Source organism: Coenobita brevimanus, chromosome 40 (assembly GCF_032717465.1).
Source record: "Coenobita brevimanus isolate Jiangsu-jjx chromosome 40, ASM3271746v2, whole genome shotgun sequence".
Lineage (NCBI taxonomy): Eukaryota > Metazoa > Arthropoda > Malacostraca > Decapoda > Coenobitidae > Coenobita > Coenobita brevimanus.
In genome coordinates this window covers 22,160,942-22,233,030 of record NC_136993.1, presented here as the reverse complement: position 1 = coordinate 22,233,030, position 72,089 = coordinate 22,160,942, and positions in this window count along the sequence as shown.

Genomic DNA, 72,089 nt, shown 5'->3' with positions numbered 1-72,089 from the left:
AGAGAAGAGAGAGGCATATGTGAGCAGGAGAAGGGAGGTTAAGAGACTGGTGAAGGAGAGTAAGAAGAAAGTGGATGAAGAGTTTGGGAGGAATCTGAGTGTGAAATGGAGGGAGAGTAAGAAATTGTTTTGGAAGGAGGTAAAGAAAGTAAGGCAGTGTGAAAGGGGAAATAGTAGGGGAGTGAAAGATAGGAATAATAGATTGTTGGTGGAGAAGAGAGAAAAATTGAGGAGATGGAAGGAGCACTTTGAGGATTTGTTGAATGTAGAGAGTGAGAGCAGTGTGAGTATAAGTGGTTGGGGAATGGCTGGGAGAAGAAGAGATGAGAGGAGGGAGGAAGAGATCAGTAGGGCGGAAGTAGTGGAAGCGATGAAGAAGATTAAGCTGGGAAAGGCCCCAGGAATTGATGGAGTGTGTGGTGAAATGCTTAGGTATGGGGGTGAGATTGTTGTGGAGTGGATATGGAAGTTGTGTAGATTGGCTTGGGAAGAGGGAAGGGTTCCAGAGGACTGGAAATCAGGTATAATTGTTCCTCTGTACAAAGGAAAAGGGGAGAGAGAAGTATGTGGTAACCATAGGGGTATTTGCCTTCTTAGTGTGACTGTAAAATATATGGTAGAATACTCATTGATAGGGTTAGGCATATGACAGAGGAGCTAGTTGGAGAAGAACAAGGGGGATTTAGGATGGGAAAAGGGTGTGCAGATCAGATATTTGTTCTAAGATGTTTAGTGGAGAAGTATCTAGAGAAGGGAAGGAAAGTGTACGCTGCCTTCATGGACTTGGAGAAAGCTTATGACAGAATAGATAGGAAAGGTATGTGGAAGGTATTAAGAATATATGGAGTGGAGGGGAAATTGTTGAGTGCTGTGAAGAGTATGTTCGAGGGAGCTAGGGCTACGGTGCGAGTGGATGGTGAGCTGAGTGAGTTCTTTGATCTCAATGTGGGACTGAAACAGGGGTGTGTAATGTCTCCATGGCTGTTTAATATATATATGGATGGGGTCGTAAAGGAGGTACAAGGTAGGGCAGTGGATGTGGGGGTGGCCCTAATGAATGAGGGTGAGATTTGGAAGCTTCCGGTGTTGCTGTTTGCTGATGATACAGTATTGTTGAGTGAAGATGAATGGGAGTTGCAAGGTTTGGTGAATGAATTTGGGACAGTGTGTAGGAGGAGGAAGCTGAACGTTAATGTAAACAAAAGTAAAGTTATGGTGTTTGAGAGGAATGAAGTCACAGAGTGTGCAGTGAGGTTGGATGGTGAGGATATGGAGAATGTGAGTGCATTCAAGTACTTGGGTAGTGTGATGAGTAAGGATGGAACTTTGGGGGATGAAGTACGTGAAAGGGTACAGCAGGGAAGGAAGGTTGTTGGCACACTGAAAGCAGTGATGAGAAATAGGAGGTGAGTATGGAAGTTAAGAAGTCACTGCATGATGGTATTGTGATCCCTACCCTGACGTATGGAAGCGAGGCGTGGACCTTGCAAGAGGGGAACAAGTCAAGAGTGAGAGCAGTGGAAATGAGTTACTTGAGAGGAGCATGTGGAGTGACATGGAGGGACAGGTTGACGAATGAAGAAGTGAAGGAACGTTGTGGGGTAGATGTGGATGTGGTTGAAAAGATTAGGAGAAATACACTGAGGTGGTTTGGACATGTGGAGAGGATGGAGAATGAAAGACTGACTAAGAGGGTGTATGTAGGTGAGGTGGAGGGAGGGAGAGAGAGGGGTAGACCGAGGATGAGGTGGAGGGATGGAGTTGAGAGGTATATGAGGGAGGGGGGAGTGAGTTGGGGGGAGGGGAGTCAAATGGTGGGTGACAGAGTGACTTGGAGGCGTTTTGTCTGCGGCCACCCTTTGCGGGATTAGGGCGTCGGGCTATAGATAGATAGATAGATAGACGTTTCACTAAGCGATATTATTGTGTAATTTTCCTTCCTCCACCTTGGCTCTCTAGCCATTAAGTCACGCCCATTTCCCATGCCCTTGAACCCAGCGTGAGAACATTAGTTAGTTGGTGTTAAGCTGTCAGGGGACGAGGGCGTAGTGAGCAGTGCAAAGAAGCAGGACCCCGTCCTAGTGGCTACAGTCTCTAGCAATTCTACGATCCCCATATCTCCCCACTGAGTTGGTGATCGGCAGCAGTGAACGTCAGCAGTGTGAACTGCAGCGCCTTCAGCAAGCAAAGCCGCCCAGTCTACAGTATTTTGCAGCCATGACTCAATTTTCTCCACTAACCAGTATCTCCTTTCCTTGTTTTCTAGGCTTAAGATTATTAGGTAGTTGTTTGAGTGCGTGAGTGAGTGTATTAAGCTTGCTTTAAAATTTTGAATTTACCTAAGTTCGCTTGTAATGTATATTTATTTGTTGTAATTAATAAATTTACAGTTCTTTTTGAGCTCGATTAAATGTAATATTCTTGTTTAGATTTCCCCACATTGTGCTTACTTTAGTTTGCTACTCCGAGTTTGCACAAACTTCTTACATTAATCATGACTGGTAGTTAAGCCAGTTCTTTCATATTAATTCTTAAATCCGTTGTGCCAGCCAGGAGTTAGCACCAGCAAGAGTCTATTATTACACTGGTCTGCGTGATTATAAAGGTCAAGGATATGTGTGCTGCTCTTGGGTCAATTTCTTACGCTGATTCTGAAAATCGCATTATTTTTTCTCAATCAGGTCAAATTTTGGAAATAAAACACCTAGAAATTATAATTTCCCATCATATTGGTAGATGAGTGATTCTTCTAGTAGCATAACTCAACTGCTATATATGTAGGCTTTACAGGCAGTTCTTATAGATCACAAGAAGGGTACAGCACGATATACTAGGCTAATCAGGTTTGAATGGCCTCTCCAGGGACTTCCACTTGTGCTGGGCAGACACTACATCCCTCTTTAGGCACCAGCAGTAGTTGGCCAGAAAGTTGACGTGCCCCCGTGCTTGATAGTGTACCTCCATCACGTGGATGTCCTTGTGAAAACGTTCCCCTTGCTCTTCACTGAAGTCTCCACAATTCTCTGGAAAAGAGTCCAGACAAGATCTGAGGAAGTGGATTTTCACCGACATGCGTGCATCTAGTCGGCGGAAACTCTCCATCAGCTTATTAACACCTTTCTCATACTCTGGACTACGGTGGTTGCCCAGGAAGTTCGCAATGATCGACTTCAGAGCCAGCCAAGAAGAGAGTTCAGAGGAATTCAATGATTCACCGCAGCAAGTGTCCTTGATGAGCTTTCTTATCTGAGGGCTGTCAGATATCCCCACTTTCAGTTTCTCTCTGCTTATGCATGGCAACTTCTGTCACAGATAAGTTAATCCACCTTCTTTCTCCAGTGCCTTCACAAAGTTCTTCATGAGACCCATTTCTATGTGCAGTGGTGGGAGTAGAATCTTGTGTGGTTCGACTAGAGGGTGGGACAGAACACTGTGTAAGCTGGGTTGTAGTCCATGTCTAGACGGCCACTCTCATTGGAAATAATGCTGGTTGTCTGCCTGGCTGTCCCACAGGCACATGAAGCATGGTTACTTTGTGTATCCACCTTGAAGTCCTAGGACGTGACCAACTACTTTGAAAGCTCCACAGATCAACCAACCATGGTCCTTGTGGTTGACAGCAGACAGCAGACGTTCCATGCTATTGTGGGTTTTCCCCATTTCAACTGAGTGTGCAACAGGGATCGAAGCAAACTTGTTGCTGTTGTTCAGAAGAACCACCTTGAGATTCCTACTCGATGAGGTGATGAAAAGCCTCCATTCTGTAGCGTCATACTTCAAACCCATCACTTCAGTCGGGTAGGCGATGTTGTTGCTGTAAACGAGAGAAGATGCCTCATCAAACGAGAAGCATTTTTGCAACTCTTTCTCTCGGTTTCGATACCAAAAGAACATTGTCTCCGGTGCCAGCAGACGTTTCTCACGAAAGCACGAACCCAGCAACTGATAAGACTCCTCAGACAGGTTTAAGTCCTGCTTCAAATTGTTGAGCTCAGCTTGGCTGAGTGGCATCGTCAGTTTCCCTCATTGGCTCAAATGTACCAGACTCATCTGCATCGGTTGCATCTCTAGACTCAGAGTCGGATGACGATCCCATGTTGACGTCAGGTTCAAGAACAGGAACATCTGGGCCATGGAGGACTGGCTTGATGGCTGATGGAATGTCAGGATACTGAACATGATGTTTGTTCTTGCGACTGATGCCCTGTAGATTCGTCATACGAAAATAGCAGTCTGTGGTGCGATCATTACCTTGCCTCCACACCATCGGAACACCAAACAGCATACCCTTTGTTTTGTTCCTCCAATCTTGTAGGTTTTGAACACATGTTTTGCAACAGATATGAGGGGAGAACAGCTTATCTTGGTCGCCTAGTTTGACTTTGAAGTAAGTGTGATATGATTTCTTCACAAAATCTGTAATTCTCACTTGATGGTCTGAAAGGGTCACATTTCCACAGATATAGCAGAACCAGTCAGGGTGGTTCTTGTACTTTCAATTTATTGAAGTGACAATCCAGATCCGAAATGAAGATAAACAAGGTCTTTTAAAGGCACCCATGACAATTTAGGACAAAAACATAATTCATGCACACCAGTTCAGTAACACTATTTAAGCCATATATGCAGTTTTTTTTTTTTCAAATCTAGCATATCTGAAAAACCTGACCTGATTGAAGAAAATGGATTGCATTTCTGAATTTGGCGTGCGAAACTGATCTTAAATCAGCTGAAAAACCTCTGACCTTTGAAAAAAAGTTTTGAAACACAGGCCAGTGTTTTTTAGTATTAGTTATCGATTGTCAGGGGTAAGGATACCTTCTCACAGGCCAACGGTATCAACAATTCAGCTTTCGTGAGTGATTAGTCTCCGCTGTGTACTGTTGAGAAAGTTTATAAAATTCTCGTTTTTAGAGAATCGGCGAAGTAAGCCACTTAAGTAAAAAACTTGCTACTTAATTTCATAAGTCGATTTCTTTGTGACAACCAACTGACATTTATTTGCAATTTTCATTCTTATTTCCAGTTCCCCTTTGACAACCTTATGATATATGTAACTTTGAAGACATAGATCATCAAGATGGCCTTAGTGCAGAGGAACGTGTATTACCGTATATGAGAAAAGTCTTGCATAATACCTTAAAGACAGTTCAGATACTGTACTTGCTGGCTTCTTTACTTATTCAGGACATATATCAAGAATATTAGAATATTCACGACCTTGGATTTTTGTATTACTTGGGAAAGTTTACATTTTCCCAGTGCAACTCAGTATCCTGAAAAATAAATAAATAAATCATTAATGTTACAAAGACATCTGATATGCTTCTTTACTGTAATGGTGAGTCAACAAGTTCAGTGTGGGAAATATTTTTCCCCAGAGCGGTTGAGTTCCTTACTTTTTCAATAACTCATTTCCACTGCTCTCACTCTTGACTTGTGTCCTTCCAGCAAGGTCCAAACTTCATTTTCATACGTTACAGTTGGTATCACAATACTATAACGCAACGACTTTTTTACTTCCATACTCACTTCCCTATTTCTTATCACTGTTTTCAAAGCACCAACACCTTTTCGTCCCTCTTGTACCCTTCCAAACACTTCATCTCTAAACTTTCATCCTTATTCATCATACTACCCAAGTACTGAAATGCCCTCACGTTTTCCGTTTCCTCATCGTTCAACCTCACTGTGCATTCAGTGACTTCATTTCGCTTGAGGACCATAACTTTACTCTCCCCTACATTCACCTTTCATTTCATACACAGTCTCCCAAACTCATTCACAGACCTAGCAGTTCCTCTTCGTCTTCACTGAACAGTTCAGTAACATCTGCAAACTACAGAACATTAAGTTTCCAGAGGCTGCCCTCTGTCATTAGGGACCTCCAACATCCACGGTTCCTTGTAATCCTTTCATAACCCCCTCCAAATACAAACTGAACAACTACGAAAACATGACACATCCCTGTTTGAATCCAATATTCAGACAGAAAATTTCCACGTGCACTTTGGTTTAGCACCCTCATACATATTCTTCACGGCATTCAACAGCTTCCTATTTACTATATATACTCTTAATATTATCCACATTCCTTGTTTATCCACTTTGTCTTATGTTTTCTCCATATCCATGAAGGCTGGATACAACCACTTTCCCTTCTCTAGAAACTTTTCCACTGAAGACCTAAGGATGAATATTTGATCCACACAACCTCTTCCTTTCCTAAAACCTCCCTTTTCCCTCCAACTAATTCTTCTGTTACATCCCTAATTCTATCAGCAAGTGTCCTACCATATACTTTTGGTATTACACTAAGAAGACAAATGACCGTAAGATTATCGTATGCTTCTTTTTTCTCCTTTTCCTTTGTACAAGCGAATAATTATACCTGACTTCCAATCCTCCTGGACTCTACCTTCCTCAGAGGCCAATCTGCACATCTTCCATATCCCTATCCATATACTGAAAATTATTCGTAAGGAATAAAGCGAAGACCTCTGACAAAAAAAAAAAAAATCTATCTCACAGAACATTTACAAGCGGATGCAATCAAGAAGTGTTCGTGTCATTTTTGCATTTAGCCTTTTTGTAAACACACTATTTGTCAGAAGTCTACCAAAGCTTAAAAAATTGTCTAACAGTATCTTAAATGAAATACTCTAATACCCTACATTTTGCATTACGAAAAGTAAAACAAAGCACATGACCTGCATGAGGTAATGTGTTGAACTCAGCTGGTTGACAAGAGATGTTGTTAAGTAGCTGGGGTCTAAGGCAAGGAGTAGAGAGCAGCCAGGAAGCTCCCTATCTATTATCCATCCCAGCAACTCTGCCAGGGACTCTTCCTCATCAGCCTTTCTTTCCATCACATCAGTTTCCAACAACAAATTTGACACTCTGTTGGAATAAGGGAAAACACGAGGTAAAAATAAAGTGATGGCAATAACATCCATCTATAGAAGTGTCTGAAAAGTGAACAGTACATTATCTCTTTCATCATGACGCCGACTTCTTTTTTTTATGCAAGGAAGAAGGAACCAAAGGCCAGGAGCCCGCAAACTGTTCCTCCCAAGAAAAAACAAACAATACAAAAGAGAGCCAAATTCAAGATCCGTTCATTTCGAGATGCCTGGACACACTGCGTTTGAAAGACTGGAGATCAAAGGAAGTAGGAAATACAGACAATGGGAGACAGTTCCAAAGTTGACCTGTTGCATAAATGAAGGACTGGTAGTAACGGTTAACTCTTGCATTAGAGAGTTGGACTGAAAAGGGATGAGAGTTTGTTGCTACACAGGTGCTACGTAGAGGTGGAGGGATGCAAGCAGACAGTTCAGAGAAGCAGTGGCCATTGAAGTAGCGATAGAAAAGAGATAAAGATGCAACAGTGTGGCGAAGAGACAGGTTGAAGGGAGCCGGTAAGAGGAGGAGAGTTGATGAGACAAAAAGCCAATGACTCCACCCTATTGAGAAGAGCTGTATATGGGGAGCCTCCCCACACATGAGAGATGTACTCTAAACAGGGACGAATAAAACCAGTGTATAAAGTCAACAACTGTGTAGGGGTAAAGAAGGTACAGAGTTGGCGTAGCACACCTAATCTCTTGGAAGCAGATTTTGCGAGATGCAATATGATTTTTCCAAGATAAGTCCCGAGTGAATGAAACCCCAAGGATGTTCAAGGATGATGCAGGATTGAGCTGGATATTAATAAACCTTAGAGGGTACTCCTGTGGAAGATTTTGTCGGGTTGATACATGTAAAAACTGAGTCTTTGATGCATTAAAAACAACCAGATTATTTTTAACCCAGTCAGAGATACGAGCCAAGTCAGACATTAGATGTGCCATAGCCTCATCCCTTGTTTGCTGAAGTAACTGCTGAGATGGGCGTTGTGGGAACAGAATGGAAAGGTGAAGGGTGGAATCATCAGCGTACAAGTGGATAGGGTTAGATGTACAGCCTAGAAGGTCATTGATGAATAAAAGGAAGAGAGTTGGTAATAGGACAGAACCCTGAGGAACACCACTGTTGATATATCTAGGAGAAGAACGATGGCCGTCTACAACAGCAGCTATAGAACGACAAGAAAGGAAGCTACAGAGGAAGGCACAGACAGAAGCATAGAAAGTGTAAGAGGGCAGTTTGGAAATTAAAGATTTATGCCAGACTCAATCGAAAGCCTTTGAGATGTCAAGTGCAATGGCAAAACTTTCGCCAAAGTCCCGAAAGGAGGATGACCAGGAGTGTGAAAGGTAGCTGAGAAGATCTCCAGTGGAGAGTCCCTGACGGAACCCATACTGACGATCAGAATGAAGGTTGTGATAGGAAAGAAGCTTTAAAATTTTTCTATTAAGAATTGACTCAAAAACTTTTGAAACACAGAATGTTAGAGCAATTGGACGATAGTTAGAGGGTTGGGAATGTTCACCCCTCTTTGGGACTGGCTGAATAAGAGTAAACTTCCAGCAAGAAAGTAAGGTACAAGTTGACAGACAAAAGCGAAAGAGTTTACCTAGGCAGGGTGTAAGGACAGAAGCACAGTTCTTGGGGACAACAAGGGGGACCCCATCAGGCCCATATGCCTTGTTAGTATTGAGGCCTGTGATGGCAGAAAATACACCAGATGAAGAAATTTTCATGTCACCCATGACGAAGTCAGAGGGGGGAAGTGATGGAGGAACAGCACCGGAATCATCTAAGGTGGAATTGGAGGAGAAAGTCTGAGCAAAGAGATCTGCTTTATCAGTAGAAGAAATAGCAACAGAGCCATCAGAATAGAAAAGAGGAGGGAAGCATGATGAGGTAAAGTTGTCAGAAAGGTTTTTGGCTAGATGCCAGATGGAGTGGGAAGAATTCGAGTTCGAGAGTTGAGAGCTCTTAGTACGGATGAAATTATTTTTAGCAGTGTGAAGAACAGACTAAGCACGATTCCGGGCAGAAACATAAACAAGATGTGATTCAGGGATAGGTTGGCTCTAGTACCTTTTATAGGCCCTCTCCTTGTTGCTGACAGCATTAGAACAAGCGTGATTAACTCAAGGCTTTCTTGCATTAGTCAAAGGATATGAGATGGGAATGTTTGCTTCCATGCCCGAGAGAATAACCTCCGTAATGCACAAGGCACACTCCTATGGCTCCCGGCCATGGAAGCAATAATCATTCCATGGAAAATCAAAGAAATACTGTCTGAGGGTCTCCCAATTTGCAGCTCCAAAGTTTCACAGATGACGTTTCTTTGGCGGGTCCACAGGCCATACCGGAGCAATAGGACGGGTTAGGGTATTAAGGATGTGATCGGAGGGGCCCAACAGAGAGGAAAGATTAGCAGTGTGAGCAGAAGGACTAGTTGTAAGGAAGAGGTCAAGTATGTTGGAGCTCTCTCCAAGGCAGTCAGGAATATGGGTAGGGTGCTGTACAAGCTGCTCTAGGTCATTAAGCATAGAAAAGATGTAGGTTTGTTCACCAGGTGGATCAGTGAAAGGAGAGGAGAGCCAAAGGTGGTGGTGAACATTGAAATCTCCCAGAATGGAGATTTCAGAGAAAGGAGAAATGGATAGAATGTGTTCCATCATTGAAGTAAGATAGTCAAAGAATTTTTGATAGTCAATAGAATTAGGGGGTACGTAAACAGTGCAGGTATATTTAGTCAGAAAATGACAAAAAAACCGAAGCCAGAGAGTAGAGAATTCAGAAGAATCAAGTTCAGGAACACGAGAGCAAGATAAATCGTTTCGTACATATATACAACATCCACCTTTGGCTTTGAAATGAGTATAGAGAAAGTAGGAGAAAAAAGAAAACGGTTTGCTGTCAGTTGCCTCAGACAGTTGAGTCTCTGTCAAGATGAGAAAGTGATGTTTAGTGGGGGAGAGGTGGTGTTTGACAGAGAGAAAGTTAGAGGAAAGGCCACGAATGTTGGAGAAATGAAGAAGAAGTGAGTCAGACAGTGGTTCCAGGTATCTTTTTGAGTTGTCACCGGGAGAGGGGCTGACTGTATATTCTTGCTGTCTTCAATGGATTATGTTAGCTTAACCCCTACACTGCGGGCATGTTTACCAATGTTTTGCGTGTCCCGCGGGGTTATTCGGGCTCCGACAGACTCTCAAAAAATATTTGCCAAAAATCAGTTATTAGTCCTAGAATATTAAAATTACATATGCCTATGGCACATACCTTCAGCTTTCTCCTGGAATGTTTGTTGAGCCTTCGTCAGTTACCGTAGGACTTGTGGAGATCTCTGAAGTTGGGTAACGAAGTCTCCACTTTACACTTCCCGAAAACCCGTAATATGATTACCACAGCCAGATATTAACACTATAAACACTACTCTATGATTTTCAAGTAGTTTGGGATCCATACTCCCAAAAAAAAAAAAAACACTGTGAAAGCAATGAAAATTACGAGCGCGTCTGACCGTCGCACTTGCGCTAGTTTGCTCTTGGTACTCTGTCATTTATTATTCATAAAACCCCTGACATTTTATATTTCTATTACTATATCACACTTATATGTATCTGGAGTTTTTCTCCATAAGTTTCCTTCAGTGGTAATAGTGTATTGTCACTGAAGTCATTCAATTTTTCATTCAGTAAAATACGTAGAGAGCCACGGATTCACTTTCACTGTTATAACATAAAGTATTTGTACTCATATTCTTATATTACTAATAACTTACGTTACTATTTACATTTTCTATTGTATTTTCAATATTTACCCTTCTATTTCACTTATACTATGTTAGTCACTGTCACTTTCAGTAAGATAAAACTATAATACACTGTTCAATCATATGTACTGAACATCCATTGCTTTCACTTTTTATTTACACGTTATTTACACATTATTTACACATTATTTAAACATTATTTCCACATTACTTTCCTTTCCCACTTGCACTGTTAGAACTGCTTCTGGCTGTGGTAATCAAAGAAGCAGGTAACACAGAGGGGAACCTGGCACTCAGCGCACTGCCAAGAGGTGCGTTTGTGCTCAGGTGTGCAGCAGGTGGTATGTGCACACACCTGACACCTGCAGATTGCAGCCTTCCTTTTACCTGTGGCAGGCATTAGCTCCAGTCTGTGCCGATCCATATACGCCCTCTGCTCAAGTCGGTCGGGAAGTGTTACTGGATGGCGCCTTGGAGTTGCTGCTGTCACCCTACCATATCTTTACAGCAGCTGCTGGAAACAAGTCCTGACGAACAACCTCAGGGAGAAGGACTTGGGTGGCTTGACCTTCATCTTGTACAGGATGAAGGCGTTCAGCATCGTCATATCTATGAGATGCAGAAAAACTTTCCTGTACCACCTAGTATTCTTCCTGAGGCAGTTGATCTCACCAATCATCATGTCGGACTTGTCCACCAGCCGCATGTTGATATTGTAGTCCAACACAGCATCAGGTTTCATTACAGGTTCGCCTGTCCTACGGTCGACCTTCCCACTGTCTGTCATTTCCCTCTTATGTACGGTGGTGAGCATGTTATGACCCTCTTGTCATGCCACCGTATTGCCAGGATCTTCTCAGACTTGTGTAGGTGCACGTTTCCTCACTGTGAGGTTCCTGCCTCTGTGAATTTAGGGAAGTGGGCACGATTGCTTTTGACAGTGCCGCAGGAGCCAATGCCGTGCTCTGAAAGGTATTTGGCAAGTTTCGGTGCTGTATAATAGTTGTCTGTATACAACACATGATTCCCACCAAAATACTTTTCAAGGAGCACTTTCACTACACAACCTGAGAAGCCAAGGGGGTGTGTTTTATCCAGATCGACAGTGCTGGCTGAATAAATGACGAAGTCAAGGATGTACCCCGTCTTACAGTCGCACAGTACAAAGAACTTAATTCCAAAGCGATGGCGTTTGCTTGGAATGTACTGTACAAACTGAAGAAGTCCTCTGAACAAAACCAAGGATTCGTCAATGACAACCTTCTGAAAGGGGTGGAAGAATGATATAAACTTATCCTTCATTCTGCTCAGAATCTCCCGGATCTTCCAGAGTGGGTCGGTTTGGGAAGGTACATCGTTGTCGGCAAAGTGCAGGTTTCCCATGATGTTCCGGAAACGATCTCTGGCCATGTACTTATTGAAGGTGGGTGAGGGTAGTAAGGGGTCCATGGACCAGTATTCTTCCAACTCATGCTTCTTGGAGTGTGGCATGAGAAGCATGAGGGCAAAGAACACATACAGCTCCTGCACTCCCAGCATGGACCACTGTTGCATCTTGGCTGCACCTGTACCACTTGCAGCACGTTGTGATTCATACCTGTTGGTCTCATCACATATGTGCTGCATGACTTCGTCATCTAGGAAGGCCAAAAGGTAGTCCACACACTCAGCATTATCAAGAGTGAAGGCAGGCTGTACTCCTGAGGAGCTCTCATCAAAAACTAAATGTTCTGGCACAAAATCGACCCTTCCATCCACGCGAAGGCGTCCAGGATTCCCTGTCATGGCGGTGTAGGGTGGGTGGTGGTGGTGGGTGGCTGTGAGGCAGATTTACCCCATTCAAGGTCACTCGCACTGACCCTGGGTTGCTGTACAGCACTAGCAGCCCTTACTCTACTACCAACTCTACTTTTACTAGTCCGGGATTTACCTCTTCCTCTATGGCCTGCCTTCACTGTTGATGCTGGTGGTGACTCCGACGACAAAGACTCCGGAGGTAACTCACCAGACGAAGAGGAAGAAATGAGTGAAGTGGGGCTTGGGGAACGGGGAGGTGAATCAACTCGGGACTCATGGCGGGCTGGGTCATGCGGGGCCATATTTCTGGGGCTAACACGCCGCCTTTTCACTCCCTTCCCAAATTCCTTCCCTTGCTGCACTAACGGCTCTTTTCCCTTGGAGCTAGGGATAACTTCCGACACTGAAGCACTCGTACTAGCACTTTCTGGCACGATCACCTCACCCAGCTCATCACACGATTCACCCGAATAGTCAAAATCACTATCCATCATCACCATGGACAATTCTGCTAGTTCACGTGCCACTGCAGAGTCACTAAGTCCTTTCCTGCTTCCCTCACGACTTTATATGGGTGTAGAGGTCACGGGGCCCTTTGCAATGGGCGCAGAAGCGGCAGAAATGGTGGGGTGCGAGTGCGACATGGTTTGACCACAGCGGAGGACAAGGAACTAAATGCCGCGGCTTATCTGAGAAGGCAAGGGTTGACAATGACACTGAGGCTGACAGCTGCTAACTTACATGCTAATAAGTTATTGGTAGAAAATCTCGGCAATACATAAAGAAATAGGTAGTTCCAGGTGAATGTAAATGTCACATAGGCTTCTCCCTTCCTTTCTGATATATATTTTTATTACAGACATAGATTACAAGGCATAATTCAAAGGGGAAATTACCGTGGTAATGTAGCGAATGAATGCACGTGAGGTGTTGTCAGGTGATAATTAGCCAATTCCTGGTGTATAACACTATCACTTACCTTATTTTTTTTGGTATATATTATTTTGTATAAGTATAGGGCATAGGGCTTATTTCAATGGATGAAATCTGTGGAAAAATCCGGGGGAGATTTGCTTAGCACAGCGCGGCCTGGGAGGTGAGAGGACAGGGTAATGGAGGGCAGGCAGGGAGGGGAGTCAGGAAGGGGGAAAAATCGCTAAAATGTCAACAAAGGATGGGAGTACAGATGAGATTTGGAGTGCTGACTAGTGTTGGACATTGGCAGTACTGAGAGATGATACAAACCACCACTTGAAAGCCCGAGATAATTCAAAATAACACAGAATCACAAAAGTGACTCCCCGCAGTGTGATCCATTGCGCCCGAGTGTCACGAAAGTGACGCTCCGCGGTTAAGGCACTTTTTTTTTCTTTTAATGAAAAGGTTATTTATAGCCATTATTAACACAGTAAGATACCTCTTAATCTAAAACAAATTTAGTTACTGGGAGTAATGTACGGATAAACGTCATCTGTGTGATGGGATCGATCTTACATAATTATGTAAAGGAATACATAATATCTGGCTGCACATGAAAGTACAACTGCAGACAGATGGAATAGTGAAACCAGATTTGTTTCACTGCGAGAGGATGCAAAGCATAGGTGGTAACAGTGATGTGTGTTACGGATATTAAATAGGAGTTTATTTAGTTAAAAAATGCCGATACTTGTCTCAGTCTATTTGGAGACACTTTACCTGATGTGTAATAAAACCATTGTAAAATAATAGTAATAATAATCCATCCATCCATCATCCAATCCTACATTGCGCCATTGGGAGCGTAGGAGCCCGGGGCTAGGCAGTTGGTCATGACATTTACAATGAGAATGACCAGCCTCACTCATCCCTGAGTAGCATTACATGAGCATTAAACCCCAACCATCCCTTGGATATAAACCTTCACCAGCTCAATCTGACTGGAGTGCAATATTTACCCACTAAACCACCCGGCGCCAAAACTTGGTTATACGGTTACCACCCAGCATAGTAAATGTTTCGCGGTGTACAGGAAACCATTTGGCTTCTCACTCAGTGTAGCCACCCACAGACAGAAGGAAGAGGAAAGAATGAAGGAAGAAAGACATAAGAGGGAGTGTAAAGTCACCCGTGGGCAGAAGGACAAGGAAAGAATGAAGGAAAGAAAGACAGGAGAGGATGGAAAGGAAAGAAGGATGGAGGAGAGGAAAGGGCAGACACCGAAGAGCAGCACTACATCGAGTGAGTGGATGGTGAGAGCCCCCATAATAATAATAATAATAATAATAATAACTAGTTACCTACCCTTACTGTGTAGCCACAATAAGTAAGCTTTGCCATATGGTATAAATGGAATGTGTAATATAACCAAGATCTGAACACCCTAAGGTAGCTTCTTGTTTAACATCAACAAGATCTGAAGGCAAAGGTGTCAAAGAATGCATGAGTAAATTTTACGTTTGTCTTAATAACAGGCTAAGTGTATGCCAGACTGTAAACATATTCCTTGCAGACCATAAGAGGGACAACAGATATATATCTGGAAAGTTACAGCTTTAAAGCTTTTGTGGTTTTCTCTAAAAACTTGTTGCGGAGAACAAAGTTGAGCAGATCTGAATTCGGTAATGTTGTGTTGTCGGTATTTTAAACGTGACAATAAAAGCAACAGAATGTTCTTTATTGCAGGAACAGTGCAGGAAGACGAACAAGGTGGTAGAAAACTAAAAAATCCCTGTCTTATTTTGGGTGTGCCTCTGTATATATACCCTTAAAGGAGTTTCACAGTCATGCTTCACTCACTCTTTCAGTCAGTCATGAAAAGAATGGAAGGTAACACTGGTATGGGAACAGTCATTCTGAACCACTCATACTGACACCTCACTCAGTCTCATATAACCCCCCCCCCCAAGATGACAGGGATAGCCGATGATAGTCTGTCGTCTGACTTATCTCGGCCGTCTGGCTTATCATAGTATCTAAATCCCATTTCATCACTAATCGATGTGACTTCTCCTGTGGTGGGTACTGCAATGTGGTGTGGGCATAGGTCATGCATGATGAGCTCTAGAATCTGTCTCTAGAAGGTTAGGTAGCGATGCCAACATCATAGTCCACTAATGGTGACTCATTGGTATTCCTCTTGCAATTCTCCAGTATATTTGTTACTGCAACCCGTGGCATGAAGGGTCAGTGAGGATGAAGGAACTTGCGATTCCTCTGCGGTATCCTGCCACTCTTAGTCTTCACCAGGTAGTCACGATATGCCTCATTGTCAACAATGGCATCCACTTGATTCTAGTGCCCTGTTGCCTGGTCCTGTATATCGACATAGGCACCAAGATGTAACTCAAAGACCAGGCCACTGCACCATGACTTTCAATTGCCTGGCGATGGAGTCTCTTCCTTAGTGTTACACTCCTTCGTTGCATGCTGCCACCATGCAGCAAATGTATGATAATGCACAGGTATTAGTGACCAAACTGGATGTTCGAACAATACCTGTGCTGGTGATCTTCCTACGGCTCGAGGAGTGTTCCTCAGCTCCAGTAACCCCTTGGCGAATTGATTACTATCCAATAGGCCACATATCTGGTGGTTTCTTTAAGTTTCTTCATGTCTTAGCTGCGGCTTGTGTGTGTCCATTTGATTATGCATTGTACTACGAGGTAATCCAGCGATCAACACCCCATTTGGACAGGAAGCGCTGAACAGTAGAGGATGTAAACTGTGGTCCACCATCAGTTCATAAAAGCACAGGGACTCAATAGTCTGCAAACACAGAATAAAGAGTAGTGATCAGATGCAATGCAGAAGCTCTTCTGGGGCATGAGATGATGCATGGCCATCCAGAGAGATGATCCAGATACACAAGGAATGTATGCTCTGCCAAGTGGAAGTACTCCATAGAGACTGACTCAAAGACAGCTTGGTGGTTCGTCATCCTGCCACAAAGGTTCTTCCTGAGGACTTGGCAGGAGTGTGTGGATCTTGAACATGCAGAGACAATGCCCTCTATGTCTCCATACATCCAGGGCCAACAGATAATTTGCCGGGCACATTGTTTGGTTCTGTCGACGTGCTGATGTCCATCATACAGTTGCTCCAACAACTTCTCTGCGTAATCCTTTGGGTATAACGAACCTAGGACCACATACAATCAAATCATTATCAACTGCCAGCATACTCTGTACACCCCAGTAATGTTTTGACTGTGGCTCTAAACCTCTGATACGAATAGGAAAACCTGATAAAATCCTCTGACATCGAGCAATGTATTCTTGATCTTTACATCCAGTAGCTTGTTCCTTAAATAATGTATGATCTTGTAGGGGTGAAAGTCTTACATCTTCACTTACAGCATTCAGCGCTGCAACAACAGAATCATGCAACAGGTCCAATGTGGATGGATCTGCAGTGTCGTCATCTTCACCAGGATCCTGAACTGGAGAATGTGATAGCTCATCACGCATACAGTGAGGTGATCCTTTTTGCCAATATGGTGTAAAAGAAAATGGCGTCAACTTCTCCCTTATGCATTGCAGTCTTGGATTCTCTATTTCTCCTTAGCAAACTTGTTATTCAACACCGGTATGGTTTATGATCAATACTCAAATCAAAGTGTGTGAGACCAATGAGGAATACTCTTCATTTCCTCATCACTCACAGTACTGCAGCCATTTCTAACTCGATCATAGCACACCTTGACCAGACAGGGGGCTGAAGCCAGCTGTTTGGCTTCGAAGCTGAAGCCGAAGCCCTTAAAAAGTCCTGAAGTCGAAGCCATCGCCCTTGGAAAGTCATGACGATGAAGCCGAAGCTGGCACCCTTGGAAAGTCGTGAATCCAAAGCCAAACCTGGAGTGCTTGGAAAGTCGTGAAGCCAAAGCCGAGGCCAGGGAAACGTTCACAATGACAAGGCCGATGCTGAATGAATTTTATGAAGCCAATAATTAGCTTCGTGTCACAGTATCCCAGTTGTAACCAGCCAGTAAGAACTTGAAACGAAGACAGCCCTTGCAAGTGAGTGCATAATACCTTGCATCATACCTAGGGGTAAATTGGTACAGTATATACCATTATCTCTAATGTACAAATGTTGAGTTTAAGAATGGAAATGTAGTACTGTGTAATATTTAGTGTTCCACTGAGCTGAAGTAGATGCAAAAGAAAGGATATGATATATTAAATTCAGACAGTTTTTATGCATATGGAGTTCTCGTTAATATGCCAGCCAGGCTCTCACAAAACTTAAGTTGTCCATTACGTTCTAGACCTATTCACATAAAGATCCTCGTACAATAGCATTAAGATGCATTGTTTCCACTTTCCCACATGTTGTAAACATATTCTTGTAACGAATTTTCTGGCCCTGGTGCTTTAGCCAGCAGTTGGGGCTGAAGCCAGCCCCTTGGCTTCGAAGTCGAAGCTCTTGGAAAGTTACAAAGTCAAAGCCGAAGCCATGACCTAAAAACCATGGCTTCATAAAGCTGAAAGCCGAAGCTGGCTTCTGCCCCATGTCTGAGTCTTGACTCTGCATCTGATAGTAATTTTGAAACACATTGCACTCATTTCCATACTTTTTTATGGCACTGTAGCAATACAAATCCAAACCCATTTAGACGGGAAGGATTTGTTTGTACATGGTTGGTATAGCTGGGTGAAAATGTGCCAGAATGGGGGATGCTACCAAAGCTTTCTTTACTCTGCAAGTATATCATCATGCTGGGCTGTCCAACACCATTCATTTCCAGGTCCCAATAGATCTCGCAGGGACAGTGTTGCTCTGCCACTTCTGAGGAGAAATGTCCTAACTGAGAAACAAGACCCATGAATGAACTGAAATCGGCTATGTTTTGTGGACATGGGAAATCAGATACTGTCTTCACCTTTCGATTATCTTCTGTGTATCCATCGACAGATATAGCATGCCCACAATACTCTAAACTTTCCCTGGAGAACTTGAACTTTTCTGCATTCAGAGTGATCCCACTGTCATCACAGTGCTGTGCAGTCTTGATGAAATGGGTCAGATGCTCTTTATACTGTATGTCCTGTCATATGCATGCACATCATCAACGATCTTTATGATCGGTGGGATATAACCAAGTGTCCCGGTCTCCTCATCTCGATTATATTCATCACCTGAGGAAACTAAGCCCATAGGAGCACACTTTAACTTGTAGCGTCTCCATGGCGTGATGAAACAAGTCAGGTGTTGGTCCTCCACTGCAATCTTGATCTGGTGATAACCCATCTTGGCATCTAGCACTGTGAACCATTGAGTGCCTGTACTCATCAATAGTACCATATCATGTGGCGATGGCAAAAGATATGTCGGTCTGAGGACATACTTGTTGAGCCTCGTAAGATCCATACATAACCTCACACCTGATGGCTTCTTTGGTACAGGAACAATGGGATGACACCAGGTAGTAGGAGTTGTTCACCCGTGAGATGATGTCCTTTGCCAGCACGTCATGTAACTGAGCTTTTATCTCCACTCACCACTATATGGGATCTGACAGCCACTGCAGCCTGAAATTTTTGAATTATTCTCTTACTACACACACACACACACACACACACACACACACACACACACACACACACACACACACACACACACACACACACACACACACACACACACACACACACACACCGCTCAAAACATAACACAAGCTTTCACTTCGTGAATCGTGATGGTTAAGAAGAGATAGGAGAAAGTGTTCAAGAGGAGGAGAGTAGAATATAAGAGGAAAGACGAAAAGGACAGAGGGAGAGAGGGAGACGAACTGAATGGATGAAATCAAGACAATGAACACAGTGAATAAGAACCTACTTTTATTTACTTATTTGTGTATTCATTTATTTCTTTAGGAATGGCACCACACAAGTACTAATTAATTTTGACATGGACAGTCGTGTTTCAAAATGAGTAAACTGCCAGTTACACACACACACACACACACACACACACACACACACACACACACAGAACAGGGGTCTGATGCCATGTTAATATATTGTTGCTACCTCCAAACTAAATTATTCAGGTTTATGGAGAACTCTTGTCACCTCATGCTAGAGTATATATAAAAAAATTAATGTTTAAATGCTGTGCCCATCATATTTCAGATACTTTTCTGTGTCGTACGTGGATGCTTACACGAGACAAGGGCCCTTTTTATAACTGCCTTTGGATAGTATGCAACACATCTCCTTAGTGATTTATTTTGCACATTTTACCTCACTATCCTCTGGATGTGATTGCTGCAAACTTGTCAGTATTAAAATGATAACAATAACACACAAGACAATATTGCGGTGTGCTTTGCAAAATAAATCATGAATGAATAAATACAGGATTTTTTGTTGTTCCACTTCTTTGGCAGTAAATTTACGGCATAACACATCAGTAGTGTTTTCCATGATATTGCTGAAAGGGGACTGATTGTATTAAAAGAAAGAAAGAAAGAAAAGAAAACACAGAATCAAATGTTAAGGAGTGAAGTGGAAAGTAAATCGTTTTGGAACCGGTGCCACGAATTCCACTATAATTTTATGAGTCAGGCTCAAGGAAAAGTCGTAAAAACCTTCCTTTAACCTTTACCTATGTTGGATTTCTCTTAGGTGAATAAAATAGTCCGGTATAAGGTGGAATAATAATAGATTACACTTTTAATTCATGCGGCTTTCTTTTCAGTTTATTCTTACTGAACCAGACGATTTCATTCCGTTTACGAAAGCTCTGTCATACAGGTGGGGTTTATCGGCACTTCATCAGACCTATCAGATGGAAAAATTCACACAGTCTCAAAATCGTAAAGAGAAAGCCATGCCAATGGGTTTAGTAGGTTACTTCTTAATCACCCTTCGTGAAAAACACAGCCCATCTCAGCTTAATCAGTTAAGTTCTGTTAACTGGATATATGCGGAATGTTAGTGTTTGGTTGTACTGAGGGTCAGTTAAGACTCTAGTCTCATCACCAGCCTACAGTACCTTGTTGGTTATCTGTGAATATGGACACTTTAACCCGCGGCGTCCCGGGGACGTACTTCCACGTCCTCACGTTTTGTCACAGCTAATCCCGGGGATGTACTTCATCGTCCTGCAATTGCAAGGTTCATAATTTCTACAATTTTCAAAATTCGCGCGAGATTTTCGTTTCGCCCGGGTACCCAAGCCTCCCCTACCTGCCGCCAGGTGGGCAGCATCCTAGACCCCGTGTGACCCGCGCTCGCCCTTGTCTCGGTCACTCACGTGCTAGCAGTGACCCAGGTCAGACATGGTGCGGAAAGGTCTCTCAGACGAGGAAATCGCATCCGTCCTGGAAGCCTTCACTGGAGACAGTGATTCTCCACTCGATGATGATGTGGTGGATCGCGATTACGTCCAGCCAGAGGAAGAAATAAGTAGCACTGATGAGGAGGTCCCTTCGCCCCGAAAAACGCGGTATGTGACATACCGTAAGGCAAGGGAAGGCCAGCCTGCTCCCCAACCACATGCACAGCTATTTCTCCATCCCGAATCTGATGAGGACGAGGATGAGGACGATGAGGATGACGGAGGCCTAGGACGTGATATCGCCGCGTGGTTGGGAAAAGAGAAAATATCACCACGAGGATCAGAAGGTGGGGCGAGACAACACATAAGGTATGGTGAAAGTACTTTGTCTGGGGAAGTGGCAAGTGGTGTGGTGGGATTGCTGGGAGAAAGGGAAAGTGTTGTGGCGGCAGCGCGGGGTGAAAGTGAGAGTGGTGTGGGGGTAGTGCGGGGTGAAGGGGCAAGTGGTGTGAGGGAGGCAGCACGAGCACGTGGTGCTCGTAGGCCTAGGGGAGAGGAGGTTGAGTCACTCCCCAGCACTTCTTTCGCCCCTGAATATTCCCAAACTTCCTCCCCACAGCCCCAGGATGTGGGGAAAGGAAAGAAAGGGAAGGGAAAGGGTAAAGGAAAAGGGAGAGGGAAGAGAAGTGCGAGTGATGAGAGGCGCCGCTCTCCACCTCCCCAACCTACCCCACCACCCTCACCTCCCCACCCTGACGAAGGGGACGATGGTGACGTGGCTGGAGACGGTGGTGTCACGTGGAACTGGGAAGATGGGAGTAATTTTACTCCCATCATTCACCCATTCACTGAGGAGTGGCGGTCAGGTTGCACGGCTCCAGGTGTAAATGCAGGTTCGTCATGGTTGGATTTTTTCAACTTGTTCTTTGGTGAGGCGTTTGTTGGGCGCATAGTTGAACAAACTAATATTTTTTCACAATCACAGCGCCGTGAAAGTGAACGTTTGGGAACCACGAGCAGGCATTCCAAACAGTATGACTATCCCGTGACTATTTCAGAGATGTTCCTATTTTTGGCCCTGGTTATCTTGATGGGTGTGGTAAGGAAAAACCAAATTCCTGCCTACTGGACAACTGACCCAATCATCCTCACACCTTTCTTTGGAAAGGTGATGGGTCGTAACCGATTTCAGTATATTCTCGGCCGCCTCCACTTTTTTTATGCAGATGATCCAGCCAATGCAAATAACACCGATAAAATGAGGAGAATTAGGCTGGTATTTGATCATTTACGGGAAATGTTCCACTCCTCATTTTATCCCTACAGAGACCACGTCATAGACGAGAGTCTTGTGTTGTGGAGAGGCAATATTTCCTTTAGGCAGTACATACCCAGCAAGAGACACCATTTCGGGTTCAAGATCTTTGTTATGTGTGACTGTAAGACTGGTTATGTGCAAGACATAGTCTTGTACACGGGCGCACAGACAGATATAATAGAAAATCGGAGTATAGGACTCTCTGGGGCCGTGGTGAAGACAATGATAGAAGAGTACCTTCATCGTGGTCATGTGTTGTACCTGGACAACAGGTACACTAGCCCTCTTCTCGCTAGGTTCCTCCACCAACACGACACCGGAGTCTGTGGTACAGTCAAGAGAAACCGTCGCCATATGGTCAAGATAGGGAGGAAACTTGACAAGAACGAGGTGGTTTTCTTCCAGGCCAATAACATCCTTGCAACCCTGTGGAACCACAACAGGGAAGTTTGCCTCCTATCAACTGTTCACAGCCCCCTGATGCACCGCACAGACTCCGTGGATCACCGTAGCGAGAGGAGGCGCAACGTATGGAAACCAGAGTCTGTACTTGCCTATAATCTGAACATGAGGCAAGTTGATCAGTCAGACTCGATGATTTCAAGTGTTGACTGTGCCAGGACCACGATGAAGTGGTACAAGAAACTCTTTTTCCACTTGCTCGACATCACGGTCCTGAACGCCCACTACCTGCACGCAATGACCACTGGAGTATCTGAGACCTTTGAGGGGTTTGTGAGGGAGCTGGCACGTGAAATAATCGCCAAGCATGCCCAGGACAGACCCACACACCGCACCCGCACCCCCCGGGCTGCTCAGACTCCCCTACGTCTTGCAGGACGCCACTATCCCAGGGCAATCCCTTCCGAACCAAACCGTCGTAAACCCCAGCGTCGCTGCCATGTATGTAAGCACTCGACAGTCAGACCATCCACTCAGAGAAAAGACACAAGATACGAGTGGGTCGAGTGCAATGTTGCGTTGTGCCTTCAGCCTTGTTTCAAGGAGTATCATAATTTCCTACACTACTGAAACTGTGTGGGAAGGCGAAATGACGCTCATGATAATGGTAAGGCCAGTCAGTAGGTGCTAAGTCAAATATAAAGTTGAAACGGGTGTTATTTTTTCAGAAAAGTAATGTATAAGATGAGAATTAGTGTAAGTGGAAAGAATTGTTATCAAAACTACACCCACTGTGTAAATCTGGTCAGTAAATATGTGATAGCAAGGAAATAAAGTGGAAACGGGTGTAATGTTAGCATGAATAAAACGTGTAAGTTGAACATTAGTGTAAGTTGTCATAATTGATGTCACGAGTACACCCACATTCTAGTCAGTAAGTATGTGATAGGAATTATATACAGTGGAAGATGTTGTAATGTTAGTAGTAAGGTATTTTATAAGTTGAATACTAGTGTAAGATGAAACAAATGATATCGCAATAACACTAACTGTGTAAGTACGCGCAAATATGACGCTCAGTTCCATCGTAAGTTCAGAAATGATGTGATATCAATTATATCAAGTGTTAACATGTGCAATGTTAGTGGAGAATTATTATATAAGTACAAAAATAGGTTGTAAGTTGAAATAGAAATAGTTGTCATAGCGACTTCACCGTGTATGTTATTATGCGCTATTATTACGCTATATATTTACGTAAGGCCTGAAATAATCTCAAAACAGTTCTATAAAGTTGAAAAGTGTATAATAATATTAGAAAAGTATTATGTAAGTAGAAAAAGCACAATACGAGTTGAAACAACAGTCACAGCGAGTTCACTCACTACGTAAATAAGCGCTAACATTACGCTAAATGTTATCAAAAGGCCTGTGAATATGTAAAAACAGTTCAATAAAATGTAAAATGGTATAATGTTATTGTAGAACTATTATGTAAGTAAAAAAAATTATATGTATCATGATTTTAGAATGTTAGTGATTCATCGTGACCAAGTTGGCCGATTTTGCTCGTTTCGCACGATGGTACAATGCTTATTTCTGCTCTATTTTTGTATAAAATCCAATATACTCTTTTATCACATGTTTTTATGTTTGTAATAAATTCATTTCTACTTACTTTCATTGGTTTCCCAGACTTATAATACCATAGAAAACGTTTGAGGCTCAGACCGCCTAGGGAGAACACGGGGCCAGGTGGGACCAAGGCATACCTGATTAAGCTAATTAGGGACCCCGGGGACCAATTTCTTTGCCACTGACCATTGTTTCTGACCAAAAGCGAAAGTTTAAGCAAAAAAAAAAAAAGGTCGAAAAATGGTCGGGATTGGGGGGTACCAGTGGTCGAAAAGTGGTCGGGACGGGGCGGGTTAAAAAAAAATGTTATGGTATGGTGCTCGTATATGGTGCATGAGGGATGTTTGTGTTTGGTTGTGTTGACGGTCAGCAAAAGACTATTCTTACCATTTTACCTACCTATCAGTAAAGTGCGCTTTGTGAGCGTGTGACGAGGGAGCGAGCGCTTGTACAGTACATACCCCCAACATCGTAATTTCATCTTGGTGTAAACTTTCAGCATTTCTCGAGAGGCAGTTGAACAATAACAGAAGAATAATTGAGCTAAAATATTTACTTTTCTCTCTCGTTCTCTCTCACGCGGTTTCTCTCTGGATATGCATATATAATGGCGCCGTAGCATTTATCACATGCACAATGTTCATTTCTCTGCCTCAAATTTAACGTGTCAAAGAACTGCGTCGGTAAACGCCTGAGTATTGACCCCTAAGTCTACTAATACCAAGTCGGTTCACTTTCCGTCAGCACGCAGGGAGGCGTGGCTTGTGTGACGTCAGCTGGCTTAAGTAACAGAAATGTATAAAAGGGTAGACTCAAATTAAACATTTATGATAAGGGAAAATGAAGAAGGGGAAGAAGTGCGGACTCGTTTAACCCTATAATATAGCAGTAGGTTCCCTCACATTCCTACACCTTCCCTCTCACACATTTCAGTCTCTTCCCTCACTTCTCCAGACTGAAAATGTGTCATGGTCTGATGAGTGGAGCAAGCATACACTCACCGTCATGGACAGGAGCCAACTGAACACTGGGGTTTCATGACAGAGCCAGTTGACATCACTCCGATGCTCCGCCCCTTGCGCGAGCTTGGAGCTGTTTTCGAAGGAAGTGATCTGACTTGGTATTAGTAGACTTAGATTGGCCCAATGATAAAACCCAGATGTGGGGCAATTACCCTTGCTGACTCACCTCATAAACAAAGAAAAAGCGTTAATGTTAAATCATGAGCGTAAAATCCGATATTTAATTCATGCAAGAAAACATAGTGTTACAATAGGAAATCTTGTAAAATTTGATTTCATATTGGAGCATGTCAATTGAAGCCCTTTGTAAAGTCAGGGAAAGTTCCGCATTACCCACCTTCCTAAGCACTGGTGTGAGACAGGTGAACGTGAAGCGGCAGCCAGACCTCATGGGTCTGGTAACTGTGAGTGTGGAATTGGGGGTCAGAGGAAGATTCAGTGACAAATTGGGAATCACGTGTGGTCAGCAGTGTATGACTTTGACGGTGTGTTAGAGTTACATTAGTAAGGATAAATGACAATATGATGCTAGCATTTTTGAAAAAGATTACGTAGATGTCTGTAGAGTTAGTGTTGTCAGGAAACTCATGGAAGTTTGCTGCATTCGGACACAGGTTTGAATGCTTTCATTCCCTCTCGACTTTAACATGAGACGTTTCCCTAGGAGATATTCGTAATGATATATATTTATATTATGTTTTGATTCGAAAACAAAACCACTACATTATCTATCCAGTCATCTATCTATCCATCTATCTATCTGTCTATCTATATGTATGTAAATTTTTATAAATTTGTTTATTCATTTATCTTGTCATCCGACTGTAAACATCCGCCTGCAAACATTTCCAATGTTATTCTGGTAATTATTCATCTCGAACTTACAGTCTAGGGTAGTGTGTAATAATAATAATAATAATAATAAATAATAATAATAATAATAATAATAATAATAAAAATCTATATGAGCGATTACCAGGTTTTTCGTTTTCCTTAAGACAGAATGACAAGGGAAGTCCTAATTATAAACCCAGTCACTGTAACTATCATTCCTATCGATCATTACAAAACGAAGGCAAAGAAGCATACCTTTGACGGTAAACATGTATTGATACTGTAACGTGAGCAATTCTCCAAAGTCCAAACCCTCCCACCCTCCCTCCCACACACAGTTACCAGACGTGTGGGGTCTGGCTGCTGCTTCGTGATTATACGTAGACCACCAATGCTCCAAAAAGTGGGTACTGCGGAACTTTCCTTGACTGCACATTCCCTTGGAAAGCTGGGATTCCAAGAGATGTCTTTGGTCTCATGAGTAAAGCTATAGCTAAAAACTAAATTTAGTGAATATATCTACTACTGCTGAAAGAATCTCTTCTCCATCTCACATAATAGAAAAGTTATTAGCTTCTGAAAACCATCGCAATCAGGCCATGTCGTATTTGGCTGGGTAGTGTCGGGCCGCTCATTTCTCAGCTGAACGTAAATATAGCTTCGCTCACTCTCTTGTTATCTGGAAACTAAGGACACTACAGTGTTGTCAAAATATGTTGTTTTGGTATGGTGTTGATATTTGGTGAATGTATGCTGTTAGTGTTTGTGTTGAGGGTCATTAGAAGACCCTAGTCTCACTAGATCACCAGACTGCCTGTACTTGTTATCTGAGAATTAAGAATGCAGTTTTCACATTAAGGTGTTCTGGTGTTGTGCTGATATATGGTTGTATATGGCGTGTTAGTCTTCGATTATGTTACGGGTCAGCAGAAGACACAAGCTTCATTTTGTCACCAACCTACCCACAGTGGTTATCTGGTAATTAAGGACACTATTTTCAAAATACAGTGTTCTTGTATGGTGCTGATATATAGTGTACGTCACACGTTAGTGGCTGGAAGTGTTGAGGGTCAGTGAAAGATTCACCCTATCACCAGCCTACCTATAATTCTTGCTTGGTATTTATGGACACTATTTTCAAATAATGGTGTTCTGGTATAGTGTTGATATACAGTATATGTGAGATGTTCATGTCTGGGTTTGTTGAGGGTTGGCAGAAGACTCTAGCCTCACCATCCCACTAGCCTACCTGTTGTGGTTATTATTTTTTTTTTTCTAAATGAAAAACAGAGGAAGGAATAAGAAATTTTTAAAAATCTATAAACCAAATTATGGGTGTCCTATTCTGTTAAGATATCAGTACCTGTTGGACGTAACTGCTGTGGGTTGAAATTTTGGGGAAAGCTAATCTGGGGAAGCGAGTTCCAAAGAGAAGCAGTTCTGGGAATAAACGAATTCTAATAGAAGAAAGTTTTGCATTATGACAATGTGAGTCAGGTAATGAATGCTACCAGATGCCCATGTGGCAGGGGAGAGGGCGTGCAGAGGTGGGAAAGTGGATGCAACTCCGTCCAACTTTGTTCCTGACATATGACAACACTGCTTACATTTGTGAAAATGGCTTGGCTATTATTTCCTGAGAAGCGGACCCAAGAACGATGTTTTGCACTGTCAGGGGTATGAAAATGTTGGTCAATTTTGCCACCGTGCACAGGCCGCCTTCCTGGTGTCTCTGTCCCCTGTGGTGGACCAAGTCATACCAGTGACTGTCCAGAACCTCAAGGGGGAAAACTCGATTTCGGGGTAAGAAATATTTGTGTGTGTGTAATTCACCGGGTCGGTCAGGATCACTTGATGGTCGTGATCGTCAGCTTTTACCCTCCCGGAAGGGAGCTGAGAGCTCATATAGTCCGATCTAAGGGCATGGCTGTGGGCAAGGCTGTGACCTTCACACACCCACACACCCGTCCCCTTGCTCAAGGGGGACAGTAACCACCCACTTCGTTAGTGAAACTTTTCGCAACCTGAGCGAGGCGCGAACTCCCGTCCACCAGTTGGCAAGCGAGAGCGTTACCACTGCACCAGTGAGTGTGTGTGTGTGTGTGTGTGTGTGTGTGTGTGTGAAACGATTACGGCATACCTCATCTGCTCAGCGAGTTTGGCAGCCATAGGAGCACGTGTTTTGCCAGCGCACTTTTTTTAAACTTTCATGGCCATAAGGGTGAAGCGGCCCTTTAACCCCTTAACCGCGGGGCGTCACTTTCGTGATGCTTGGGAGCAATGGATCATACCGCAGGGCATCGCTTTTGTGATTCTGTGTTATTTTGAATTCACCCGGGCTTCCAAGTGGGGGCTTGTATCATCTATCAGTACTGCCAATGTCCAGCACTAGTCAGCACTCCTAATCTCATCTGTACTCCCATCCATTGTTGACAATTTAGCCATTTTTCCCCGTTCTTGACTCCCCTCCCTACCCCCCCTCCATTACCCTATCCTCTCGCCAGCCCGGCCGTGCTACGCTAAGGAAATCTTCCCTGGAATTTTTCACTGATTTCATCCATTGAAATAAGCCCTATGTCCTATTCTTATACCAAATAATATATACAAGAAAGAAATAAGGTAAGTGAGAGTGCCATACACCTGGAATTGGCTAATTATCACCTGACAACACCTCACGTGCACTCGTTCGCTAATTTTCACTGTTTTTTTCCCCTTGAAATATGCCGTATAATCTATTTTCGTAATAAATATACATGTAAGGAGGGAAGGGAGAAGCCTAAGTGATATTTACATTCACCTGGAACTACCTAATTTATAATGTTTTGTCTAGATTTCCTGCCTATCATTTCAGTGCTAGACATAGCTGTTTCAAGAGCTAACATTGGTAGCTCTGAATATCCCCTAAGTAGGCCTCCACCCCGGCCCTCCGTTATCAGTTACTCTCATCTTCCGAAGTGAGGGTACGTATGTTTCTTCTTGCTGACTTCAAGGACTTTTTCACCTCCATGCAAAGGGCCCTGTGACGTTTACCCCCTACTAAGCCTCGTATGGAAAGAGGTAAAGGGCTGACAATTGATAAAAGAGTGACTACGATCTTTCTATTGAGTAAAACAGTGCAAGTGGAATTGTAAATAATGTGTAAATAATGTGTAAACAGCAAGTGAAAGTAATGAATGTAAATATACGTGAACAATGGAAAATAGTTTTATAAGTTACTTCAAGTGACAGTGCATAACACAGTGTAAATAAAATAGAAATGTAAATAACGTAAATAAAATAAAGAACGTAAATAGAAATGTAAATGAGTAGTATTATAAGAATACGAGTATATACCCTAGGAGTAATGAAAATGAAAGTTTCACTCTAGCATGTCTGAATGCTATGAGTTATGAGAGTGAAGATGAAAGTGACATTCACTCTCAATGCTAGTATACAGGACGAGAAAGTGAATGCTACGTATTTTACTGAAAGAAATTGAATCCCTACAGTGACAATAAACTAATACTACTGAAGGAAACTTATGGATAAAGACTGTAGATATATATAAGTGTTATATAGTAATAGAAATATAAAGTGTGAGGGGTTTTATGAATAATAAATGACAGAGTACCAAGAGCGAACTAGTGCCAGTGCGACAATCAGATGCGCTCGTAATTTCCATTGCTTTCACAGTTATTTTTTTTTTAGTATGGATCCCAAACTACTTGAAAATTGTAGAATAGTGTTTATAGTGTTTGTATCTGGCTGTGGTAATCATATTACGGGTTGTCGGGAAGTGTAAAGTGGAGACTTCGTTACCCTACTTCAGAGGTCTCCACAAGTCCTACGATAACGACGAAGGCTCAACAATCATTCCAGGAGAAAGCTGAAGATATGTGCCATAAGCATATATAATTTTATTATTCTAGGACTAATAAGTGATTTTTGGCAAATATTTTTTGAGAGTCTGTCGAAGCCCAAATAACCCCGCGGGACATGCAAGTCATTGGTAAACAAGCCCGCGGTGTAGGGGTTAATGCCCTATTCTGAACCATGTTGCATTTTGTTGTTATTTTGCATTTTAGGTCTTTTTTTTTTAGAGAGAGTTTATGTCATAATATTATTGTACGATACTCTAGGCACCATTCAGGCGATCAGTGGACATACATCGGCCACAGCTGCGGCAGGAATAGCAGCGCAGTGTGCTAATTTTGTCGGGAGGGTATGTACGCACAGCTACGACTCTGTTTGTGTCGGCTATTCTCCCGATATTGTTTACTGTTCCCCTGTTCAGACTGTGGAAAAGTCTCCCCTAAGCAAGAAGACACATCGACATATTGAGAAGGGGAAGAAAGCAATGGAGAGAAGATGGAAAAAGAGCGAAAGTGAACTTAACAGTCAACTTCTCGTGATACCTCGCAGCCTCCTGCCACCATCACGCCACCAACGCCTGTTTCAGCTGCTGCTACTCGACACCTGTTGATTCCACAACAACATCGTGCAAGTACAGATGTTGACGAGAGTAATGCCATCCTGATTGTGTCATTGAAACGACTACAAGAAATCGTAAGTTGCAGTGTGAAGATTGTGGTGATACATTGAATTCATCATTGCAAACAAAGCATACAGAGTTCACTCTCACTGCCAAGTGCAGCAACGACTGTCATGTAGGGAGTCTGCTCAGTAAGAAAGATAAAAGATTTAGTGAGGGAAATTTAGTATTTGTGTACCAACTCACTAGCACATGGCTATGGATGGTGGGGCGTGGGAGTGGCGAGGACGGCCCCCAGTTGCCACACAGCATGTCATTTGACATGAACTAACTCCTGATTGACCTCAGCTGTAATCTGACCTCCCTGGGACTGTCCAACAGAGTCAGGTACGTAGTAATTATTTTTTCATTGGTATTATGTTACACTAGCATGCTGTTATACAGAATTCCAGAAGAGTAAAACATAAAATGCCTTTTTTCTCGAAATGTTTATTTATTTATTTATTTTACATTATAATCATGAAACCAATATCAGTATTCACTGTTATCGGCGATCTTTAATTCTTAAATAATTCATTTATAAACGAATGTTTAGTGAGGGCATGTCCAGGGTTTTTGGGGAAAGTGTAAGCCCATTTTCTTTTTCACTTGTACATTTCATATACACATGGGAATGGATGCGAATCATCATTTAGGTGTCAACTGTCGGTGTGTCAAAGGAAATTGTTATAACTTATAGTAGTTTTTAGCAGATACGATTAAAAAAAAAAAAATCTTTCTGCACGGCTTAAAATAAGTCCAATTGTGCTGAAATTCTGGGCAGAATAGCAGTATATAGTCAAACATTAGATGTATACAAAGTTTTGAAATTGCGAAAAATTAAAGGCGGGAGACAAATATTCATTTTACCAGCCGAAAAATGAGATTTCTCCCTTAAATGCTATCACTGTGGGGTCCTCAAGTTGTATGTTCTGAAACTGTCTTCACCACTGCCTAGATAAGGATATTTCGTCCATTCTGATACGTGAGAAGGTTTTACTTCCTGAAGGAAAGAGGAGGTTACAACCTCGTTTCTTTCAGCCTCGGGTTACTTATGTTTCTGTCCATTCTGGGGCACCCGTGTGCAGTTCGATGTCTTGGAGGTTGCATTGACCCATTCCAGTGCCCACATCTCTGACTTGTGATTTGCCAGATGCTGTCCCACAGTTTAGTACTATTTGTGAAACTTATGTTCGCCTACCCTCTAATTCGACTGTTTCTGCCCCCACTTCAAAGGCTGAGGGTATGCTCACCTCCTATGATGGTGGCTGATGTCCACGTTGACATATCTCCTTGTCCTAACTTGTCCAGCATTCCAGAAGCTCCATCTGTACCTCTCAAACGTCACCATGGTTCTTCGGAGTACTCTGAGGCTGAAGGCCACACACATAAGGTCTCTGTTGTAGAACCCTTTAATGTTCTGTATGATCTGGAGGCTCTGGGTTCTAGTCAGGTGGAGGCTGCAGTTGATAGTCTGCCTGTGCTCCGGTCCCCACCTGGGGATAATGTTGCACAGACCAGTGGTGCTGCATAGCCTATTATCCTCACAGTGTTCTCGTCCTGTGGACTCTACTTCTAATTCTGGGGCTTCTGGTGGCGGCACTGGCTGTTCTTCATCACCCAGGGTGGCCTCCAAGCCTCCTTCCAAGCAAACTGTTGTTCTGACTCAAAGGAGGATTGTTGTAAAACTTTCTTCTTCGTCTTCATGTTTGCCTTCAGATATTTGGTGTAGGGTGTGGGTTCCTGGTGCTGGGTAGTCTCAACCTAAAATCATTCCTAAGGATCAGTCCAAACCCGCTTACTTGTCAAGAGTTGTACAGTCCCGCGCCTTATCCTGATCCTCTCTCCACTATGGGTTCTATCATTCAGTGGAATTGTCGAGGTTTACGTGCTAACTATGAGGAACAGTTCCATCTTGTTGCACAATCTTCTGTATACGAGTACATGTACTGATGTGGTGATGCTGTTCATTCCGGTCCTTCTGGCTATCATGCCTTTTATTCTGATCCTGTGCTAGGCCAAAGTCGCCATGGAGGTGCTGCCATCTTCCTTCAAAAGGATACTACATATATTTGTGTGGAGATCACTCCTGTGCAGGCTGTTGCTGTCCAGTATACAGTCTGTGTATTCTTTCTAGTGCTACTGTTGGAAGGGCGGATCTAGAACACGTTATTCATGGCCTTTCTTCTTTGCTGTTATTAGGAGATATGAGTGGTCATCATCCACTATGGTGTGAGAGTCAGGCCAATCCTCAGGGTGTTATGCTGGCTTCCTTAGTGTAAGATGAGTTGGGTGTTTTAAACTCCAATAAGATGACTTATTTTCATAGCCAGACTTTAACTTGTACTGCCATTGATATGTTTTTGTGCTCGGCTGATGCTTTTTTTTTTTTTTTTTTTTAATGGGATGTGTTGCCAGACCTGTATGGCAGCGACCATTTTCCATTATTCTTGAATACCGGTACTAATGCAGGTGGACCTCAGCCTCATCTTCTCGCTGGCTTCTGAATTAGGCTGACAGGCCATTTTTCATGGAATTAAGTTCCATTGCTCTCTCTGTCAATGAGTTTAGCTTGACGTGGTGTACTTAGTGGCCCTATTACACTGGTTGACAAAAATTAAAAAATGTTATAGTTCTAGTATATATTTAGGTGATTCTAAACAACATGAGCCTGTAACTTTCGAATATGACATTCAATTTCCGTCAGCACGTCCAGTTTCCGAGAACCATTATACCATAGGAAAATCTGCTCGTGTTTTGGAAAATCTGACTTGACTCCAGTCATATAGATATACCTTGCAAAGTTGCATTCAGCTAGTTATTGTGGCGGTTATATCAGCTTCAGTTAAGTACCTGAACCACAAGATATTTAGCAACTCAAAATGAATCAGCCACAGCCGAAAGATGGGTAAAATTTTCCCACCATTAAGATTTTTTTTTTCTTTCTGACACCAAAGTATGCAATGGTAATCTTATATTTGCTATTATTCCATTTAAGATTTTCTTTACTGTAACAGTGCCTTCATCTGTGTTGGCAAGGAATGAAGCACCGCAACTGTACATGTGCATCAGACTTTTTCTGCTACATCTGTGGGTTCTTTACACCTGACAACCCGAAGAGACGAATTACAAGGAATGTAAATGAACAAATAAGCACGCTGTGATCAATTATTAAGTCTTTCTCTGTCGCCATTGTGAATGTTTAAAACCTCATTGTATATGATTCTAATCATCACAATGTGTAAATTAATATATTTATTGCTCGTAAAATATTTCAGCACGTAATCGGTTTGGCTACTAAAAATTTATTTGGCCCGTAAATCTGAAACCTTAGGAGCCAAATGGCTTGCAACCATCGGCAGTTAGCAAGAGCCCTGGCTTACAAACATTACTTCAAATGTCCCATTGGTAATCAAGACGAAGTGGACACCCTATATGGCATGGAACCTCGGTGTAAACCACGGGAAATGGCCATCAGGTATGCCTTTCGCTGTACCAATGGTTTGGCGTGAACCAAATGATCACTGTTCTGACTCCTACTTTTGCCTCCCTAGCACCAAAGGGAATTCAGTGAAAACTAGGTCCAAGATCAGGTATCTTAACGTACCTTCTCTAAGGCAAGCATCCCATGGCCCTGAGCTTCCAGTTCCGGTTCCTTCATTAAGTACCAAACGTGAATGAGAATCTAGTGAGGAGGAGTGTTGCATGGATGCCGACTTTCAAGAAGATTTAGAGAGCAAGGAGCCACACCTCATCAGTCAGGTATAGCTGCGTGACCTTATAAGAGACCTTAACTCCCCCAAGGAGAAAAATAATATCCTTGGAGCTCCACTCAAGCAATGGAACATGCTACGAGATGGAGTTTGTACCACCACGTTCGATCATAGACATGAAAAGCTCTCACTGTACTTCAAGATGGATGACATGATTTGTTACTGTTATAATGCTGTATCGTTAACACAACACTTTTGTAAGGCTCGTCCTTATCAAAAAAGAAAATGATGGTTGTTCTTAGATTCTGGGAAAAATGCACTGAAGGCAGTCCTTCTCCATAATGAAAATGAGCTTCCTTCTGTTCCAGTTATGCATGCCCATGGAATGAATGAAAGTTATGAAACTATGAGTACCCTGTTGACCGCTCCTTGCTGCAAAACACATCAATGGAGCAACTGTGGGGATCTGAAAGTGATCTGCTTGTTTCTAGGACTTTAGCAAGGTTACACAAAGCACATATGTTTTCCCTGTTCATGGGACAGCAGAGCAGACGCTAAGCATTATACACAAAAAGGAATGCCCAGTGTGACCGAAAGATATGACTGGAAGATTCAACTGTCTTAACAAACCTCTTGTTGACCCTGAGAAGGTATTCTTGCCTCCACTTCATTTGAAACTTGGTTTGATGAAGAACTTTGTGATGGCCATGGATCAAGATCGTGCTGGCTTCCACTGCTTGCTAACGAAGTTCCAAGGCATTGTATCCGAGGCCTAAGTAAAGGCAGTTTTTTTCAGTAGTCCCTCAGATTCATCTTATACTCAATGATCAAGATTTTGTAAAGAGCTTATCTGAACTGGAAAGGGCTGCTTGAAAGAGCTTCATGGTTCTTACCAAGAATTACTTAGGAAATTTTCAAGCATCGAAATATGAGTAGCCTGTGGACAAGATGTTGAAGAGGTGCTATGCACTCGGTGCTCGAATGTCACTGAAGATTTTCTTTCATTCTCATTTGGACTTCTTTCTATTTATTCTTTGCAGTGACAGTGATGAACGTGGCAAAAGGTTTCACCACAAAATTGTCATAGTGGAGAGCCGATATCAAGGCCGATTCAGTCCAAACATGATGAACAACTAGTGTTGGACTTTACAGCGTGAGAGTAATTGCTCCTACAGACGCAAAATGCTGAGGCACTTCTAATGTGCAAAGGTCATGTAATAATGTTTTACATATATATCGGTTTGTGATTATTATATGATAAAAATTAAAAAGTATATTATTTCTCTAACAGTACATAGACTTATTGACACTTAGTTTACGAATTTGCATGTTTCATGGGATTTTCCCTCACCTATGAAGTAGTACGTTAAGGTTACGTGATAGCCAAATTTAAAGGTCAGTTTAGAAATTGTGGGTAACAAATTAGTTAGGACCAGGTGAGAAAAAGTCAGAACCATTTTTGTTGTTGACCAGTGTTATCTATTCCATGAACGAGGGGTCAGTTTACTAAATGTCTGGCTCCTTCATGGAACTCAGAGTGTAGTTTCGCAGTGAGAACCAAATGAGTTGCCTTTTCTGGACTTCATCATCACTGTGGGGATCTTCTGTATTTAGTGGCATATCGGAGGGCACATGCTCACATGGGGCAGATTTTAAAGGAGACAATGCATACATCCTGGAAGGGTTATGTTTCCTCCATCATTTGGAGGACTTCTCTCACTCTGGTATGGAACTGGGTAAGGAAAATTTCAGGAAAATTACTGGTCCCTCTCCTCCTGTTTTATCTGCAGCAGGTGGAAATGTGGTTGCTCCTTTCACTGTTGATAAATTGCTTGTTGATCATTTTGCCAATGTGTCGACCCAGAAGGATTCAGATTCGCCTTCGGCTTGCCACCGTCAGTGCCTAGAGTCTCATGGTATCAATTTTGTCTTTTCTGGGAGAGAGTCTTATACCGTCCCGTTTTCTCTTTCTGAAATCCAGGCAGCTCTGTTGCAGTGCCATGATACCTCTCCTGACTGTGACAGTATTACTTATGCCTTTTTACATCACCTGTCTGATGAGTTCCTTTTGTTTTTGTTGTCTTTGTTTAATAAGATCTGGTGCACTAATGAGTTTACAGCTTGTTGGGGTGTTGCTATAGTTATCCCCATCTCCAAGCCAGGTAAGGACTACCTATAGACGATGAATTATTGGCCCATTTCTCTTACTTCTTGTATATGCAAGGTCTTGGAAAAGATACGGGTCAGTGGTCAGCTTTGTGGTTTTTGAAGAAAGATGACTTCCTGTCCTTTGTCCAGCATGGCTTTCGTAAACTGCAATCTACTTCTGATGCGCTACTCTCCTTGGAATCTCTCTGTGAGGCTTTCTCCACAAACCAACACCAGGTCACGATCTTCATTGATCATGGGAAAGTATACGAGACTGCCTGGCATCATGGCATTTTACTTTCTCTTCATGACTTTGGTCTTCATGGGCACTAACCTATTTTTATACAGCAATTTTTATCTTACCGTTTTTTATGGGTCCGGGTGGAAGGAGTGCTTTCCAATGTGCGTGCACATACCCGTGCACCTGAAGATGGAGCACCACAGGGGAGTATCCTTAGTGTTACTCACTTTGCTGTGACCATCAACAGTGTAATCAGTGTACTTCCTGATGATGTGCAAGGCTCACTATATGTAGAAGGCCTCTCAGTTTCCATCACTGCATCTGGAATGTCTCTGACAGAAAGGAAGTTGCAGCTGGCACTTAACAGAACTTCTGTGTGGGCTTTCTCGTGGTTTCCATTTCTCTTTAGCAAAGACAGTGGCTATGCATTTTTGTCATCTTCTTGGGTAAAATGCAGCAGGATATAGAATTGAACGACAACGACCCACCAGAAGGACCCGACGGTGGAGTATATGCAGCACAAATGAGCTCTGGGTAGAAACGGCCTAATTCTGCCCGGGCTGCATGCCCCTATAGCACGGAACTCGCCTGCCGTCACCATAGCAGGAATACTGGACTACTTGGTGGGCGAGCTGCCCACCAATCAGACCGGGGTGGAACTGTTACTCCATTTCCAAGCGGCACCCCTGAGATGGCTGGTAGCTGCTCACCCTCCTACAGGAAACGGCCTGAAGCCACTCTGGAGGCAACCAGGAGATGGCCGGTAGCCGCTCCCACCTTCGTCAAGAGATGGCCTGCAGCTGCTCCGAAGGTGCCGCTGCAAGAGACGGCCTGTAGCTGCTCCCCCTCCTACAGGAGACGTGCTCCAGAGGTTAACCAGGAGACGGCCTGTAGCCGCTCCCGCCTTCGTCAGGAGACGGCCAGTAGCTGCTCCGAAGGTGCCCCTAGAGAGACGGCCTGTAGCCGTTCACCCTCCTACAGGAGATGGCCTGCAGCCATTCCGGAGGCTAACCTGGAGACGGCCGGTAGTCACTCCCGCCTTCGTCAAGGAGACGGCCGATAGCCACTCCAAAGGTGCCCCTGAAGAGGCAGCCTGTAGCTGCTAGCCCTCCAACAGGAGACGGCCTGCAGCTGGTCCTGAGGTTAACCAGGAGATGGCTGGTAGCTGCTCCTGCCTTCGTCAGGAGACGGCCGGTAGCCGCTCCGAAGGTGCCCCTAGAGAGACGGCCTGCAGCCTCTCACCCTCCTACAGGAGATGGCCTGCAGCCACTCCGGAGGCTAACCTGGAGACGGCTGGTAGCCACTCCCGCCTTCGTCAAGGAGACGGCCGATAGCCACTCCGAAGGTGCCCCTGAAGAGGCAGCCTGTAGCTGCTCGCCCTCCAACAGGAGATGGCCTGCAGCCTGTCCTGAGGTTAACCAGGAGAAGGCTGGTAGTTGCTCCCGCCTTCATCAGGAGACGGCCGGTAGCCGCTCCGAAGGTGCCCCTAGAGAGACGGCCTGCAGCCTCTCACCCTCCTACAGGAGACGGCCTGCAGCCGCTCCGGAGGTTAACCAGGAGACGGCCTGTAGCCACTCCCGCCTTCATCAGGAGACGGCCGGTAGCCACTCCAAAGGTGCCCTTAGAGAGACGGCCTGCAGCCACTCTATCCTCCTACAGGAGATGGCTGGTAGCCACCCTAGGCTTCCGCAGGCAGTCACGGCCAATAGCTAGGCCCTGCAGCCAGAGGCGGCCTGCAGCCACTCCTCCATCAGGTGCTGAGCCTGGTCCACCCACCTGTGACTTGGAGGAAGCCACCAGCCTGGAGGAGTGCTGGAGAGGTCCTGTGACACCCATCGGGCTCTACTCCATACAGGCAGCGGAGATGCCCCTGACGGACCCCGCCACCGACAGACGCTGCAGCCCACTCCTGAGGGCGTCCCCGACCCTCGGGGACCACAGCCCCAGCGCCTTCCCAACTGCCCCTCGGACGCCCGGGCGGAACCTCCCCGCCTCCAGACACCGGAGATCTTTAACCTCCATCAGGCACCTGACCAAGAAATTTAGGCAACTGTTTGGCCCCAGCCCAGAGGGCTGGACTTCTACCCAGAGTCCAGAAGACTCGGGTCTCGACGCCCCTAGCAGTCCCGGATGAGAATGGACGCCCCTGCGCACTGTCCCCTGCCCGCGGGACCTAGCAGCCCCTGGTGGATCCCAGCCCCACTGGTAAGAGGCCTGGGACTCCTCCGCCGCCCCTATGCCTGACTGTGACCCGCCCTACCTCATAGTGTAGTGAAAGTGACAGTGACCGCAGACCATAATTACAGAGACAGTGAAGGAGCAAAGGAATAAAGCGCGCTGGTAGTCAAGGCATAAACAGGAGTGGTGGAAACAAAATGTGAAAGTACCTCATAGTGTAGTGAAAGTGAAAGTGAACACATGCAGTAAGAAGACCATACATAATGGAACGGTGTCAGGTGATGTATGTGTCAAGTTATAGCAAGTGCTCTGTGACATCTCGATCCAGTGCAGTATCCTAACTCCACCCAGAGAAAGTAGAATCACTACCACTACCGGCCTAAAGAACCTAAACTTCCTCTCCTGCCAACATAAGTGTGTATCTCAAGTCCTAATACGGTATCCTGTGCGATACTAATATCATATATCTGCAGTACAAGGATTATAATTGTCCAGTTTAATTGTACTTGTGAAACTCATTCGTTCTTGTGCTGAATTTAGTAATACACGTGTAAGGTGTTGCCTTAAATTTTTGTGTCCTGCCTCTCTCTTATTTGTCTAAGCTCTGGTCTAGAAAAAGAACTCAGCTTTTCCCTAGGTGCTCTAGGGACGGGAAGCTGACCCTAAAACACCTAGCACTACACTGGTGGACAGCGGTGGTTCTTGACCCAGGCATACGAGAGAGGTGATCAGGAAATACCATCAAAATGGCAACTAAACCGCATGTGCAATTACCAAAATTCGACCCCGAACAGTATGATATTCACACTTACCTGGCAATTATTAAACCTTTCCTGGATATCGGATTCGAGGACGATAAGCAGAAAATCGCAGTCACACTCCCATTACTAGGCAAAGAGGCAGCAAATATAGCACCAAAAATCGTTCTGGGGCTCACTTGGCAGAATTTCACAAAACTCATGATTCAAGCTATCACTCCCTCACTTGGGAATGTAGTAGCGCTATCTCAATTGGGTAGCCTAACCTTTGAGGGTAATCTGCATGATACCCTAATCCAGGGTAGACACCTGGTCACCGCTGCCTACCCAGAGGCAAATGATGACACCCAGGAACAGCACACCTTCAATACGCTCCTGAGAGTGCTCCCTAATGTAGTGAGGGAGCATTTCACAATCCATGACCCCACAGGAGACATGGATAAGGATATCCAACTGATACGCCACCTTCTGACTTCCCACTGTGCACCCCAGCAAATCAACATGGTAAAGAAGTTTCCCACAAATGCCCCGCCTCCCCCAGTCAAGCCACGCCCACCCATGCCCCACACCAGCCCCACCCTGGCACCCAGCCTGCCTAAAGCACACCCTGGACCCCAACGCCCCAGTCACAGGGAGAACCCCAACCTCATCCTAGTCAATCCTTGGGAGTTCTCTGCCTGCAGTTCCTGATGCCCCCTACACATCACGGACCAGCTAAAGACTGCCAGGCAAAAAACCACCACCCCAGGCAGGCATAAAGTCTCCTCCCTAGATATTGAGGAACCAGACGATGAACCTGGCCCCATGAAGGAAGCCGAACCCCGGGAGCAGGAGCCGGAGGAAGAAAAAGGAAGCCCCCGACAGTTGGATTTTTAGGACCGCCCCCACACCTTCCCACGGTGGCGGAGACCACTTCCCCCAAATACCACCCCCCAGTTTACCACAAGATGAAGCTGAGCGGGGTACAAGCCAGATTGCTGGTCGACATGGGAGCGGCCAGATCTTGCCTATATAGCCACTACTTCTCCCATCATAAGTCGACCTTTGGCCCACTACACCTGACAGCTATTCACCTTGTGGACGCGGGGTACAGCCCCCTGCCGATCCATGGGTAAACACGGGCCTTGCGCGCCGACACCCACTAGCTGGCATCGGTGCTGTACAAATTTATTGTATCTGACTCTTCCTGCCGAAACTACGACGGCTATCTAGGACTGGACCTCCTGCAGAAGTTGGGTGCAACCATCGATTGCCAGAATAGACAGCTCCAGTTCCAGAAAACCCCGGCCACCCCCCCTTCCCCCGGAGGCCGTTCGTACTTGCACGCCCTGGCCCTGGCAGGAAGACTCTCCCCACCCTCTTTCCCCACCTTCCCTCCCCATCTCTTCCCCCCCATTTCTTTTCCTCCCCCTCCCCTCCTGCCCTGCTGCCACCTCCATAACGGTCACCATATCCCCTCTTCACGAGGCTTGGGTGCCCATTAACCCCTCAACCGCGGGGTGTCACTTTCATGACGCTTGGGAGCAAGGGATCATACCGTGGGGCGTCACTTTTGTGATTCTGTGTTATTTTGAATTCACCCGGGCTTTCAAGTGATGGCTTGTATCATCTATCAGTACTGCCAATGTCCAACACTAGTCAGCACTCCTAATCTCATCTGTACTCCCATCCATTGTTGACAATTTAGCCATTTCTCCCCGTTCTTGACTCCCCTCCCTACCCCCCCTCCATTACCCTATCCTCTCGCCTGCCCGGCCGTGTTACGCTAAGTAAATCTTCCCTGGAATTTTTCACTGATTTCATCCATTGAAATAAGCCCTATGTCCTATTCTTATACCAAATAATATATACAAGAAAGAAATAAGGTAAATGAGAGTGCCATACACCTAGAATTGGCTAATTATCACCTGACAACACCTCACGTGCACTCGTTCGCCAATTTTCGCTGTTTATTTCCCCTTGAAATATGCTGTATCATCTATTTTCGTAATAAAAATATATATAAGAAAGGAAGGGAGAAGCCTAAGTAATATTTACATTCACCCGGAACTACCTAATTATTGCAGGCCACCACACTGTATTCTACGTTAAATAAATCTTCCCTGGAATTTTCCACTGATTTCATCCATTGAAAGAAGCCCTATGCCCAATTCTTATGCCAAATAATATATGCAAAAAAGAAATAAGGTAAGTGATAGTGCCATACACCTGAAATTGGCTAATTATCACCTGACAACACCTCACATGCACTCGTTAGCTAATTTTCACTCTTTATTTCCCCTTGAAATATGCCATATAATCTATTTTTGTAATAAATATACATATAAGGAGGGAAGGGAGAAGCCTAAGTGATATTTACATTCACCTGGAACTACCTAATTTATAACGTATTGTCTAGATTTCCTGCCAATCATTTCACTGCTATATACTAGCTGCTGTCTAGAGGCTGACGTTGGCAGTAATGCATTTCCCTAGGTAGGCCACCACCCCGGCCCACCCTTATCAGTTCACTCTCATCTTCCAATGTGAAGGTACGTCTGTTTGCTCCTGCTAACTTCAGCCACTTTTCACCCCCATGAAAAAGGGCCCTGTGACCTTTACCCCCTACTAAACCTCGTGTGGAAAGAGGTAAAGGGCTGACAATTGATAAAAGAGTGACTATGATCTTTCTATTGAGTAAAACAGTGCAAGTGGAATTGTGAATAATGTGTAAATAATATGTAAACAGCAAGTGAAACTAATGAATGTAAATATACGTGAACAGTGGAAAATAGTTTTATAAGTTACTTCAAGTGACAGTGCATAACACAGTGTAAATAAAATAGAAATGTAAATAACGTAAATAAAATAAAGAACGTAAATAGAAATGTAAATGAGTAGTATTATAAAAATACGAGTATATACCCTAGGAGTAATGAAAGTGAAAGTTTCACTCTAGCATGTATGAATACTATAAGTTATGAGAGTGAAGGTGAAAGTGACATTCACTCTCAATGCTAGGATACAGGACGAGAAAGTAAATGCTACGTATTTACTGAAAGAAATTGAATCCCTACAGTGGCAATAAACTAATACTACTGAAGGAAACTTATGGATAAAGACTGTAGATATATATAAGTGTTATATAGTAATAGAAATATAAAGTGTGAGGGGTTTTATGAATAATAAATGACAGAATACCAACAGCGAACTAACGCAAGTGGGAAGGTCATACGCGCTTGTAATTTTCATTGCTTCCACAGTGTTTTTTTTTTTTTGGAGTATGGATCCCAAACTACTTGATAATCATAGAGTAGTGTTTATAGTGTTAATATCGGACTGTGGTAATCATATTACGGGTTGTCGGGAAGTGTAAAGTGGAGACTTCGTTACCCAACTTCAGAGGTCTCCACAAGTCCTACGGTAATCGATGAAGGCTCAACAAACATCCCAGGAGAAAGCTGAAGGTATGTGCCATAGGCATATGTAATTTTAATATTCTAGGTCTAATAACTGATTTTTGGCAAATATTTTTTGAGAGTCTGTTGGAGCCTGAATAACCCCACGGGACACGCAAAACATTGGGAAACATGCCCACAGTGTAAGGGTTAACCAGCCCTCAGGTACAGTACCTCAAAAAAGTTTCTGAACAAATTTGCGAGAAACAAACTGAGAACCCAACGATGTGATCTGAAACATGACTGAAGCCTTGTGGCAAGTGCTGGTAGCCCTGAAGACCCCAGTTGCCATTGATTTATTATGCTGTTATCATAGGCGTTTCCAACAGTTGTGATGCACCAATTATTATAATGTATGTTTATTATTATTATAAAGGTGAATGAATGAAATCATAGCCTGCGTAAACGACAACTTAAGTTTTCACAGATATCTACCCTCAAGTGAGGATACTTTTTTGAGGTACTGTACCTCCATTCTATTCTCCCCCTCCTTCCACCCAGAACCCTCTCGGCCTGCCTCCTACCTTCCTTCCCCCTCATCACTCAGCAGTCCAAATCACAAATCTCGCTCCTTCACCCCCCACCCTCCCAAAAGGGCTCGTACTCGAAGAGATGGAGGAAGCCGAGCCCTGTGCCCCTTCCCCATCCCACTCCTCCTCCCCTATACCCCCTATCCCTGACCATCTCTCGGCTCACCAACCCAACATGCTCTGCCACCTTCTCCTGGACTTCCAGAACCTATTTGCGGCCGGACCTGCCAACATTGGACATACCACCTACCTAGCTCACGAGATCCATACGACGGGCCCTCCAATCCTACAACCATCCAGACGGAAAAATCCCAAGCAACAGGAAGAGGAAGACCGCCAGGTGCAGGAGATGATTGAAGCCGGGGTCTTCTCCCCCTCCACCAGCCCTTGGTCCTCCCTCGTCGTTCTCGTGAAGAAAAAGGATGGCACAATGTGGTTCTGTGTTGATTACCACCAGCTCAATGACGTAACTATCAAGGACGCCACCCAACTCCCGCAAATAGACGATTCCCTAGACTCCCTCTACGGTGCCTCCTGGTTCTCCACCCTCAACCTTCAGTCAGGGTACTGGCAGGTCCCGGCACGACCAGAAGACAGAGGCAAAACTGCGTTTTCCACCAGCAACAGGAAACATTATGAATTTAATGTTTTACCCTTCGGCCTTTGTAATGCCCCTGCCACCTTTTCAAGACTCATGGAATCTGTTCTCAGCAGCTTGATGCGGGAAATCTGTCTAGCATACTTAGACGACGTCATCGTGTTCAGCCAGACCTGGGCTGACCACCTGCAGCGCCTCTGCCGGGTTTTTTCACAAATCCGTTAAGCATGCCTCAACTCCGGCCCTCCAAGTGCATTCTGGCTGCCAGAACCGTATCATTCCTGGAGCACGTCATCTCCCAGGCCGGCATATCTCCCGACCCCGACAAACTCCGTGCCATCACAGACATTCCCCCACCCAAAGACGTCCAAGGAATCTGAACATTCCTTGGCCTGACTTTCTACTACTGCTGCTTCGTGAAGGGATTCGCGCACATCGCCAAGCCCCTCCATGACCTGACCCGAAAGGGAGAGCCATTCCTCTGGATGGACGAGAGACGAGCCACCTTTCACCAGCTGAAGGATAAGCTCATGTCTGCACCTGTCGTCACCTTCCCCGACAACTCATTTCCGTTTCGGCTCTACACAAACGTCTCCCTCATTGCAATTGGGGCCGTGTTAGTGCAAGTTCAAGTGGGCCGTGAACACATCATCGCCTGCACCAGTTGTACCTTAAATCAGGCGGAGAAGAACTACGCCGCCACCAAGAGGAAGTGCCTAGGTATTATATGGGCACTTGGGCACTTCCAGACGTATCTATCAGGGACCCAGGTCACCATCATCACTGACCACCAATCCCTCCAGTGGCTGCGACAATTCGACAACCACAACGCACAGCTCATCAGGTGGTGCGAAACTCTGGAGGAGTGTAACTCTGAGATCTCATACCGCCCCGGCAAACTCCACACCAACACGGATGCCCTCTCCCGACTCCCTATCAACGCTGCCCAGCCAGGGACTGACATCCTCCAACAATGGCATCAGAAGGAAAGACCACCCTGGATTCCTCAACCCCTCTTCAAAAAATTGTACTGCCAAGGCGACTACTTGCCAACTCTGTCTGGGCATGTCATCCTGGCCCCCGGGATTGCCCTAGACACCCTGCACCACCTGCACACCCACAACGACATTCACCTGGGCACAAAGAAACTCCTACAGTGTTCAATGACGCCTACTGGGCGCCCAACCCTCCACCCTCGCCAAGGAAATTATACAATCCTGCTGAGTGTGAGCCCTTGGCAAAGATATCACCCATACCGCTGGCCCAACTGGGTGCATTATCACCCACAAACACTGGCAACTATTGGCACTCGACGTAGTGGACCTTTGCCCCCGAAATCGGGCTATAGGTACGTGATTATGTTCATCGACATGTACTCTAAGTTTGTCAAAGCCTGCCCAGTGAAAGAACACCATGCTGTCACAGTAGCCGATGCTCTAGTCCGACATGTTTTTTCCCCTACTTTGGCATCCCACAAGCCATCGATTCAGACAACGTGCCAGAATTCACAAGCAAAGTGTGGGAAGAACTCGCCGATCTATTCGGCTCTAGCATCTCCCACTCGTCCCCTTACTGGCCACAAGGAAGTGATGTGTGCGAACACAGCCACCATACCCTAATGAATCAACTCTGCACCTGGATAGAAGCCACCAAAGACGACAACTGGCCCACCCACGTAAAAATTGTGCAGTGGGGCATTAACTCCTGCCCCTGAGAGGACGGCATCTCCCCCTACGAGCGAGTCTTTGGGGAAACGCCCCTCCTCCTGCCCCTCCAACAGCACTTGCAACCTCCTGCTTCTACCCCTACTTCCGACCCCTTGCACCACCTCAAAAGACGGCTGACCCACCTCCAAAACAACCTGGACCTCCGCCCTAACACCACCTCCAACCCATACAAGCCAGGCGACACTGTGATGATCACACAGCTCTCCACCCCCCACAAGCTTGTCCCGCACTTTACGGGGGCACACATCATCACTCGTGTCCCTAACCCCTGCCAAGTATCCGTGGAATACCACGGCACATCCTGCACCCTCAGATACCGGCACGTCCACTCCTTCCACGCCCCCATCTCCCCAGCCCCAGCTCCATGCCCCACCCCACCCCCCGCTGCCACGCCACCTTCCACTACCTCCTACGACTGCTACATCTTCCCCTCCCCTTTGCTCTCCCCAACCCCCTCTCCCACCACTCCCATCTCACCCCCCACCATGTCCAGCACCTCACTTGACAGCTCACCCACACCACCGAGCCCCCACACCTCCCTGACCCCATCACCACCTAGTACCTAGGCCCCCACGCCCAACCCTAAGTGTCCTGCCCACACTCATGCGCCCTCGCTGCCCACCCCCTCCCAACCTAGGCCTCAGCCCCCCTCCACCCATCAAACCCACCAACCACCGCCCGCCCATGCCCAATCGGTCTCACCCACCCCAGCTCCTGCCAGAACCACCCACACACCCACTCCACCACCCACCACCACACCCAACCCCCACTCCCTGCCTTACACCATCCACCCACTGACCACTCCCAAACCGACCGCTCGTGCCTCACACCCATCACAAACGGGCCGACGCCACACACCCCCATCACTGCCCACACCCACCCTCAAAACAACCACAACCCATTCCGGTTGCCTCTCCCTCCCATTCTCCCACCCCACTCGCCTCACCGCAAACTCACACGCTGACCCCTGTCATAAGCCCTCTCACATACATGATACATCAAGCTCAAATCCCGGCCACCCATACTCCCCAGAGACTCCATGCTGCATTACCCCGGTATAAAACTCCACACCCACCCTCCATCTCCAGCATTCAGCACAGCCCAACACCCGAGATGACCACTACCATGAAGATCCACCGACCCTATGGGCGCCACCCTTCGGGCACAAGCGGCATGTCCGAGGACCCTACCACCTCCTACGCCTCCTCTGCTCCTCCACCGACCAATCCACCCCGTTCATCACTTGTGATGAACAGCAAGAAGAAAATCCTGCCACCACGGCCTGGCATGCCCTCCTTCAACACCTCCAGCCAGTCTACGCCACCTATGATACAAGGGTTTACCAGTTCCAGTCATGGGGCCATGACTTTCTCCCAGCCGACGGTGGTAAAATGCAGCAGGACATAGAATTGAATGAGAACGACCCACCAGATGGACCCCACAGCGCAAATGAGCTCCGGGCAGAAACGGCCTAAGTACGCCCGGGCCATGCACCCCTCTAGCACGGAACTCGCCTGCCACCACCATAGGAATACTAGACTACCTGCCGGGCGAGCTGCCCACCAATCAGACCGTGGTGGAACTGTTACTCTAGTTCCAAGCAGCACCCCTGAAATGGTCGGTAGCCACTCACCCTGCTACAGGAGACGGCCTGAAGCCGCTCTGGAGGTGACCAGGAGACGGCCAGTAGCCACTCCCACCTTCGTCAGGAGACGGCTGGTAGCCACTCCGAAGGTGCCCCTGGAGAGACGGCCTGTAGCCGCTCACCCTTCTACAGGACACGGCCTGCAGCCAGTCCTGAGGTTAACCAGGAGACGGCCGGTAGCTGCTCTGAAGGTGCCCTTGGAGAGACGGCCTGTAGCCACTCACCCTCCTACAGGAGACGGCCTGCAGCCACTCTGGAGGTTAACAAGGAGACGGCCTGTAGCCGCTCCCGCCTTCATCAGGAGACGGCCAGTAGCCGCTCCCGCCTTCATCAGGAGATGGCCGGTAGCCGCTCCGATGGTGCCCTTAGAGAGACGACCTGAAGCAGCTCTACCCTCCTACAGGAGACGGCCGGTAGCTGCTCTGTAGGCGCCCCCAGGCAGCCACGCCCAGTAACTGGGCCCTGCAGCCAGAGGCGGCCTGCAGCCACTCCTCCATCAGGTGCTGAGCCCAGTCCACCCACGTGTGACTTGGAGGGAGCCACCAGCCTGGAGGAGTGCTGGAGAGGTCCTGTGACTCCCATCGGGCTCTACTCCGTACAGGCAGCGGAGACACCCCTGATGGACCCTGACACTGACCGACACCGCAGTCCACTCCTGATGGCATCCCCAACCGTCGGGGACCGCAACCCCGGCGCCTTCCCAACCGCCCCTCGGATGCCCGGGCGGGACCTCCCTGCCTCCAGACGCCGGAGATCCTCAACCTCCGTCAGGTACTTGACCAAGATATTCAGGCGACTGTCCAGCCCCAGCCCAGAGGGCCGGACTCCTACCCCAAGTCCAGAAGACTTGGGTCTCGATGCCCCTAGCAACCCCAGACGAGAATGGACGCCCCTGCGCACTGTCCCCTGCCCGCGGGACCTAGCAGCCCCTAGCGGATCCCAGCCCCACTCATAGGAGGCCTGGGACTCCGCCACCGCCCCTACGCCTGACTGTGACCCTCCTACCTCATAGTGTAGTGAAAGTGACAGTGAACGCACACCATATAGAGACAGTGAAGGAGTGAAGGAATAAAGTGCACTGGTAGTCAAAACATAAACAGGAGTGGTGGAAACAGAAAGTGAAAGTACCTCATAGTGTAGTGAAAGTGAAAGTGAACACACGAAGTGAGAAGACCGTACCTAGTGGAACGGTGTCAGGTGATATATGTGTCAAGTTATAGTAAGCGCTCTGTGACATCTCGACCCAGGCAATATCCTAACTCCACCCAGAGAAAATAGAATCACTACCACTGCCTGCCTAAAGAACCTAAACTCCCCCTCCTGCCAACATAAGTGTGTAGCTCAAGTCCTATACGGTATCCTGTGCGATACTTATATATGTGCAGTATAAGGATTATAATTGTCCAGTTCAATTGTACTTGTGAAACTCATTCGTTCTTGTGCTGGATTTAGTATTACACGTGTAAGGTGTTGCCTTGAGTTTTTTGTCCTGCCTCTCTCTTATTTGTCTAAGCTCTGGTCTAGAAAATGAACCCAGTTTTTCCCTAGGTGCTCTAGGGACGGGAAGCCAACCCTAAAACACCTAGCATTACAATGGGATATACCCAGACCAAACTTGTATCTCTATGGTCGGAGAATATCCTGCGTGGAAGAGACTTCGTTTCTGGGTCTTCTGTTTGATAGACGACTTAATTGGGTTCCTCATATATTCTGTTAAGGCAGCATGTATAAAAACTTTGAGTGTACTCTGGGTTTTGGCTCATTCCTCTTGAGGTGCTGACCGTCAGACATCTCCACCTCCTCTTGCATATGTCCTTTATCCTTCCTGGGGTGTGAGATCTACTCCCCTGCAACAGATGCCCGTCTCCAGATGCTGGATTTAGTGCATCATGTTGATGTACGTCTGGCAACTGGGGCATTTAAGTCCTTCCTGATTTCGAGTTTGTTGGTGGATGCTGATGTCCTCCCTTTGGATTTACGTCGCCAATCGTTGATGGTGTGTTGGTATCATCTTCACCGCCTTCCAGACATTGTTCCTTGTGCTGTGGTTTCCCAAGATTCCCACTCTTATGTGTAAGACACTCGTCTTAGTTTCCCGAAGCCCTTTGGTTACAGGGCCCTTTCTGTTATGTTGGCCCTCTCTGTTCCAAGACTGGTAGTTGGGCCACATCGGATCCAGAGGGTGGGTTTTTGGCTACTCTTTTGTGTGACATTCTGTAGGTCTGTCACTGGCAAAAAGAACTCACTTCCCTCTCAGGTGTCCCTCTCTTTCATTTTAGAATATTCCTCATGAGGGCTCTGTCCCTGTTCATATTGATGGATCTAAGACTGATACTGGAGTAAGCTTTGTTGTTGTCTTCCCTTCCTTCAGTCGGGGCGGTTGCCTTCGGCAATGCTTCAGTTACGCTCTCCAAATAATTTCTATTCTGCCCAATCTGCTTTTGTAATTTTTAGCGACTCCTGCAGTGCTGTGTTTGTACTGGTTTTATTAATTTTAGAGTGCCTTTTTCTCCTTGGCCGTCGTGTGGACTTCTTTTGGGTTTCCATGCTTGTTAATGTGGAGGGCAATGAGAGGGCAGATACATTAGCCAAGGCTATATCTTGTCGATGGCCCCCTACCAACTACCCAGTTTCCCATACTGATATGACTTTTTACTTGAAGTACCTGTACTCGTATTTGTTGGTGGACACAGTGGGATGTTGTTGCTCATATTTTAAAATAAATTTTTCAGACAGTGGTTGTACCGAGAGTTCTCCCCTCCATGCTACGGCGATTGGAGGTGGCTTTTGCCCGGCTTCGCATTGGGCATTCACGGTTTATGCATGGGTTTCTGATGTGTGGTGGGACTCTGCTGTATTGTGATAACTATCTTGTTCCCCTTTCTGTTCGTCACTTGTTGGTCACATGTCCAAGCCTGGGAGACGTACTTCAGAGATTCCTCCATAGGTATAAGGAGACGGATGGTGCCTACTGTCTGTCCTCGATGCTTGGAGGAGACTAAGGCGATTTTACTGGTGTTTTTAGATTTCTTCAGGAGGCAGCTTTCCTTCCGCTTTTATAGATAATTGATACTTAATAAATTATTCTGTTTACATTTTAAGTATTTTACATCTGGAAGACAATATTGACTTTGTTCTGAATATGTGATTTTTCGTTTTTTTCGTCTTTTACCTAGTTGTCCAGCGGCATATGATCCTGGCAGTTGTGCCGCCAGTGTTCTGTTACATTTAATAATCAATCAATAATCTATGCAAAGCAAGAGAATCTTGAGCTGATAACTGGCCAAGCAAGAACTCATTCATGTACCCCATTGACTATAGTAGAATTGGCAATTTACAATAGTTTGATTGTACAGATTCACATCTTTAGCAAATTTTGAGGGAACAGTAAGGATATTACAGTAGCACACTAATGTGCTGCTCCACAAAGTATGGGAATCACTGCTCTACGGGAGTACAGTAAACACCAAGGAGCTTGCTCGGGTTTGAATGTCGTCACAAATTAAGGAGCACACCAGCATCCAGTAGAAATTGTTCTGGTAACAGCCACATACTCAAATATGTAGCAGCATGCTAGAGTGGCTGTAGGCCATCACTGCAAGTGAAAGGGGCTGGACAGGCTATTGATACCCACTGGCAAGTGCGGACTAAATGTGTTCAGAAACAATAAATGCAGATAAAGTGCCTGTTACGTTTGATTTCTTTACTTTCTACACGTATGATATATCTGATGTAAAATGGTATATCCAGAAACATAGTACTGAAGTGCAAGATTAATACATTGTCCCCACATTCTCAGGTGGCATTATAATGTAACTATCTATCTACCTATCTATTGCCAGACGCCTCAATCCCGTTTGGGGTGGCCACAAACAAATCGCCTCCAAGTCGCCCTGTCCCCCGCCATTTCACTGCCCTGCTGCCAACTCACACCCCCCTCTCTCATATACCTCTCCACCCCATCTCTCCATCTCATCCTCGGCCTCCCCCTCCCTCTTCCCCCCTCCACCTCACTCACATACATTCTCTTCGTCAGTCTTTCACCCTCCATCCTCTCCACATGGCCAAACCACCTCAGTGTGTTCCTCATAACACTTCCTATCATATCCACATCCACACCACAACGCTCCTTTATATCCTCATTCGTCAGCCTGTCTCTCCATGTGACTCCACAGGCTCCTCTTAAATAACTCATTTCCACTGCTCTCACTCTTGACTGGTGTCCTTCCAACAACGTCCAAGCTTCACTTCCATACGTTAGAGTTGGTATCACAATACTGTCATGTAGTAACTTTTTCACTTCCATGCTCACTTCCCTGTTTCTTAACACTGCTTTCAAAGAACCAGCAACCCCTCTTCCCTGCTGTACCCTTTCAAGCAGTTCACCTTCCAAACCTCCAACCTTACTCATCACACTACTTAAGTACTTAAACGTACTCACATTTTCCAATTCCTCACCATCCAACCTCGCTGTACATTCACTGACTTCACCTCTCTCAAAGACCATCACTTTACTCTTCCCTACATTCATCTTTAGATTCCGTTTCTTACACACTCTCCCAAACTCATCCACCAAGCCTTTCAGCTCCCCCTCGTCTTCACTCAACAACACAGTATCATCTGCAAGCAACAGTACAGGGAGTTTCCAAACACTATCCTCTCTCACCAGGGCCACTCCAACATCCACTACCCTACTTGTACCTCTTTTATTACCCCATCCATGTACAGATTGAACAACCATGGAGACATGACACATCCCTGTTTCAACCCAACTTTCAAAGGGAAAAATTCACTTAGTTCACCATCCACACGCACTGCAGCCTTCGCACCATCTTACATACTCTTCACAGGATTCAACAACTTCCCATCTACTCCATATATTCTTAACACTTTCCACCATCCCTGTCTATCCACTCTGTCATATGCTTTCTCCAAATCCATGAAAGCCGCATACAACTTCTTTCCCTTCTCTAGAAACTTTTCCGCTAAAGATCTAAGAATGAACATCTGATCTACACAACCTCTTCCCTTCCTAAAGCCTCCCTGTTCTTCTCCAACTAATTTCTCTGTTCTTTCTCCAACTCTGTCAATAAGTATCCTACCTTACACTTTTCCTATTATACTAAGAAGACAAATGCCCCTATGATTACCATACACTTCTTTTTCCCCTTTTCCTTTGTACAAGGGAATAATTATACCTGACTTCCAATCCTCCGGGACTCTGACCTTCCTCCCAGGCCAATCTGCACATCTTCCACATCCATTCTACTACTATCTCTCCCCCATACTTCAGCAGTTCACCACGCACTTCATCAATTCCTGGGGCTTTCCCCGATTTAACTTTCTTCATTGCTTCCACAACTTCTATCCTACTGATTTCTTCCTGTCTTCTCACCTCCCTCCTTCTCCCAGCCATTCTCCAGCCACTTATACTCGCATTATTTCCATCCTCTATGTTCAACAATTCCTTAAAGTGTTCTCTCCATCTGCTCACTTTTTCTCCCTTCTCCACTAGTAATCTACCATTTTTATCTTTCACTCCCCTGCTAACTTCACTTCCACCCTGTCTTACTCTTTTCACCTCTTTCCAGAACATTTTCTTACAGTCCCTTCACTTTACACTCAAATTCCTTCCAAATTCCTCATCCACTCTCTTCCTACTCTCTCTTACTAATCTTTTCACCTCTCTCTTTCTTTCTACATATAACTCTCTCTTCCGCCTCTCAACTTCTTCCACGCCGCTATTTCTCATCCATTCATAGTATGCTTTCTTCTTTTGTGCAGCCTGTCTCACCTCTTCAGTCCACCACGCTGTTCCTTGCACCCCCCTCCGTCTTCTCTTCCTTCCACACACCACATCACATGCTGCACATATTTCTTCTGTAAATATCCTACACACACCTTCCACGTCTCCCATCTGCTCCAATTCATATTTGCCCAATCGTTCCTCCACTTCTCTCTTATACTCTGCCTTTTTCTCATCCTCTTGTAACCTTTCCACTCTCCTTGCAACTACTCCTTCCTCTCGTCTTTCCCTTCTTCTATTCCTCCATCTTACTTGAATCCTAATTCTGGCCACCACCAAGTAGTGGTCAGAAAGTCCACTCCCCCAACCTCTATAAGCTCTTGCATCCATCACACATCTTCGCATCCTTTCATCCACACACACATAATCAATCATGGCCTTCCTTTCTTTCAGTTCACCACCCACCCTTCTCATCACTCGCCATGTATACCTGTGGATCATTTTATGCCTGAAGAGGGTATTGGCTATCACCAACCCCCTCCCCCTCCCAGCACGACAATGGAAAGTATAGCATTCAGCAGCGTATGACAAGCATTAACATCCATATTGTAACAATAAAATGCAAGTGAAGTATGTGAAGATGTGATTATCTTTGCTTCTATGAAATGAGCTTAATATCGTGGTATTCCTTCGCAGATCATATGGAAAATAAAAAGTGAGAAACAGGCTATGGTCTACGTACAAGTTCATGAGGACAGCCATTTCAGGAACCAGATTGATAATTACTCAAACATGGAGGGTTGGTAATGCTGTATCATCATGTAAACTTAACATTGTGCATCTGTTTCGGGCACGAAATTGATGTGTGGGGAGGTGGGGGGGAGGGGCTCTAAAGCTTCCTCCCTCTTGGCAAATCAGTGATTACTTATACGTAGTTTTGGATAGTGATTTCATGCTTCATTGACTAGGATTATATACATGTCAATATTCCTGTACTTCTGCAAGTAAAACAGGTGAAATAAATTTTGATTTGTATAAATGAAGTAAAGTGTTAACTATCCTGCAGTAACCTTGCACCCTTCGTTCCCCCCACACTCCAGAATGCTAGATTCGGCCCAGTATTAATGTGACATTCGCAATTTCAGAAGACGGGATGCAGCAAATATAGGTCAGTTCTATTAGATTGACTCACGCAGATGTATGATCATATACCGGTACTGAATAAATGTTAGGCGGTCATATAGAGGAATATATGTATATAAATATAGTTCAGTTCTATTAGATTAACTCACGCAGATGTATGATCATACACCGGTACTGAATAAATGTTAGGCGGTCATAGAGAGGAATATATGTATATACTATATTCTGGTTCCGGTCTAAGTGGCATTCTCTTCAGAGCTAGTGGACTTTCACTTGATATCATTGCCACATAGTCTTACACATTTGATGCTAGTATTTTTATTCCTTTTTTCATTTATTTAACTTCACTGACTCGTCATGAAGCAATCAGTTGTCTATTTTACCCATGCCATTACGTAAATGGTGGATTTGACGTTTCCGAAAACAAAGCCACTGTCTTATAGATTTAATGCAAATATTTTTATTCCTTTTGGTTTCATTCACTTACCTTCACTGACTCATCACGAAGCAATCAGTTGTCTATTATCAGGGACGCACCGAGGAATATTTTTCGGGGGGGGGGGGCATAAGAATGAAAATTGTGGCTAAAAAAAAATTAATGCAAGTCACTTTTATTTTCTTACAAGGAGGGAAATTTCGGGGGAGGACCATGGCCTCCTTGCCCCCCCCCCCTGGGTGCGCCCCTGTCTATTTTTACCCATGTCATTACGTAAATGGTGTAATTATCGTGTCCGAAAAACAAAACCACTGTCCACCCATTAAACAATGTGAATCCAGGTGAAGCAGAAACACAACTACTCTTTCCTGCCTCTGCACAATCAGCTTGGGAGACGATGCTGCATTGCCAGTTCACCTTCTTGCCCCCAACCTCCCACCCCAACCTCCACACACACTTACCTAAGTATGATACTCTAATGTGGAGCCAAGTGTAGATTACATACGTACACAAAGTGCTTTTAAAAAATTAAGTAAGACAGTACTTAGATGATGAGGTGGTCAGTGGCGAAACTTTTGAATTATTAATGGTGAGTGCAGGACTTGCAAAACTGTTGACAACATCCTTCGTTCTCGTGGCTGAAGGCTGCGTGCCATGCTGGCCGGTAGTGTGACGGGGTGTGTCACGTTCAGACTCTGGTGGCACAACTGCTGTCGAGTGGGCGAGTGCTGAGGTAATGTCAGTGTGGAGTGTAGCTGCACCAAAGACAAGCACCAGCACACTAACACACTTCTGGGCCAGCACCACCATCTCTACTCTTCCTCCTGCACCAAGGGGATAGAATTGTTTGGTACCTTTAAAAAATAATGAGGAAGAATATTCTTCACACACACACACACACACACACACACACACACACACACACACACACACACACACACACACACACAAATACATAGAAACTGTATAAAAGAAGAAAGGAGGGGTGCAACTTTAAACATTCTTAAATGTGTAAGGAATCATTCCTATGAACCCATGTAGAGTTAGGAGGTTCGTATGGGGAATGCTGTAAAGCTGTCGAGGAAGAATATAAATTTCATTAATTTTAGAACTGGGTCATTATGAGAAATGTGATTTCATTCATGTTACAGCCTCTTTACAATATGAAAAACCCAATTCGTTAATTCAGCATAAATTTTAATTGTTGTCGATTTATCTTTATTTAAGCTCTGGCATTTGTTTGTCTATTTGTTCCTAGGTGAATTTTCCATTAATGAAAAGTTTAGCTCTCAGGACGAAACTATCTATCTATCTATATATTGCCAGACGCCTTAATCCCTTACTGGGTGTCCAAAAAACAAATCGCCTCCACGTCGCCCTGTCCCCCGCCATTTCACTGCCCTGCTCCCAACTCACATCCCCCTCTCTCATATACCTCTCCACTCCATCCCTCCATCTCATCCCTGGCCTTCCCCTCCCTCTCTGCCCCTCCACTTCACTCACACTCTCCTCGTCAGTCTCTCACTCTCCATCCTCTCCACATGGCCAAACCACCTCAGTGTGTTTCTCCTAATGCTTCCTATCACATCCACACCACAACGCTTCTTCACATCCTTATTTGTCAGTCTGACAAATAAGGATGTCTGACTCTCCATGTGACTCCAAAGGGTCCTCTTAAATAACTCATTTCCACTGCTCTCACTCTTGATTTCTGTCCTTTCAACAACGTCCAAGCTTCACATCCATAAGTTAGAGTTGGTATCACAATACTATCATGTAGTAACTTTTTCACTTCCATGCTCACTTCCCTGTTCCTTATCGCTGCTTTCAAGGAACCAGCAACCTTTCTTCCTTGTTGTACCCTTTCAAGCACTTCACCCTCCAAACCTCCATCCTTACTCATCACACTCCCCAAGTACTTAAACGTGATTACATTTTCCATTTCCTCACCATCCAACCTCACTGTACATTCACTGACTTCACCTCTGTCAAAGACCATCACTTTACTCTTCCCTACATTCACCTTTAGATTCCGTTTCTTACACACTCTTCCAAACTCATCCACCAAGCCTTGCAGCTCCCCTTCGTCCTCATTTAACAACACAGTATCATCTGCAAACATCAGTACAGGGAGTTTCCAAACACTACCCTCTCTCACTAGCGCCACTCCAACATCCACTGCCCTACTTTGTACCTCTTTTATAACCCCATCCATGTACAGATTGAACAACCATGGATACTTGACACAACCCCGTTTCAACCCAACCTTCAAAGAGAAAAATTCACTCAGTTCACCATCCACACGCACTGCAGCCTTAGCACCATCATACATACTCTTCACAGCATTCAACAACTTCCCATCTACTCCATATATTCTTAATACTTTCCACACTCCTTGTCTATCCACCCTGTCATATACTTTCTCCAAATCCATGAAGGTCGAAACGCTACCCAATAAATGGTTCTAAGATATGCTGCATTTAACAGACTGAATAGTAGTAGTAGTAGTAGTAGTAGTAGAAGTATTTAAATTTAGATGTGTAGAGTTTATTGGTATTATGTTATATACATATGTTATTAAATACATAGGCTTATTTAGCGTGGCCTACTCTGCTGAGCCGTCTTATCTCCTTAAGAGACATATAATATTCGTATTTGTACAAAACACAAGCATTACTTGTACATGCACATACAGAGATACTGTAAATATATACATACAAATAAGCACTCACCTCAGTACATACATAGCTAAATCCCATTTCTTAAGGAATAGGTACTGATTTAACCTATCGATATGGTAAGAAGTATATTTCTTATTAGAAAACTGAACACCAGTTATAAATATAACTACAATATATAAATGATAAATGATTACAAATGCCCAAAACATATTCTCACTGTCTACTTAACAAAGTATATACACCTTTGTTATCCATTTAAATATTTACATTATATGAAAAATTTTGATGATGAAACGAAGTTCCAGATTTAAGGTCCAGTACATAGAACCACATACTGAAACTAAATGGTATGTGTTGGGGGACAGTCTAAGGAGTAGACTATAGCACCAGTCGAGCAGGGCAGTACTCCCAAGGTGGATGGAAAGCTGATGACAGGGAGTGCTGGAGCTCCCGTTTCATCAGCCCTCGGGACTAGTTCCTGACCATCCCCCTTTGCTGAACTTTTTCAGTGTTTCAGCAACACAGAGAGTAGCCCACCATGCTCTCCAATACAAGTTTCTCTAACTATCAACGCCATCCTACATGCATAGTACACACTGCACTTCCTTTCCAAAATTAAAGAAAAGAAAAATGGCGTTAGTAAATCAGGCCACGGAGTCCGGGGGGGGGGGGCATAAATTCCCCCACCATCCGCCCCTCTCCCTGTGATGACTCAGGGAGATGCCTGGAACCACTGTCTGACTCACTTCTTCTTCATTTCTGCAACATTAGCGGCCTTTCTTCTAAGTTTCTCTCTGTCGAACACCACCTCTCCTCAGCTTCTAATCTTGAGAGACTCAGCTGTCTGAGGCAACTGGCAGCAAACCCTTTTCTGTTTCCTCCTACTTTCTTTATACTCATTTCAAGCCTAAGATGCCTGTTGTGTATATGTACACAACGATTTATCTTGCTCTAGTGTTCCTGAATTTGATTCTTCTGAATTCTCTACACTTTGACTTCGGTTTTCTTGTCATTCTCTATCTAAATAAATATGCGTTGTTTACTTATCTCCTAATTCTGCTGACTATGAAAAATTCTTTGGCTGTCTTACCTCTATGATGGAACACATTCTATCCATTTCTCCTTTCTCTAAAACCTCCATTCTAGGAGATTTCAATATTCATCACTACCTTTGGCTCTCCTCTCCTTTCACTGATCCACTAGGTGAACAAGCCTACATCTTTTCTATCCTTAATGACCTAAAGCAGCTTGCACAGCACCTTACCCATATTCCTGACCGCCTTGGAGAGAGCTCCAACATACTTAACCTCTTCCTTACAACTAATCCTTCTGCTTACACTGTTAATCTTTCCTATCCGTTGGGCTCCTCCAGTCACAACCTTATTACCTTAACCTGTCCTATTGCTCTGGTATGGCCTGTGGACCCTCCAAAGAAACGTTGTCTGTGGCATTTTGGAGCTGCAGACTGGGAGGCCTTCAGGCAGTACTTCTTTGATTTTCCATGGAATGATTATTGCTTCCAAGGCCGGGAGCCATCTGAGTGTGCCTTGCGCATTACAGAGGTTATTCTCTCAGGCATGGAAGCAAACATTCCCTTCTCATATCCTTTGACTAATGCAAGAAAGCCTTGATTTAATCATGCTTGTTCTAATGCTGTCCGCAACAAGGAGAGGCCCTATAAAAGGTACTAGAGCCAACCTACCCCTGAATCACAACTTGTTTATGTTTCTGCCCAGGATCGTGCTAACTGTACTTTGCTCACCTAAAAATAATTTCATCCGTACTAAATGCTCTCAATTCTCCAACTCGAATTCTTCGCCATCCTTCTGGCACCTTGCCAAAAACCTTTCAAACAACTTTACCTCATCATCCTTTCCTCCTCTTTTCTATTCCGATGGCTCTGTAGCTATTTCTTCTACTGATAAAGCAGATCTAATTCACTCAGACTTGCTCCTTCAGTTCCACCTTAGATGATTCCAGTGCTGTTCCTCCATCACTTCCCCCATCAGACTTCCTCATGGCTGACATTAAAATATCTTCAGCTGATAAATTTTCTGCCATCACAGACCTCAGTACTAACAAGGCCTATGGGCCTGATGGAGTCCCTCCTGTTGTCCTCAAGAACTGTGCTTCTGTGCTTACACCCCGCCTAGGTAAACTCTTTCACTTTTGTCTTTCAACTTGTACCTTTTCTTCTTCCTGGAAGTTTGCTCTCATTCAGCCAGTCCCAAAGAAGGGTGACCATTCCCAACCCTCTAACTATCGTCCAGTTGCTTTAACTTCGTGTGTCTCAAAAGTTTTCGAGTAAGTTCTTAAGAGAAAAATTTTAAAGTACCTTTCCTATCACAACCTTCTTTCTGATCGTCAGTATGGGTTCCGTCAGGGACGCTCCACTGGAGATCTTCTCACCTACCTTTCAGACTCCTGGTCATCCTCTTTTCAGGACTTTGGTGAAAGCTTTGTCATTGCACTTTTTCTTTTCAATGGGCGGAAGAAGGAACCAAAGGCCATGAGCCCGCAATAACAGTTCCCTCCAAGAGAAAAACAAAATACAAGAGAGAGCCAAATTCAAGATCCATTCATTTTGAGATGCGTGGACACATTCAGCCAGTCCCAAGGAAGGGTTTGAAAGACTGGAGATCACAGGCAGCAGGAAATACAGACAGAGGGAGACAGTTCCAGAGTTGATCTGTTGCATAAATGAAGGACTGGGAGTAACGGTTAAATCTTGCATTAGAGACTTGGACGGAAAAAGGATGAGAGTTTGCTGCTAGACGGGTGCTATGCGCCCATCGTAGAGGTGAAGGAATGCATGCAGGCAGTTCAGAGGAGCAGTGACCATTAAAGTAGCGATAGAAAAGAGATAAAGATGCAACAGTGCGGCAAAGAGACAGAGGATGAAGGGAGTCAGTAGAGGAGGAGAGTTAATGAGACGAAAAGCCTTTGACTCCACCCTACTGAGAAGAGCTGTATGTGGGGAGCCTCCCCACACATTAGAGTTGTACTCCACACAGGGGCAGATAAAACCCCTGTATAGAGTCAAAAATGGTGCAGGGGTAAAGAAAGAACGGAGTCGGCTTAGCACACCCAATCTCTTGAAAGCAGATTTTACAAGAGATGTAATATGATCTTTCCAAGATAAGTCCCGAGTAAATGAAACCCCAAGCATGTTCAGGGATGATGCAGGATTAAGCTGAATATCATTAAACATTAGTGGGTATACCTGTGGAAGATTTCGACGGGTTGATAGGTGTAAAAACTGAGTCTTTGACACATTAAAAACAACAAGATTATTTTTACTCCAGTCAGAGATACTAGCCAAGTCAGACATTAGGTGTGACATAGCCTCATCCCTTGTTTGTTGAAGTAACTGCTGAGATGGGCGTTGCAGGAACCGAATGGAAAGGTGAAGGGTGGAGTCATCAGCGTATGAGTGGATAGGGTTAGATGTACAGCTTAGAAGGTCATTGATGAATAAAAGGAAGAGAGTTGGTGATAGGACAGAGCCCTGCGGAACACCACTGTTGATAGATCTAGAAGAAGAACGATGGCCATCTACAACAGCGGCTATAGAATGACCCGAAAGGAAGCTAGCAATGAAGGCACAGATGGAAGGATAGAAACCGTAAGAGGGCAGTTTGGAAATAAAAGATTTATGCCAGACTCGATCAAAAGCCTTTGAGATGTCAAGTGCAATGGCAAAGTTTTCGCCAAAGTCCCGAAAGGAGGATGACCAGGAGTCTGAAAGGTAGGTGAGAAGATGGTCAGTGGAGCGTCCCTGACGGAACTTGTACTGACGATCAGAAAGAAGGTTGTGATAGGAAAGATGCCTTAAAATTTTTCTATTGAGAATTTACTCAAAAACCTTTGAAATACAGGACATTAAAGCATCTGGACAATAGTTGAAGGGTTGGGAGTGGTCACCCTTCTTTGGGACTGGCTGCATGAGAGCAAACTTCCAGCAAGAAGGAAATGTACAGGTTGACAGACAAAGGCGAAAGAGTTTGCCTAGGCAGGGTGTGAGCACAGAAGCACAGTTCTTGAGGACAACAGGAGGGACTCTATCAGGCCCATATGCCTTGTTAGTATTGAGGCCAGTGATGGCAGAAAATACATCAGCTGAAGAAATATTAATGTCAGCCATGAGGAAGTCAGAGGTGGGAAGTGATGGAGGAACAGCACCAGAATCATCTAAGGTGGAATTGGAGGAGAAAGTCTGTGTGAAGAGATCTGCTTTATCAGAAGAAGAAATAGCTACAGAACCATCAGAGTAGAAAAGAGGAGGAAGGGATGATGAGGTAAAGTTGTTAGGAAGGTTTTTGGTAAGGTGCCAGAAGGAGTGGGAAGTATTTGAATTGGAGAGTTGAGAGCATTTAGTACGGATGAAATTATTTTTAGCAGTGCGAAGAACAGACTTAGCACGATTCCGGGCAGAAAAGTAAAGATGATGTGATTCAAGGGTGGGTTGGCTCCGGTACCATTTGTAGCATTCTCCTTGTTGCAGACAGCATTAGAACAAGCGTGATTAAATCAAGGTTTTCTTGTGTTAGTCAAAGGATATGAGAAAGGAATGTATGCTTCCATGCCCGAGAGAATAACCTCCATAATGGACAAGGCACACTCAGATCGCTCCCGGCCATGGAAGCAATAATCATTCTAGGGAAAATCAAAGAAGTACTGCCTGAGGGCCTCCCAATCCGGGGCTCCAAAATGCCACAGACGACTTTTCCCTGGAGGGTCCACAGGCCATACCGGAGTGATAGGACAGGTTAAGGTGATAAGGTTGTGATCGGAGGAGCCCAATGGAGAGAAAAGATTAACAGTGTAAGCAGAAGGATTAGTTGTAAGGAAGAGGTAAAGTATGTTGGAGCTCTCTCCAAGGCGGTCTGGGATACAGGTAGGGTGCTGTACAAGCTGCTCGAGGTCATTAAGGATAGAAAAGATGTAAGCTTGTTCACCAGGTGGATCAGTGAAAGGAGAGGAGAGCCAAAGGCGGTGGTGAACATTGAAATCTCCTAGAATGGAGATTTCAGAGAAAGGAGAAATGGATAGAATGTGTTCCATCGTAGAAGTAAGATAGAAGAAGAATTTTTGATAGTCAGTAGAATTAGGGGATAAGTAAACAGCTCAGATATATTTAGTCAGAGAATGACAGGAAAGCTGAAGCCAGAGGCTTTCGATCGAGTCTAGCATAAATCTTCATTTTCCAATCTGCCCTCTTGCGGTTTCTATCCTTCTATCTGTGCCTTCATCTATAGCTTCCTTTCTGGTTGTTCTATAGCCGCTGTTGTAGACGGCCATTGTTCTTCTCCTAGATCTATCAACATTGGTGATCCTCAGGGGTCTGTCCTATTACCAACTCTCTTCCTTTTATTCATCAATGACCTAAGCTGCACATCTAACCGTATCCACTCATACACTGATGATTCCACCCTTCACCTTTCCATTTGATTCCCGCAACATCCATCTTAGCAGTTACTTCAACAAACAAGGGATGAGGGTATGGCACACCTAATGTCTGATTTGGCTAGTATCTCTGACTGGGGTAAAAATAATCTTGTTGTTTTTAATGCATCAAAAACTCAGTTTTTACGCCTATTAACCCATCAAAATCTTCCACAGGAGTACCCACTAATTTCTTTAATATCCAGTACAATCCTGCATCATCCTTGAACACGCTTGGGGTTTCATTCACTTGGGACTTATCTTGGAAAGATCATAATTGCATCTCTTGTAAAATCTTTTCCTAGAGATTAGGTGTGTTGAGCTGACTCCATACCTTCTTTACCCTTGCACAGTTGTTGACTTTATACACGGGTTTTATTCACCCCTGTTTAGAGTACAACTCTCATGTGTGGAGAGGCTCTCCACATACAGCTCTTCTCAATAGGGTGGAGTCAAAGGATTTTCATCTCATCAACTCTCCTCCTCTTACTGGCTCCCTTCAACCTCTGTCTCTGCCGCACTGTTGCATCTTTATCTCTTCTTTTGCTACTTCAATGGTCACTGCTCCTCTGAACTGTCTGCTTGCATCCCTCCACCTCTACAACGGGCACATAGCACCCGTCTAGCAACAAACTCTCATCCTTTTTCTGTCCAACTGTCTAATACAAGAGTTAACTGTTACTCCCAGTCTCTCACCTATGCAACAGGTCAACTCTGGAACTGTCTCCCTCTGTCTGTATTTCCTACTTCCTATGATCTCCAGTCTTTCAAACGCAGTGTGTCCAGGCATCTCGAAATGAACGGATCTTGAATTTGGCTCTCTCTTGTATTTTGTTTTTCTCTTGGAAGGAATGATTTGCAGGCTCGTGGCATTTGGTTCCTTCTTTCTTGCATTAAAAAAATATATATATAGGGAATTTCCCATAGTATTATTTTCGTGTGTTACAATAGAAAGGATAAGATTATCATTAAGAGCAGCTCTTGTGTATTTAATTTGAATACTTTAACCCCTCCATGGCCGCCAGCATCGAATGACGTTTAACCGATGGCGTCGTTTCAGTGCGGCCTATAAACAACTACAAAATTTTTTAGGAAGTGAACGAACGTTCAGAACATCTTCAGACTAACCTACACTACACTTCCATACACCTTATCAAACAGTTCAGAGCCTGCTGCTGTGATGAGTGGATTTTCGATTTTTTTCTCTCCTTGCCATGCCTGAACAAGCACAACTACACCCATTATCTCGACCTAGGCAGAATATATCACGTTTGTCCTCTCTTGCAAAACACACACAACCACCTGTTTACGATTATGAAGTAATACAGGCACAAACAAAAATGACATGATAAGTGAAAAAAACATTTTTGTCTTGGTATGTTTACGTCTTTGCTCAGGTTTGCTGTAATGGTTTGGATCATTGGATGCAGTGCAACTTGTAGAAAGCTGTGAAATCTTTCGGGAAGTGAACGAAAATCTGGGACATGAGACTGACCTTGACTTCACCCTCTCACATTATCATCTGTCAGTTCACCACCTGCTGTCGTGATGAGTGGATGTACGAATTTTTCGCTCGTGGGCATGCCTAAAAACACATAGTTACACCCATTATTTCAACCCAGACAGAAAATACAATCTTTTTCCTCCCTTGCAAAACACACACAACCACCTTTTTTACGAGACAGCAATATATATTGCGAAAATAACAAGGTAAAATGATAAAGATGAATAAAAAATGATAAGGATGAACATGTTATTACGGAAAAAGTACTTTTTCTACCGTCTGTAAACATATTTATTTCTGCTTTGTCTCTGTATTCGTAATAATTAGACTTATTCTTAGTTCTGAAACTTCATTACGATTCTATTTTTAGCCATGCTCATGGTGTGGGAGCTCGAGGTTGCGACTCAACTTCCGTATTGCTAATCGGATCTTACCCTCGGCTTTGTTCTGTGGCAAAGCCTAGCCTCGGAGGACGTGCAATTTTCTCATTTTGGACTGAAAATTCAACCCTTTCACTCCCTTTTCCAAGCATGGGCACAACGATAACGTAAAAAAAAAAAAAAATCGAAACTGCCATAAACATATTTTATATCAAAAAGGTGAAAAAGTATTCGTAACAATTTTTTTTTCCAGCCATTCCTAACATATTATGTACTAAAATCATTCGATATCATCATATCTCATATATGCACAACCTTTTAGCACCATTCACATTGTTTTGGGAGGTAAAAAAAAATAACAACACCTGCCTAGTTGAGTTGCCGCAGCACCCCTGGGAGGCATATATCAGTTCCCGATATTTCTGCAACTTCCGCGCTCCATTGCAAGCCACAGAATGCGTCTAGGACGCTGGGATTTGCACTGTTAAGTGCATCTGAACTTTCTCTTCAATATGGCAAGAAAAAATAAAAATTCAAAACTCCAAAATATGGCCCCGGCGTCCACCCAGCGTCCACAGAAAATTCCGGGCCTTCGGCCACGGACGGGTTACTAACTAGGAAGTAATGCACACCCGGTCGCATTTTCACATGTTGCAGTCAGCGTTGTCGATCCCATCTCTCCGTGAGTGTGAACCCTGAGTTGGTTGATTCACTTTTCGAGCCACCTGTGGTAGGGAAGAGAAAGCAGTTTGGGAAATTTATTTTAGGACGATGTGGAGGATGGAAGGTAGGGAGGATGATGAGGTGTGGTGGTTGAGGAAAATAAATATAATAGAGAGGAAAAACGAATAACTTGCCTATTGCCTACATCGAGGAAAACTTTTGAAAATCTATGCAATATAATATTGTTATGTCCCTGTCCCACATTGCCATAGGCTCCAACAGCAGTAGTTCAGTATAGGAAAGACGTTACCCAGAGAGTTCTTCTTCCTATGGTCAGCTTTTCGGTGTCCAGCACACAAGATCAGCTAAGGCGAAAATAATCATAATCACTGGCTTCTTAAGTTCACTGTCTTTTTTCTTCAAATAATTACACTTAATGCTTCCCAACTTCCCCATATTCATACGCACCAGAGATACACAAACTGCAATAACGCTTTTTGTTTGCCAACAACACTTCACTATTTTCACAAATATTGAAGATATGAAGATATACAAACTTTGTTAACTGCACTGACACTCAAACTGAACTGAAAACTGACTGAAACTCCTCTAGTCTCTTTGCCATCCTTACATAAGCTTCCAATATCCTAGAGTGTTCTACACTTTTCCACAGTTCTCGTGCATTCCCGAGGGAGCAATGGTTGCAGCAGTTACTAACTAGGAGACATCCAAAACATGCCAGAGTTTCCTTACACTGCATAACACTAAATTATTTAGCATACAGACTTAAATTACATAATTCAACAATCACATAAAACATTATAGAGAAAAAGGGCACAAAAATTAATGCATAACTTACAAAATAACTACACACAAACAGCAGGCTGACTGGCAACTCTGACTCATACTGGAACTACGAGAAACATTGAGAAACTTCCGGACTAGCCAACTACCAAATCACGCTTCTCAACAATATATAATCGAAACTTATTTTAGTAATATACAACAAAACAGGATACTGAAGCACAATATACACTTCTCTTACACACACACACACACACACACACACACAGTGAAGTGGTTTGACTATGTGGACAGGATGGAGAGCGAGAGACTAATGAGGAGTGTATGTGACTGAGATGGAGAGGGGGAGAGAGAGAGAGGGGAAGGCCAAGGATGAGATGGAAGGATGGAGTGGAGAGGCATAAGTGAGGGGTGGAGGGGAAGCTGGCAGGGCAGTGAAATGGCAGGGGACTAGGTGACATGGAGGTGATAAGTTGTTGGTGTTCACCCCTTATGGGAGTGTGTCTGGCTATAGATACTGTAGATAGATAGATTATTAATCCATCGCTTTGTGTCTCCAATTTCCATAATTCTTATTGAAAATGTACAGCACAATGGCTCTATTAGCTACACTGACCCAGTTTTTGTAACCACCTACTTTTCAAGGTCACAGTCCCAAAAATATCAGTCAAGATTTTTTAACCTCATTTTATTCCAAAACTGTTATAGATACATGAACATGGAAGGAAATCCTGTGATATGATTATTTTTCAAACATTAGTGCAGAAGAAAATGGTGATTAAAGAGTGACTTTACTGTATTTGGGATACCCCAGTTTTCAACAGTTTTCAATTCCTTTTCCATACAGGAAAAACTAAAACATAAATGAGGCACTTCTTGGGCCTAGAAGTGTTGCTTGTCTCTGAACCAGGTCTGTATGCTTTTTGGTGGCAGTTTGACTGACAGTTTTTCAGTTATTACAAAGCAATATATTCTTAGGTGGAGCTTAGTAACTGTCTCTGACAGGTATTCTTCTATTGTCATTTCTTTCCCTTCTGGCGTAAATCTCGAGAGTCGACAGCACTGCCCAGGAGTAAGCAGGTAATACCATTACCAATTGTCTTCCGACATGGCACCGTCAACACCTCCCAGCTGCACATTCCCGATGTCTATTGTTATCTGGCACTTACACGAGCCATTGAGCCATGGGTGGCACTCGGGTCATAGCTCACAAACTAACCGCATGATTCTTTTCTAACTAGTCTCCGTGTTATTTCCCGGCAAAAAGGGTATAAAAAACTCCAACCTAATCTAACCTATCCTAACCTTACCCCAACTGGGTAGGGTGCCGAACTTCAGCAGACTTCAGGAATATACGTCCCGGCTAACACCTTCGCAGCTTACTGTAAACACAAATCTTTATAATCCTTGCTGACTTTATCATTTTATATTTAGGTGTACATTTCACGTATGTTTTCACAGTTACTTACCTTGTTTTGCAGTGTTGAATTTGCGTGGGTTCTTGTTCTCATTAAATATTTCACTAGAAAATGGCGTATCATGTATTTTATTTCCAAGTCACTGTGCTATTTCTTAGTGAAAGCCTGTAAACTCACTGGGGTACTGGGTAGGAATGCAAAAATAGTTGGACTGTAGCATGCTTCCCATGTCAGATATAGCTGGACACTGAATGACGATTATGACCAGTGCTGCCACTTCAAAATGGTTAGATGCCCACATTATCGCTGCTTTTCCCACAAATTCCCACAAACTCAAATAAAATTCCCACAAAAAATCCACAAATTTGCTTAAGGGTAGAAAAAGAATTAGAGACTATTTTATAAAGATAATAATCACCATGAAGAAACTAGGCATAGAGACAAAGGCTGGGACACCATGAAACTGAAGTCACAGATCGTACACCACCCATTCCTTTTCATGTACCTCTTTCCATGAAGAATCTTTTGTGTTGAAATTCCCCAACATTTCTTCATTTGGCCTGAAGGTAACAAGCCATATTTTCTTGCATTAGTCCATACGAGATTTGAAGAAACGCTTCAACTGACCGGACGTGAAAGCGATTGTGTAATTATGGATGCACTACGTCCATTCTTGAAAACACTCGCTCCACAGATGCACTGGAGAACGGGAGTGAAAGTAAATCCAGGGACAGTGATGATACATTCGGATAAACTGGTTCTCCTGCAGAATTTTTCCTTTCATGTACTTCAGCTCAAAAAGATACAGTATTTTTCATCCATGACTGTGGCCACTGTTCAGTACAGTACTTTGGAAAGTCCATTCATTTTCATGTCCTTACTGATATTCCGGTGTCTAGCTGCTACATATGAAATACTTTCTTTACTTGGAGACATTGCAGTGCTTGGATGGAAGTATTTGAACACGAGTAATGTGTCAGTGTTGTCTGGAAGGTGAGCTTGCACTTCAGTGATTAAATCAATTGCAAAGTTCTTACATCTGCTTTTGATGTACATTATTTGTCCATCATTTAGTTCTGATGTCAGAAGAGCAGTGTTAAATTCATACCCAAAGTCAACTGATTAAAGTGGAATCACATAATCTGAAAGCTTGAAATTAGTAGCTTCTCATTTGGTGTACTACATAACTATTTAGGCTCTACTACTTTCTGCAGAAGGCTTCTGTACATACTAAGTAAATAATGCTTGCACTTACTGACATCAGCATTGTCTGCCTGGAAAAGTTTATTAACTTTAAATACCTCCTTCAGCAATTTCCGTGTATACAACATGTACAATTTATTTTTCGGGGTTTCTATATGCATCTTATAGCACCTTAGCAACATGGCAATGCTTAGTTGACGCAGTTATCTAAAAATGAAGTTTGAGGGCATCCTATTGGTCTGTGATGACTGTCATTGTTTCCAGTCATACTAACTATCGTGTTGCGGCTAAACCTGGCACTTCAATTGGTGTATTGCCTTCGTTTAGAACTTTGTATATTTCTCAGTAGTTTATTCTTATAGGACTGTTTGAGAACCAATTGTGTATTTCTCTCACCATAAATGTCAATAGTATAGGTAGTCCCTCAGAAGCTTTGGTGGCTGCTAAATGCAGCGAATGGCACACACACACCTAAATTCTGTGAAGTTAGGGTTATCCTCCTGTAACAAGGTCACTAAACAATGGTTCCGACCAGTCATTGCATTAGCCCCATCACATCCTATTACAACCAATTTGTCAACTGCCAATTTGTCTTCATTCATAACAGATTTTACAGTTTTGTATAGTGTGTCGGCTGTCCAGTCTTAACGTGGAACTAAACGATAGAATGTGCTAACTATTTCTCTTTTGGAAGCTCTGTAATGCCGTACTGTTAGAGCTATCAAACATTTCATGAGTTTGTGCTTTCGTCTACCAGGTAACTGTAATATTGGTGTCTAATAACCTTTCTCAGATTTTATGCAAACCGGAGGCAATTAGATTTCTCTGTAATCTTGCACACATTGTTCTATGCATGTTGAAGTTTTGAAGAAGTTTGGAGTTTTTGTCTAGCTGAGGCAGTTTCCCCCAGGTGATCAATTGCGAGTTTTGCTGAGTGATGTTATTCACACAGCCAATTTAAGTTCAGCAACCTTAATTGGATCTCGCATTCCAGGAGCAGACCGTATTGCATCTGTAACTGAGGTTTGACCTTACTGCTGCTTGCACTGATATATTCTTTATGTTTTTTTCCTTCACAATGGCCAGTAATAGATTTAATATGAGCCTGAAAAGTTGTACCACATCACGCAGCGAGCCTTTGTAGCATCTACCACCACAGGTTGAAGCCATTCTGTGAACGAGGTATTAAACTTATGTAATAAAATGGTTACATTTGGGGTTACATTTCGTCCTAAAACACTGGCCATGAAGATGAATGGAAAATAAGTGCCTGGATGAAAATTATAATTTCTGACATGATTCCGTGTTTCAGGCAATTGTATTAATATTAAACAGCAGCACTGGAAAATTTGCATGGAAATATAATTATTCTAGGGACGGCAGACAGATTATATATAAGCTTAATCCCCACATTGTTACGGTACTTGGTATCACCATTAACCCGTCACATCCCGAGGTTTTCCGCACCTCCGGCATCCCCCAGTCCCGAGGTATTTTCGAAATTTTTTTTTGCTAAAACCTTCGCTTTTGGTGAGAAACATCGAAAATTCATAGAGAAATCGCTCACCTGAGGTTTAAAATACCCAATCCAGGTAGGAGTTCCTCCTTACCTGACTGGATTTTCTAACATGCTGGCACCAAAGAAAACGTGTTCTATGGGAGGGTAACTATTTTATCCACTCATAAACGGTATTTATTTATTTACTTGGTACGAATGTATATGTAGTATGAGAGTATATTGGTTTTCAAGCAGTAATAAAGGCATTATAAGCATTGTTTCACTCACTAACTAATCACCATACCTGACCTTTTTTTGCCACATTACCTGATCATTATTTCTGGCTGTTTCTTCTTCTAATGCTATGTAAACATTGTCCTCCACATTGTCATCGATTGGGGAATCACTCTGGCCCTGAATATCTTTACTAGCCAGGTCACTGGTAACAGGTGAATTGCCAAGACAATGGCGTGAGGGGGGGAGGGGGGAGGTTATGCGGTGTAAGGCATTGTCCCTGCTTGGCATCTTGTAGAGGAATAGAGGAAGGTGTCCCGTGTATACATACGAAAAATCACGCGCGAAAATTGAAAATTGTGCAAATTAGGGGCCTTGCAATTGCACGACGTACTGGCACGTCGCCGGGACTGGCAAATGCAAATCGTTGCAACGTACCCATACGTCGACGGGACGGGGCGGGTTAAAAACTATCTCCATAACTCTCTCAGCCTCACGGACGCCACTTAGTATTTTACTCAGGCTAACGCCAGACGAATTTACTCGTCACAGGGAAACCCCTCGAGAATGAGAGTGTTCACTGGCACTTTCGTATATTACTGACATTTTGTTTCATGTTTGTTTACCTCTAAATCGGACGTCATGTTCCCACACAGGTCAGTACCACTATGTCTTGTTTTCACCACTCATACTGAAAAAACAAATTAAGCTCTGCCACTCCAATCCCTTTGAACGCTGGGACAGCGTTGCTAGGTGAATTTGCCCAAAATATCTTACTAAACTTGCCAAAATTATCGAACTTGCATCTGTATTGTCGTACAGTCCTTTCATAAATAGGCTGAATAATATAAGCAATAATATTTTTTATTATAGATTTTAAATGGCACTGAAACAAGATCAAACAGACTGATCAACATTTAATCGAGAGTGACTACAGCAATAGCTAACATAATGATATTAATGAGTCATAAATGGGGGCGACTCGCCCCAATGGTAGTGAAATAAATGTAAGGCACCAAATGGTTAGCACTAGCATAATATCTGTTTCATGGATACTGCCTGGATAATTAATATACTGTTATGAAACTTAGCAAGTTACACTTTACTTGGAGCCAATATAAGGATTAATGAATAAACTCGCCACAATTTTTAAGGGATATTCTGCAACACTTATGTTTCATTTACATATTTTTATCATTATGTATACTTTATTTAATAGAGCAACTTTCACGCAAGTTTGTATGTGTGCCAGTATACCGTCTGTCTATGTATGCGTAACCTACATATTTTATAGTTAGTGAAAACAGTGTGACAGGTTTCAAGAAACTTTTTTTAATGGACTTTTGTACAGCAAACCCATTTCTTGAGTTATAACCTGAAAAGAAGAATTTTTAGACATTACTTGCGAGTGTGTATTAATAAAAGACTATAATAATAGACAATAATGGACTACTGATACTTCAATAACTTTTGATATGCAAGTAAATCATTATGACACTGCAGT